We start from the raw sequence: 72,089 nt of genomic DNA on the forward strand, positions 1-72,089 counted from the left end.
GCAGACCAGTCTCTCTCAGTTGCTCTCACACCATGAAGATTAACATTAGGACCAGGGTTGATTAATCTGATCCAGGGTATGTGTGTAGGTGGCAACCTCCAATTCAATCTCTCTCCAGAGCATTGGTAAACAGGGGGCAGCTGTTGCTGCCATAGCGAGCCAGGGGAAAATCTTCCCATATGGGATTTCCACTATGCTGGGTGGAAGGAAAGGTTGCACTGCAGTAATTACATTTGGAGAGGAGAGGAGTGGAGAGGAAGAAGGAAACACTGGCTGCCAGAGGTTGTCTGGACGACCTGGTGTGTGTGTGGGCCCATTGGACTGCGGACTTCAGCCTGCCTACTCACCCAGACCTGAAGCCCCTGTCTAATCATGCTGGGAATCACTACACTGACTGAAGCTTGATTTCTGCTCCACCAGGGCATGATTATTAATTACACAGTTATTGGGGTCTTTCTTTTACAAGAATCCATGTGAAATATTTATGCAATGTAAATACAGATTGGTGATTCTGTAATATTCCCCCAAATTCAATGCATTGTAGCCGGAATTCTTACTGGTTGGTAGGTGATCAAATACTTATGTCTTGCAATAAAATGCAAATGAATTACTTAAAAATCATACAATGTGATTTTCTGGATTTTTGTTTTAGATTCCGTCTCTCACAGTTGAAGTGTACCTATGATAAAAATTACAGACCTCTACATGCTTTGTAAGTAGGAAAACCTGCAAAATCGGCAGTGTATCAAATACTTGTTCTCCTCACTGTACATACACAAACACACAGAGTAGTAGATCAGCTAGAAACAGTTTGATGCTAGAAACAACAAACATGTTGACTGAGAGAAAGAGTAGCTCTTGTAGCATAGCCCTGACATCATGCAGATGCAATGCTATTAAGAAAGCCACCATTCAATAACACCAGCCACGGTAATATCCTACCCTCCACCCATTCTGAGGCATGGACTGTGGAGATGAATAGCTAGGCAATGGTGTGTGTGGGGCCCTCCCTCCCTCCTCCCTGTACACAGCACCACAGCAACACAGCACACTCTCCCATGAAGACTCATTCTGCCAAAGTGCCCTCCCTCATCAACCCTGCACTCCTTCAACCTGCTGACCATGGGGCCCAGGCTGGCATGGCATCCCTCTCTCTCTTTCTCAATCCTTGTTTTCTCTATCTCCCTCTCTCCCTGTCTCCATCAATCAGTCCCTCCCTCCCTGATGCTCCTCTCTGTCCATCTCTTCAGTCAGGGTGATGTATGGTAACTCGCTAGCTTTGTATTAGCCCGCCTCAGATGCACACAGATGGCAGGATCTGCTAAATATGAGCGTCGTAACTCTTCCTACACCCTATAAGGAGGAGGAAGAGGAGGAGGAAGAGGAGGAGAATATTACCTCCGTTCCTCTCAGCTGTTTGTTAGCTGGTCAAATAACATGTATTAATGTCCTGTCCTTAGATTGAATGAGCCATTAGCATGGATCACTCAGGTATTACGGATGTTTGGGGTATCAGTGTAACAAAATATATCGGCTTGTGCGATACAGAAAACCCCCACATTGAGGTACAGTACAGTATTAGCTTATTTTGCTCTTAACTTGGTTCTTTCTAGAGAAAAGTGTTAGTTCATGTAATTTTCAGGTCCGGTTTGGGCTGTATGAGAGTGAATTTCTCCCTGCTGACGATGTGTGTAGCAGTGAACCTGCTGGTTTAGAGCTGAGCTGAGCTAAGCTGCCTGTTTGCACACAGCCTGGTGGAGCCGAGACAGGAGGGCACCATGGGGTCTGCTCTCAAACTACTAGTCTGTCTGTCTGTGGCACAATTCAAGGAATATTCACCTATTATCTGCCTATATCAACAGTTAGAAAAAGAGAGCTCCTCTCCTCAGTCTCCTCTCCTCTCCCCTCTTTTCTCCTCTCTCCTCCCCTGCTCTTCTCCTCAGTCTACCCCCCCATCCCCTTCTCTCCTCTCCTCTCCTCATTCTCCTCTAGCCCAGGACCCAGCTTATGCTCCTCACTGATGGAGAGAGAGCCAGTGAGCAAACCAAATTAAACTCACCACATTCACACTAAACAATAATACCCTGCAGCAAGCCAGGCTTGGCCAGACTCCATTACTCAACACACACACACACACACACACACACACACACACACACACACACACACACACACACACACACACACACACACACACACACACACACACACACACACACACACACACACACACACACACACACACACACACACACACACACACACACACTTATGTCCGTGTGTTCCAAGTTTTGAACAATTTACTCTATCCTTATTTTAAATTGCAGCAAAAAAATAACGGAGCACACAGACACACCGATCTGTCCATTTCCTGAGATACAGCCTGAGGAGAGCAAATCTATTGCTGTGAATATTTCCAGAAGTCTCAACGTAATGGGAACATAAGAGATGGCTGAAGGCTGCTGTCTCCTCACTCATTTGCTCTCTTTCATCCACAGTGATGCTCTGGCAGCTCTCGCACCGGCTCTCTGGTGTCTCAGCTTCACACAGCTAGGTTTTCTAAATATGTCTGGCTAGGCGTAAACCACTTGGTTATTGAATTTCTGTTCCTTAATGTTGGGAATATGATGAAAAATATCCTAGTTACTAATTGAATACATAGCCTTAGCCTATGAACCACCATGCAGTATTTGATGGTGCTAACTAAGTAGAATTCACAATAATAGATTGCTGAAAGCTAATAGGAACAATTTGATCACTTAGGCTAAATACTTGTTACTCTAAACCCCATAGCTTTTATCCACTTAATTACTCCTTCATGACATAATGAAGCTAACAGAAAGTATCCCAATGAGGATCTGGTATAGTTGGTATAACCAGTTGTAGGCCTATGTATCATTTGTGCACTATGGAGCAACTCTCTACCCCTTTGTTTTGAGCGAGAGTGAGACTGCAGTGTTTACTGGTCAATAGGGAGTCACATTAAAAAGCTTAACAAATTGGACACATTATTGGGAGAGCATGTGTTCAGTGAGCCTAATGACAACGTGGCCGTCGCAGTGCCCATATTTATGTCAACACTGTACGACTTCTATACTACACAGTGTTTAAACGTAGGCCCATAGACCTATACTTCCTGTCAATGTACAATAGGTTAGACGTCTTTTCAGTGGTGTTCTTTGCTATCTAAGACTTGTCGCCTTGGTAAAGTGCCTTATGTCATAATGAGTCATGTCCAGTTATTTCTTGAACGCAACCTGAGACAATCAGCCCACTTTATATTTGGTTTAAACTTGAATCTTACAGTCTGGCAAAAACATCCCACTTTGATGAAGACGTATCCCCACATTGGCAGATGGTACCGTTAAAACAGCTCTGTCCTGAAAGCCTGCTTCACCACATTCGATACACACAGATCGTTGTAAGCTCTTAGACTCAGTGCAGGAATTATGCATCGCAATACCCCACAATTGTTTAGAACAACCTTTTGAGTAAAAGGAAAGGAAACACACTGTTATTTTGCTATTTCGAAAATACCAAGTCATTGGACGAATGATGATTTTGTTAGAATGCGTCAGAGCCACCTGGAAAGACGAAATTGATATAAGGAATGAGTTTGCCACAGTCTAAGCATAATGTTATCTTCAAAATAAAAAGCTTTAGAATCCCACTAAGGATTCAGATATCATCCGTGAGATTCCATTGACTGACTGAGGACCACATACAGCTGTACCCACCATGTGTGGTTGGGTTTGGCAAAACTAATGACTACAGTAAGTGGGACAATAATGGGCCATACATAACAGGAACAGCTGTTTAAAAACATGTCTCAAAGGGCCCCTTAATAAGGAGTTCTGTTCTGTTATTAGAACCTATAAACTATCACAATAAAGAAAGTCACACACTCCATGTATAAACTCCCAGCAATTGAATGGGTATTTACCACCGCTTCAGCATCACTGTGCCTTCCTCAGGGTTATCAGCACACGCATTGTTCCTGAAAAGTACACAATATATTCTGCTCATACTTGCCCAGCAAATGTTTTTCTCTAAGAGGAAGAAACATAGTTATCTCCATCCACAATCAGGAGGAAAACAGTTTGCCATAGTAGTTGATCCATGACTTTGTTCGTGTCAACCTTGCTTTTGGGGAAGGTTAATAAACAACATATTACAGCATATTAGAATTTCATTTCACGCCTCTTTTCGGCATCAACTGAAATGAATGAGGTCTACTATGGGTCAGTCCACATTGCTTAATTTAAAAAGGCATTTGTAGTTACTGTGCTAGTTACAGTAGATACAGTCTTGATTCAGTAACATTAAAACAGCACTCTAGGCTTTTACCTGTACAGTACAGAATATCCAGCCAGTGTACATGAGGGAAACAATGGGAGCTGTCTCTAGTGCATAAATGGCATACTCTCAAAGGGCAAACAACGTAGTACCAAACAGTACTGTCCCCCAAGCTGACCAGGCTACAATAATTAAACGAGCAAACAACGTAGTACCAAACAGTACTGTCCCCCAAGCTGACCAGGCTACAATAATTAAACGAGCAAACAACGTAGTACCAAACAGTACTGTCCCCCAAGCTGACCAGGCTACAATCATTAAACGAGCAAACAACGTAGTACCAAACAGTACTGTCCCCCAAGCTGACCAGGCTACAATAATTAAACGAGCAAACAACGTAGTACCAAACAGTACTGTCCCCCAAGCTGACCAGGCTACAATAATTAAACGAGCAAACAACGTAGTACCAAACAGTACTGTCCCCCAAGCTGACCAGGCTACAATAATTAAACGAGCAAACAACGTAGTACCAAACAGTACTGTCCCCCAAGCTGACCAGGCTACAATAATTAAACGAGCAAACAACGTAGTACCAAACAGTACTGTCCCCCAAGCTGACCAGGCTACAATAATTAAACGAGCAAACAACGTAGTACCAAACAGTACTGTCCCCAAGCTGACCAGGCTACAATAATTAAACGAGCAAACAACGTAGTACCAAACAGTACTGTCCCCAAGCTGACCAGGCTACAATAATTAAACGAGCAAACAACGTAGTACCAAACAGTACTGTCCCTCAAGCTGACCAGGCTACAATAATTAAACGAGCAAACAACGTAGTACCAAACAGTACTGTCCCCCAAGCTGACCAGGCTACAATAATTAAACGAGCAAACAACGTAGTACCAAACAGTACTGTCCCCCAAGCTGACCAGGCTACAATAATTAAACGAGCAAACAACGTAGTACCAAACAGTACTGTCCCCCAAGCTGACCAGGCTACAATAATTAAACGAGCAAACAACGTAGTACCAAACAGTACTGTCCCCCAAGCTGACAAGGCTACAATAATTAAACTATCAAACAACGTAGTACCAAACAGTACTGTCCCCCAAGCTGACCAGACTACAATAATTAAACAAGCAAACAATGTAGTACCAAACAGTACTGTCCCCCAAGCTGACCAGGCTACAATAATTAAACTAGCAAACAACGTAGTACCAAACAGTACTGTCCCCCAAGCTGACCAGGCTACAATAATTAAACTAGAAAACAACGTAGTACCAAACAGTACTGTCCCCCAAGCTGACCAAGCTACAATAATTAAACTTGCAAACAACATAGTACCAAACAGTACTGTCCCCCAAGCTGACCAGGCTACAATAATTAAACTAGCAAACAACGTAGTACCAAACAGTACTGTCCCCCAAGCTGACCAGGCTACAATAATTAAACTAGCAAACAACGTAGTACCAAACAGTACTGTCCCCCAAGCTGACCAGGCTACAATAATTGAACTAGCAAACCACAAATGTTTTGATTGTAGTGCCTGACACATCAGGTGACTGGCGGTGACTTATCCTAGATATGACCAATTCCATTAGATCTCGACCCCGTGGTATAATATATACTGTGGACCGACTGCTACATTACCACAGCAGGCCCGTGTGTGTGTGTGTGTGTGTGTGTGTGTGTGTGTGTGTGTGTGTGTGTGTGTGTGTGTGTGTGTGTGTGTGTGTGTGTGTGTGTGTGTGTGTGTGTGTGTGTGTGTGTGTGTGTGTGTGTGAACTGAATGTATTCACAGGCTGCTGTGAGAGCAGAGGACTGTGGAATAAGAGAAATGTGTTTCGACCCTACTGGACTCTGACCGTTGGAAAAGCCCTGACCTCGTTGCAGCTGGCCACTCCCTCCCTCTATCCTGATAACTTGTGACACACATTGGTTACCTTTAAAAAAACATGTATTTTACCTTTATTTAACTAGGGAAGTCAGTTAAGAACAAATTCTTATTTACAATGACGGCCTCCCCCGGCCAAACCTGGACAACGTTGCGACAATTTTGCGCCGCCCTAAGGGACTTCCAATCATGGCCGTTTGTGAAACAGTCTGGAATCTAACCAGGGTCTGTAGTGATGCCTCTAGCACTGAGATGCAGTGCCTTAGACCGCTGCGTCACTCGGGAGCCCACTTGGAAGTCAGTCCAGCGTTAGTAAACGATTTAATCATCATGAATGAAATGAATCATAACCTCGTTCTCGGAATGGGTGGGCAGCGCCAGGCGCCTGCCCCCTACTCTGTGGTCCAAGATGAATGTATTCCTGCTTCCGTCACTGTTCTGCCTCTTTGTGACAATGTGAGAACCCAAGCTGCTACAGGATGTTTTCATGAACAAGAGCAAAAGTCAAGTCCACAGTGAAAGTGAGAACATACTCGATCTGACAACTTAGTTTTTCAATAGAAAAAATGTAATGTATTGGATAGTGTTACAAGGAAGATCACAAACCTACAAGAAGAGGGCTGAATATCAACAACACATGCAACATCCTTGAACAACACTAGAGATTAGAGGTCGACTGATTAATCGGAATGGCCGATTAATTAGGGACGATTTCAAGTTCTCATAACAATCGGAAATCGGTATTTTTGGGCGCCGATTTAAAAAAAAAACATTTTCAATGACGGCCTCGGAACAGTGGGTTAACTGCGTCGTTCAGGGGCAGAACGACAGATTTTCACCTTGTCAGCTCGGGGGATCCAATCTTGCAACCTTACAGTTAACTAGTCCAACGCAATAACGACCTGCCTCTCTCTCGTTGCACTCCACAAGGAGACTGCCTGTTACGCGAATGCAGTAAGCCAAGGTAAGTTGCTAGCTAGCATTAAACTTATCTTATAAAAACAATCCATCATAATCACTAGTTAACTACACATGGTTGATGATATTACTAGATATTATCTAGCGTGTTCTGCGTTGCATATAATCTGACTGAGCATACAAGCATACAAGTATCTAAGTATCTGACTGAGCGGTGGTAGGCAGAAGCAGGCACGTAAACATTCATTCAAACTGTACTTTCGTGCGTTTTGCCAGCAGCTCTTTGTTGTGCGTCAAGCATTGCTCCGTTTATGACTTCAAGCCTATCAACTCCAGAGTTGAGGCTGGTGTAACCGAAGTGAAATGGCTAGCTAGTTAGCGCGCGCTAATAGCGTTTCAAATGTCACTCGCTCTGAGCCTTCTAGTAGGTGTTCCCCTTGCTCTGCATGGGTAACGCTGCTTCGAGGGTGACTGTTGTCGTTGTGTTCCTGGTTCGAGCCCAGGGAGGAGCGAGGAGAGGGACGGAAGCTATACTGTTACACTGGCAATACTAAAGTGCATATAAGAACATCCAATAGTCAAAGGTTAATGAAATACAAATGGTATAGAGGGAAATAGTCCTATAATTCCTATAATCACTACAACTTAAAACTTCTTACCTGGGAATATTGAAGGCTCATGTTAAAAGGAACCACCAGCTCTGATATGTTCTCATGTTCTGAGCAAGGAACTGAAACGTTAGCTTTCTTACATGGCACATATTGCACTTTTACTTTCTTCTCTTACACTTTGTTTTTGCATTATTTAAAACAAATTGAACATGTTTCATTATTTACTTGAGTCTAAATGGATTTTATTGATGTATTATATTAAGTTAAAATAAGTGTTTATTCAGTATTGTTGTAATTGTCATTATTACAAATAAGTTTTTATTTTTATTTTTAAATGTTTTTATAAAAAAATATGTATATGTATATATATATATATATTTTTTTTTTAAATCGGCCGATTCATCGGTATTGGCTTTTTTGGTCCTCCAATATTCTGTATCAGTATCGGCATTGAAAAATCATAATCGTTCGACCTCTACTAGAGATGATACAACATCCCTGGTCAAAGTGACAAAAATAACTACAGTATTATTAGATTGATGACTTGTCTCCACTCTTAGAAAAAAAGGTGCCATCTAGAACCTGAAATGGTTCTTTGGCTGTCTCTCATAGTAGAACCCTTTGAAGAACCCTTTTTGGTTCCAGGTAGAACCCTTTTGGGATCCTTTTAGGGGTAGTGGCTTGGGGGTAGGGGACTAGGAGTAGTGAGTAGGGGACTAGGGGTAGGGACCTAGGGGTAGTGGGTAGGGGACTAGGAGTAGTGGGTAAGGGACTAGGGGTAGTGGGTAGGGGACTAGGGGTAGTGGGTAGGGGACTAGGGGTAGTGGGTAGGTAACTAGACGTAGTGGGTAGGGGACTAGACGTAGTGGGTAGGTGACTAGGGGTAGGTGACATGGGGTAGTGTGTAGGTGACATGGGGTAGTGTGTAGGTAACATGGGGTAGTGGGTAGGTGACTCGGAGTAGTGGGTAGGTGACTAGGGGTAGTGGGTAGGTGACATGGGGTAGTGGGTAGGTGACTAGGGGTAGTGGGTAGGGGACTAGGGGTAGTGGGTAGGTGACTAGGGGTAGTGGGTAGGTGACATGGGGTAGTGGGTAGGTGACTAGGGGTAGTGGGTAGGGGACTAGGGTTAGTGGGTAGGGGACTAGGGGTAGTGGGTAGGGGACTAGGGGTAGTGGGTAGGGGACTAGGGGTAGTGGGTAGGGGACTAGGGGTAGTGGGTAGGTAACTAGACGTAGTGGGTAGGGGACTAGACGTAGTGGGTAGGTGACTAGGGGTAGGTGACATGGGGTAGTGTGTAGGTGACATGGGGTAGTGTGTAGGTAACATGGGGTAGTGGGTAGGTGACTCGGAGTAGTGGGTAGGTGACTAGGGGTAGTGGGTAGGTGACATGGGGTAGTGGGTAGGTGACTAGGGGTAGTGGGTAGGGGACTAGGGGTAGTGGGTAGGTGACGTGGGTAGGTGACATGGGGTAGTGGGTAGGTGACTAGGGGTAGTGGGTAGGGGACTAGGGTTAGTGGGTAGGGGACTAGGGGTAGTGGGTAGGGGACTAGGGGTAGTGGGTAGGGGACTAGGGGTAGTGGGTAGGGGACTAGGGGTAGTGGGTAGGGGACTAGGGGTAGTGGGTAGGTGACATGGGGTAGTGGGTAGGTGACATGGGGTAGTGGGTAGGTGACTAGGGGTAGTGGGTAGGTGACATGGGGTAGTGGGTAGGTAACATGGGGTAGTGGGTAGGTGACTAGGGGTAGTGGGTAGGTGACATGGGGTAGTGGGTAGGTGACTAGGGGTAGTGGGTAGGTGACTAGGGGTAGTGGGTAGGTGACATGGGGTAGTGGGTAGGTGACATGGGGTAGTGGGTAGGTGACATGGGGTAGTGGGTAGGTGACTAGGGGTAGTGGGTAGGTGACTAGGGGTAGTCTTGGAAGGATTACAAGGTGTCCCAAAGAGGAGGACGGTGAGGACTAAATGTATCCCAATCAGAGGGACTGTCAGTGAGTAGTGGCATTCTCTCAGAGATGTCTCTGTGCCTCAAGGTAAGAGGGAAGATTGCGTAAGTCTCTGAGTATACTGAGTGACCCAGTTGTTTCGACAGGCAGTGGTTACTGAGTTTCTCAGTGTCTTTGGATGAGTGGCATCCACACTCTCCATCCACACCTCCAATAAGTACAAGATCCAAGCGTTTGAATAAAATCACAGCTGGTTATCATGAAAAATACTAATTCAGGTACAAGAAAGAAGAAAATCACCTATAGAATCGTGCCTAATAAGGATGGCATCCTGTAGTTTCTGCCACGACATAGTATGGGTGTTTTTTCATACTGATAATAGGTATAAGGAAGCATTATGTTAAACTCACTGCTCTTAAAACACCCACACTGTGATGCTCTTACTAATCTGGGCTATTCAGTTTATGAATGCAGAGGGAGCTTCATTCCTACTACAGACTCTCTGCCGATCGAGGATAATCTCACAACACAAACCCAGGAAGTACATAGCCTAATGCTAACATAAACACAGTAGCCTATGTAACACAATGGAGAAAAACTACAGAAATGTGTAATCAAATATTTCTACATCAAAAGAGTACGTTTTACTGAACATGCTAACATGTAGCCACTCAATTGTGTTACTAACAGTGTAATAACATAATAGCATTGCGTATTGGCTCGGCCCACCCCTCCTGCGCAGTGACTGAGTGACTCATTGCAAGCCAACAGAAAAGGTCTCCGGGCAGCTGAGCGAAAATGGAGGAAAACTACTCTAAACTTCCGTAGGACCTATTATTCTTCCACTCCTCTACTTTCTCTTCCTCTGTATCCTTTGAAAAGAAGGTTGATGACATCCACTCCTCATTCACTCAGCCTATTGAGTCCACTGAGTGTGCTGCCTCTGACCAACACTCTCGCTACCTTACCTCTCTCAGATTGATCTTCTTGACCCTAACCAGTCAGGCTTCAAGACGGGTCACTCAACCGAGACAGCTCTCCTGTGTGTGACGGAGGCTCTCAGTACTGCCAAAGCTGACTCTCTCTCCCCTGTTCTCATCCTCCTAGATCTGCCTTCGACACCGTGAACCATCAGATCCTCCTCTCCACCCTCTCAGGGCTGGGCGTCTCAGGCCCCTCCTACCAGGTGACATGGAGAAGATCTGTATCTGCACCACATGCTCTCACTACTGGTGTTCCCCAGGGCTCGGTTCTAGACCCTCTCCTCTCCTCTCAAGTCACTTGGCTACGTCATATCCTGACATGGTCTCTCCTATCATTGCTATGCGGATGACACTCAACTACTTATCTCCTTCCCACCACCCAGGTGGCGACACACATCTCCGCGTGCCTGGCAGATATCTCAGCTTGGATGTTGGCCCACCACTTCAAGCTCCACCTCAACAAGACGGAGCTTGTCTTCCTCCCGGGGAAGGCCAGTCCGCTCCAAGGCCTCTCCACACGGTTGACAACGCCACGGTGTCCCCCTTCCGGAGTGCAAAGAACCTTGCTCACGGCAAGACCCTCTCAATCTCTGCAAACATCAAAGCAGTGACTCGCTCCTGCAGGTTCATGCTTTACAACATCTGTAGAGTACAACCCCACCTCACACAGGAAGCAGTGCAGGTCCTAATCCAGGCACTTGTCATCTCTTGTCTGGACTACTGCAACTCTCTGTTGGCTGGGTTTCCCTCTTGTGCCATCAAACCCCTGCAACCTATCCAGAATGCTGCAGCCCACCTGGTTTTCAACCTTCCCATGTTCTCAGATGTCACCCTGTTCTTCCACAGACTCAACTGACTTCCAGTTGGAGCTCGCATCCACTACAAGACCATAGTGCTTACCTACAGAACAGCAAGACGGACTGCCCCTCCCTACCTTCAGGCTCTGTTCAAACCCTACACCCTAACCCGAGTACACCTCCGGTCTCTTTACCCTCCCACTCTTAAGGGAGGGCAGCTCCCACTCATCCCAGTCAAAGCTCTTCTCTGTCCTGGCACCCCAGTGGAGGAACCAGCTTGCCGCTGCAGCTAGGACAGCAGAGTACCTGGCCATCTTCTGAAACCCTACCTCTTCAAAGACTATTTTAAATAATCCCACAGCACACCCCCATCTACTTACTATGACTGTGATAAGTGGTTGTCCCACCTAGCCACCTTAAGATGAATGCACTAACTGTAAGTCAAATCAACAATCTAATCATGTTATGTGCCACATGTGCCGAATACAACAGGTGTAGTAGACCTTACAGTGAAATGCTGAATACAACAGGTGTAGTAGACCTTACAGTGAAATTCTGAATACAACAGGTGTAGTAGACCTTACAGTGAAATGCTGAATACAACAGGTGTAGTAGACCTTACAGTGAAATGCTGAATACAACAGGTGTAGTAGACCTTACAGTGAAATTCTGAATACAACAGGTGTAGTAGACCTTACAGTGAAATGCTGAATACAACAGGTGTAGTAGACCTTACAGTGAAATGCTGAATACAACAGGTGTAGTAGACCTTACAGTGAAATGCTGAATACAACAGGTGTAGTAGACCTTACAGTGAAATGCTGAATACAACAGGTGTAGTAGACCTTACAGTGAAATGCTGAATACAACAGGTGTAGTAGACCTTACAGTAAAATGCTGAATACAACAGGTGTAGTAGACCTTACAGTAAAATGCTGAATACAACAGGTGTAGTAGACCTTACAGTGAAATGCTGAATACAACAGGTGTAGTAGACCTTACAGTGAAATGCTGAATACAACAGGTGTAGTAGACCTTACAGTGAAATGCTGAATACAACAGGTGTAGTAGACCTTACAGTGAAATGCTGAATACAACAGGTGTAGTAGACCTTACAGTGAAATGCTGAATACAACAGGTGTAGTAGACCTTACAGTGAAATGCTGAATACAACAGGTGTAGTAGACCTTACAGTGAAATGCTGAATACAACAGGTGTAGTAGACCTTACAGTGAAATGCTGAATACAACAGGTGTAGTAGACCTTACAGTGAAATGCTGAATACAACAGGTGTAGTAGACCTTACAGTGAAATGCTGAATACAACAGGTGTAGTAGACCTTACAGTGAAATGCTGAATACAACAGGTGTAGTAGACCTTACAGTGAAATGCTGAATACAACAGGTGTAGTAGACCTTACAGTGAAATGCTGAATACAACAGGTGTAGTAGACCTTACAGTGAAATGCTGAATACAACAGGTGTAGTAGACCTTACAGTGAAATGCTTACTTTACAAGTCCTTAATAAGAGCATCTGCTGAATGACTAAAATGTCAATGTAATGTAGTAATGTGCATTTGTTATCCACCAAAACAGTGGAGAGACAGGTACAGTAAAATGAAGAAAAGCTAGACTCACTGGCTGCTCAACAACAAAGGTGGGCTGTGTTTCACCAGCAGTGTCAGATTACTGGAGTAGCAGAACAGAGAGCAACTTGTTCCAAGCCGTTTGCCAATTTGACCAAAAACACATAAATGGACCCGAAATGACTATGCAGGGAAAAACAAAACCTGTCCTGATCGTTTTCATGACAGATTAAAATTATTCATGTGAAGTTCAGATGGGCCCTTCCTCTTTCTAAATTCAACAAGGCGTAGGACCACTGGAAATAGGCTATAGTGTAAAGACGCGTTTCAGCTAAATGCAGCTAAATGCACCTGGTGCGAATGATACATCTGCCACTTTCCCGATGCGCATGTATTTTTGGGGACAACCCAAGACATAAACGCCGATCCGGGTCTCCAAAGACATCACAGTAGCCAACATTCACTGCCAAGCTCGGCTACTTGTTTTTCTTTCAACGCCACTCCCTCTACGGTTTCGACTAGAAGGGATACAGTTTATGTCAGAATTGACAATAATTGACTTCGTAGCACGTTAGGACAATTTACGTAGCAGGTTATGATAATTGGGTTAAGGTTAGGAAAAGGGTCAGGATTTGGTAAAATGCTAAACATTTCAACTTTAAACGTCAATTTGACATAAACTGCATCCCTTTCAGCCATGACCCCCCTCTCCGGGCACGCAGGACAGTCTGGATTTCTAGAGCAGAGTAGACAGACTGCTTCGTATAACCCACACAGACGATCCCATCGGGAAAAAAAAGTTAAAGTAATGTGGCAAAATGATTTGCACATATCAGTCTAACAATTTAAAATCGCTTCTTCTTCTTTCAGGAATAATTGTATAGGCTACGACTTGATGTAGCCTGCAGACAAATGCAGCAGCAATTCCATAATGCTTTATAATTGTAAATAATAAGTGACAGTTTGCTTTCAGTTATTAGCTAATTATTCATACAGCACGGTATTGTCAGTTGCGTGCGTAATAAACTAGTGTAGCAGTTTGCAACTGTCAAAGGAGGCACACACCCCTGTCATTTGCACCATTTCCGTATCCACACAGTAACTAAGCGATGATTATCCGAGATCCTATAATGCCACCTCGATAGTTGTATATTCAACAACTATCTACCGTCCTTTACCTGAATAAACCGTAAAATATTGAGCGAAAATACATATCAACTGTAGCTGCATTGTTGCCAATAGATTCTAGAACGACTTTGTTGCGACAATGTAGCCCAAAGAGTCGCATACTTTCGCGAACCTTGAGGCTGGCTACAACGTAGCAGCCGAAAACATAGTAGGCAGTATTAACCAGAGATGCATGACGTTGGTAAATCAATTACAAACTAAGACTGTGATAATGTCAGAAATAAAACTTACCGAGTGCCACCTCGCAGGCTTTTCGCAATTGCGAATGGTGAGCCTTTTTAACCTCTTTGTCGGCCAGGATCTTCTCCAAAGCTCTGGTTAAAAACATGTTTTTCGTCTTTTTGCCTTCATACATGGCGCGCCGGAATTGGGGCGAGGAGCAGTACCTGTCCCAAGGGCAGCAGCCGTTCCAGACCGATGTGTTCTATTCGAGAGGACAGCGGCAGTGGCCCTAACATACAGACATAAATAAAGACAGAAGGTGGGGTAAATCCCTCAGATTGCCATTAGCAACCTGCCTAGCTGCGCCATGTTGGAAGGAAGCGACGTCACGCACGTTAAAAACGGCCGCAGTGAGGCAGCAGGGTGTGTGTGTGCGTGTACTATAGAAATAATCTACCTGATCATGATTATATTACATTAATTTTTACAAATATTGTGGGAGCAAAGCAATCCCCCTCATGCCTTTTCAAACTAATGCACATGTAAAATAATGAGATGATGCATAAAACTGGTCACTTTAATAATGTTTACATGGTCAATGCCAGTCCGACATTGCTCGTCGTAATATTTATATTTTTCTAAATTCCTTTATTTTACTTTTAGATGTGTGTGTATTGTTGTGAAGTGTTAGATACTACGGCACTGTTGGAGCTAGGAACACAAGCACTTCGCTACACCCGCAATAACATCTGTCAAATACAGTACCAGTCAAAAATTTGGACACATCTACTCATTCAAGGGGTTTTCTTTATTTTGACTAATTTCTACATTGTGGAATAATAGTGAAGTCATCAAAACTATAAAATAGCATACATGGAATCATTTAGTAACCAAAAGAGTGTTAAACAAATCTAAATATATTTTATGTTTGAGATTCTTCAAAGTAGCCACCCTTTGCCTTGATGACAGCTTTGCACACTCTTGGCATTCTCTCAACCAACTTCACCTATAATGCTTTTCCAACAGTCTTGAAGGAGCTCCCACATATAATGAGTACTTGTTGGGGTCACTCAGTACTTGTTGGGGTCACTCAGTACTTGTTGGGGTCACTCAGTACTTGTTGGGGTCCAACTCAGCCCAAACCATCTCAATTGGGTTGAGGTCGGGTGATTATGGAGGTCATTTGATGCAGCACTCCATCACTCTTCTTCTTGGTCAAAGAACCACATCAGAAGGTTTTAAATGATCAGAGTCAGGATCAACTAAATATTGAATCTAACAAACTCTACTGTGTTTCTAACTAATTACACTGAGTATAACTAGTGTAATGGATGTGATATTAAATAACTCATTATACTGTGTATAACTAGCATAACGGATGTGATATTAAATAACTCATTATACTGTGTATAACTAGTGTAATGGATGTGATATTAAATAACTCATTATACTGTGTATAACTAGCACAATGGATGTGATATTAAACAACTCATTATACTGTGTATAACTAGTGTAATGGATGTGATATTAAACAACTCATTATACTGTGTATAACTAGCGTAATGGATGTGATATTAAACAACTCATTATACTGTGTATAACTAGCATAATGGATGTGATATTAAATAACTCATTATACTGTGTATAACTAGCACAATGGATGTGATATTAAACAACTCATTATACTGTGTATAACTAGCGTAATGGATGTGATATTAAATAACTCATTATACTGTGTATAACTAGTGTAATGGATGTGATATTAAATAACTCATTATACTGTGTATAACTAGCGTAATGGATGTGATATTAAACAACTCATTATACTGTGTATAACTAGCGTAATGGATGTGATATTAAACAACTCATGATACTGTGTATAACTAGCATAATGGATGTGATATTAAATAACTCATTATACTGTGTATAACTAGCATAATGGATGTGATATTAAATAACTCATTATACTGTGTATAACTAGCACAATGGATGTGATATTAAACAACTCATTATACTGTGTATAACTAGTGTAATGGATGTGATATTAAATAACTCATTATACTGTGTATAACTAGTGTAATGGATGTGATATTAAACAAAATACTATACCTGTTTGTTCCTTTGTCTGGTACCTGCAATCAATCTGTTTTTCACCAAAGGTAGGGTGATGCTGCACTCTTGAAAGTGAGCCATGATGTTGTTTACTTGTATAAAAACGAAAGGTAACCCAAACTGCAGCGTCAGCAAAGGAAGAGGATCTATGAACGAGAGTAGTTGACTAACACTTGAGGCTAAAAGCCACTAAAGTGCCAGTATTGAAAGATCCTCGTACCATACCATTCTGTGTCTTAGTTCAAACAACATGAAATGTACAGCATATGGTGGTAGCAAAGCATTTCTCTCAATACAGGAACATCCCCTGCCAATTTTGAAGATGAATATCTATCTCTGTGTCTTGGTTGCTTATCCAGAACCATTATTAGTACTTTACACCCAAGTGGGAGGGAGAATCCTGATACATTCTTACCAGTCTCTCACACACTGTCTCACACGGCAGGTAGCCTAGTGGTTAGAGCGTTGGACTAGTAACCGGAAGGTTGCAAGATTGAATTCCCGAGCTGACAAGGTAAACATCTGTCGTTCTGCCCCTAAACAAGGCAGTTCACTGTTCTTAGGCCATCATTGAAAATAATAATTTGTTCTTAACTGACTTGCCTAGTTAAATAAAGGTCAAATAAACACACACAGTCTCTTACACCCACACAGGATTGATTGATGTCTAAGAGACAGACAGCACAAGGATCTTTCTTCATTAGTTATTTAGTGTTGTGATCAAGGGAGTTTTGGGTGGCAGGGGGAGAAGAAATTAGAAAAAGCCTAACTGTGACCCATCTGGTACCAAGTCATCATTGTCATCCACATCAAATCGTAACAGTAATTGATCCACATTGATCTTTGTCAATTGGGAGAGTGGGCAGCAATCATGATAACTGTTTGCATAAATACGCAATGATTGGACTAAACAGGGTGATATGCAGTATGAGTGTGTTGTCGCAGGGCCCAGAAACACGGCACGCTGTATCATGTTAGAATGAAATAGGAAATAGCAGACTGCTTCACTGCATTTGTTACACTACCTACCACACATGATATTACACTCCTCCCACTGGGCAAAAACTGGTTGAATTAAAAACTAGGCCCCTTTTTTCTCAATTTCCACCTGAATGACGTGCCCAACGCAAACTGCCTGCTGCTCAGGTCCTGAAGCCAGGATATGCATATAATTGTTACCATTGAAAAAAAAAACTTTGAAGTTTGTATAAATGATAAATAAATGTAGGAGAATATAATAGATATATTAGGAAAAAATCCATAGAAATCCATAGAAAAACCAACCAGAATTATTATTATTTCTTTAGAAAAAGGTCATATTGAAGATGAGCTCCCTGGATGCAATTCCCATGGCTTCCACAGGGTGTCAGCAGTCTATGTTCAAGGTTACAGGCTTGTAACTTCAAAAACAAATAAGAAATATCAGTTTAGGTACAGTGACACAGTCTTGGAAATTCGTGTTTACACGCCATGAAGACAGGACACATCTGCTAAAATCGGTTTCCTATTGAACATACGTCTTTCCATAAGAAATATTTTAGTTTGATTACATTTTACGGTATCTAAAGAGTGAATAGAAATGTATTTTGACTTGTTGAAACAAAGTTCAGGGGTAGATTTTCAGATTCCTTTCTCTGCATGTTGAACGAGTGGATTACTCAAATCGACGGCGTCAACTAAACAGACTTTTTGGGACATAAAGAAGGATATTATATAACAAAACGACACTACATGTTATAGCTGGGACCCTTTGGATGACAAATCAGAGGAAGATTTTCAAAAAGTAAGTGAATATTTAATCGTTATTTGTGAATGTATGAAACCTGTGCCGGTGGAAAAATATTTTGATGTGGGGTGCCGTCCTCAAACAATCGCATGGCAGGTTTTCGCTGTAATAGCTACTGTAAATCAGACAACACAGTTAGATTAACAAGAATTTAAGGTTGCAGCCAATATAAGACACATATGTACCTAAATGTTTAATAGCCATCATTTTTACAATGATTTATTTGAATTGCGTGCCCTCCAGTTTCACCAGAAGTAGTCCCGCTAGCGAGATGCCTATTCCTAAGTTAACGTTGTTTACACATCATTTCAACCCCATAAATCGATGTGATGCATTGAATCCATGTGGAAAACTTATTGGATTTGCAAAAAGTCATCAACATAAGGGCATTTTTGTCTTTTTCACCCAACTTTTAACATAAATCCAATGAATGACATGGTGACATTTTTTGTTGATTTCACGTTGAATTCATGTTAGTTGACAGCTCAACCAAATGTAAAACAAAACTAGACGTTGAACTGATGTTTGTGTTCAGTGGGCTATTACTGTAAAACGATAATATTGTAATGTTTGTAATGATAGTGATGTCAAAGAAAACATCCACGTGACAACCTCATAAAAAAGAAATAACATGTATTACATTTCAGTAAATGTCCTTTACACTTTCTATCAAAAGTAAACATTTCCCCTTGATAAAGAAAAATATAAACTTATCCTTTACAAAATTATGAAAAGCGTTTAAAGTCCATTTCAAGGCACTTTGTTAAAGGGATAGTTCAACCAAAAGACAAAATGACATATGGGTTTACTTACCCTGGAAGCAGCCTATGGGCAAGATATGACAGCAATCCATGCTTTGGTTTTGTTTACCTGGATACTGTTTCAAATGATAACTTTTCTACATTTGTAGAAGAAATCCAATGCAAGCCAATGGTACCTATATAAGCATTTTACGTTAATGTCCAAATGATCTATAAGTAACTTCATTGAGTTACACAATACATTTTTAGATACATAAAGTGCAAAAATTATAATACAGGTACTGTTGACTTGCATTGAATTTGCATTGGAACAGTGGCCAGCTAAACAAACTAAAGCATGATTTGCTGTCATACGTTGTCCATAGACTGCTTACAAGGAAACCCATACATAATTGTGTCATTTGTGTGAACTATCCCTTTATTGATACTTTAGGCATCCTTGTTGTTTGTACCATATAAACACATTTTTATGACCTTGTTCTACCACAATTAATGTAAAATGTCTTTAGAAGACATCTAGAGCAGTTAGCTCAGTGGTTTAGTGGGTGGAACATGCAGGTATACATACGGCTTATGCCCACATATTGCGTTTACTCACTTCTTAATTGCCATGATGCATATCAAAGTAGTGTAGTGGAGGTATATGCCATATCAATTAATAAGGCTGATGGAACAGGTTAGAATGTTTAGCTTAAAATGTTCAAAAACTATTATTTCACATTTTAGGCTCAGCAATGTGCACATGGCGGTAGGCCTATGCGGGAAAACACTGTTCTAAAATGTGCACTGCACATGCAAGCAGTTTCAAGGACAGAGATGTAAATATTCTTTAGATATTTTGAAAGAGGGAAGATCTAAAGATGCAACAATAATTGTTAGCATTTTTTAAAATTGTTATAATTATTATCATGGGTTGCTAATATGACTTGGACAATACCTTTGGCTGCTAGACAATAAAATACATTTGAAAGAAAACCAGTATAAGTCTTTATAAAATAATTGCCTCCACATTTTTATGGTGGGATTTTGGCTATAAGCTACTTTGAAACATGCCTCATATTATGAGATAAAACATCCTGGTTTCAGACAATGAAGGAGCAGGAAGAATATAGCAATGCTAATGATAGGCCTAATCGTCTTCTGGTAGAGGGAAATGCTTTCCCAAAAACCTTCTAAATTAAGCGTTAACTAGCTACAAAGCAGAATTATATCAGGATTATTTGTGTCAATCTAGTGGCCATTTGTTTTGCAAACTCATGTCCTACAGAAACACTGCTAATCAAACAACAGTGCTTTGTGCCTGCAAATTATAGGGTAACTACACAAAAAAAAATCAACATTTCTTAGATTGTTCCCTGACATCAAAAGTGGTCTCCGGAACTGCCGTTGGCCAGCCTCATGTATCCATTTCAGTAGTAGGTCTACTATTAGCCTACTTGCACAGTACAGCTTGGGTTGGCCTGACTATGAAAGACCAATATGGCATTTATCATTTTAGGTCATTCAGAGTGTATGTCACTGTTTCTCATAGAATTCACCCGGCGGGCCGTTTGGGACATCTTTGGCAAAAGATAGAATATACCCACTTCTCCAGGCACGACTACACCACTGAGTTAGCTGATGGTGCTCCAGATAGTGAAGCTTTAATGGGTCAAAACTGCAATTTCAAGAAAAAAACTCTGTGAAATGCAATATCAGTCTCTTGAAAATGGCATTCAAGTGCTTGCGTTCACCGTACACAGTAAACAGTCGAGTTGTTGATAGTACAAGGTGAAGATTTGATGTAATATGACATCTAAATACTTTTACATTTGAAACCAGTTTGAGGGCATTTTCAAGTACCACTATAGCCTCTAACATACAGACATAAAATGGAGTGGTGACCACTCTTGGGTAAACATCAAGGCTTGCATGATATATGTTGCATTTTCCTTTTTGGCACAATAACCCACCACCCGTAGTTATTCTCTAGCAGATGCAGAGATACTGTAAATGTCTATATATCTCAGAGATATGGATATCTCTCCCTGTCCAGCTGATACATCCCTGTCTCACACTTCTTTAGTAGGCCTGATGAGATGGTCTTCACTGCTCTCATGGTCTCAGTACAGGTGGGGTTAATCAGAGCTTCAGGTAACAGGAAGCCAAAGTAGCCTGTGTCCCGCAGTTCAAAGGCAAAGGCATAAGGGATCCCGTTCCTATAGGCCCAGTCCATGGAGCTGCCTGAGCTGACATCTGTTGGAGTCAGAACAAATACAACAGTTTGGATTCATTGGGAGGGTTTTCCACAGGCAAACATGTGCACGGCAGGAATTCTTATCTTATAACTGAAATATGAGCTAGATCGCATTAACATCTGCTAACCATGTGTATGTGACAAATACAATTTGATTTGATTTGATTTGATGTTTTCTGAGTGTTTTGCAGTCTGTTGCTGAAGTAAGTTAACGTTGGGAAGGAGATAGTGTGCATAACTCACACAGCGTGGTGGAGGCGGGTCCATATCTGTACCTCACTCCGTAGGCAGAGTACAGGGCAGTCACTGCATTGTGTGCAGCTGACTCCTGGAGGGGGGAATACATTACATTACAATCATTTATTCAATTCCAATGTGAGTTGCAACAACATTGATTCATTGATTGATTGTGGTCACAGATGTGTCTCTCACCACACAGTTGAAGTTAGGGATGGTGGCGTATTTATAAGAGTAGGGGTAGAGCAACATTTGAGCGTAGGCGTGGATGGAGACGTAGGCCTTGACACGCTTCTTGTGCTTCCGCAGGAACTTGGCCACTGCCTTGACCTCTGGCTCGGACTCAGGGAAGGGTCCGCAGTACGTGTCATCACAGGGGTGAGAGGATGCACCCTCCTCTGGCAGGGAGAGACAACGACAGGGCAGGTACTGGTTGTTACTTACTATGGTCATACAGTATTAAGTGCTGTATATACAGACAGAGAGGTTATATTAGTTTATACTGGAACTATACCCAGTACTTTAGAACAGGGTTTTACTATGGTGTTAGTGTATGTTTCTGTGACCATTTTTGAATACATTTTATGCACAGAAAAGTCTGCTAGATTACAACATTGTTCATGGTAAATGGGGGGTATAAAACACACCGGGGACATGTTTTTAGTCCACACAGCCGGTTGACATATTGTTCTCAATTCAATATGTTTTAGACATTTCTCTTCTCAGAAAACAGTCTTCTTTCACCTCTCCCTCTTTCATGTTATTTGTATATTCATAGCTACTTTGTGTCATTGATGCCTGTTTTCAATGTGGACGAATACCTCTTCAGATGGACTACGCTGGCTACATATCTCTCTGTCTCTCTCAGATTATTTTTGCATATTCATGTATTCTAAGCAGAACTAAACCCTCCAACTACAGTACGCATGCCCATTAATTATGTAAATGATTACTCCAAAAATAAACGTTAGAAGCACAACTTGGCATAACCTGCAGACAGACAAGAAAGAGCATGATCTAAGAGACTTGCCCATGAGCAAAAAGCAGCACCTCAAAACTCTGGGCCAAATTAATATTTGCATATGCAAATCCAACAGGGAATGAGCCATGTCTATGTATAATACAAACAGTGTAAATGAACAATTTCCTAAATTAATTAACTGATTAAAATTAGACAGTAAATTACCCCTGGTATCATCCAACCTTGAAAGTCTATGATTGGTCTGCACAAAACACATAGCGGCTTCAGTAAGCATTAACTTCTTGTGCCTATTGCCTATTCTCATAATTAGGGCCTCGTTCCTGGCTTTAGCGAGGAGCCAGAGTTCTTTTCTGGTCAGCTTTCAAAACTCAGAGCCTTATTGAAAATACAGATGGCTGAGGGTTAAATCAACAATACATACTGTAGTTTGGATTATTTGTCATTCCCCTCCCCTTCTATGCTACAGTATAATGATACATCTCAACACCAAGCTGAGGCCTATCATTATGGTGTCGTTTTCATAGGTCTTGGCCCCCATAATGAATACTCTGTGTCGACCAAGGCCGTGTTTTACACAGTGTGTGTTTTAACAACTTGTTCCCACAGGTCCCCAGCCAGTACGCATCTACATACGCCTGGCAATTAGTTATACACAGAGCAAAGAAGGGTTTGTTACCCGGGAAAATGTGAAAGTGGCACAAGGTAAAGAACAAGGCAGTGGATCTTGTAATGTATTCTAGCCTGCCGTTACAGTAGCTGGATAATCTAATGTAGCAGGTTTGACTTAAGGGCCTAGAGTTTTCCTGTTTCTGTCTCGTGGTCAGGAAAAACTCAGGCCTATAGCCATATCTGCTGCTGTCACACCCTGATCTGTTTCACCTGTCTTGGTGATTGTCTCCACCCCCTCCAGGTGTCGCTTATTTTCCTCCGTGTATTTATCCCTGTGTTTCCTGTCTCTCTGTGCCAGTTCATCTTGTATGTCAACCAGCGTGTTTCCCCATAATCTTGCTTCTATTCTTTTTTTGCTAGTCCTCCCGGTTTTGACCCTTGCCTGTTTTTCTGGACTCCGTACCCGCCTGCCTGACCATTCTGCCTGCCTGACCATTCTGCCTGCCTGACCATTCTGCCTGCCTGCCACTCTGTACCTCCTGGACTCTGAACTGGTTTTGACCTTTTGCCTTTCCATGACCATTCTCTTACCTACCCTTTGGATTGAATAATACATATCAAAGACTCCTGTGTCTGGATCTGACCTTGTGTTCTTATAGCTGCATTATAGTCTCACATTATAGTGTGTCTGGATCTGTCCTTGTGTTCTTATAGCTGCATTATAGTCTCACATTATAGTGTGTCTGGATCTGTCCTTGTGTTCTTATAGCTGCATTATAGTCTCACATTATAGTGTGTCTGGATCTGACCTTGTGTTCTTATAGCTGCATTATAGTCTCACATTATAGTGTGTCTGGATCTGTCCTTGTGTTCTTATAGCTGCATTATAGTCTCACATTATAGTGTGTCTGGATCTGTCCTTGTGTTCTTATAGCTGCATTATAGTCTCACATTATAGTGTGTCTGGATCTGACCTTGTGTTCTTATAGCTGCATTATAGTCTCACATTATAGTGTGTCTGGATCTGACCTTGTGTTCTTATAGCTGCATTATAGTCTCACATTATAGTGTGTCTGGATCTGACCTTGTGTTCTTATAGCTGCATTATAGTCTCACATTATAGTGTGTCTGGATCTGTCCTTGTGTTCTTATAGCTGCATTATAGTCTCACATTATAGTGTGTCTGGATCTGTCCTTGTGTTCTTATAGCTGCATTATAGTCTCACATTATAGTGTGTCTGGATCTGTCCTTGTGTTCTTATAGCTGCATTATAGTCTCACATTATAGTGTGTCTGGATCTGACCTTGTGTTCTTATAGCTGCATTATAGTCTCACATTATAGTGTGTCTGGATCTGACCTTGTGTTCTTATAGCTGTATTATAGTCTCACATTATAGTGTGTCTGGATCTGTCCTTGTGTTCTTATAGCTGTATTATAGTCTCACATTATAGTGTGTCTGGATCTGTCCTTGTGTTCTTATAGCTGCATTATAGTCTCACATTATAGTGTGTCTGGATCTGACCTTGTGTTCTTATAGCTGCATTATAGTCTCACATTATAGTGTGAGAATATATATATTTTTATTTTACCTTTTATTTAACTAGGCAAGTCAGTTAAGAACAAATTCTTATTTTCAATGACAGCCTGTTCAGGGGCAGAACGACAGATTTGTACCTTGTCAGCTCGGGGGCTTGAACTTGCAACCTTCCGGTTACTAGTCCAACGCTCTAACTACTAGGCTACCCTGCCTAGTGGTTCTCTCCCCCGTATATCTTAAACACCAACCACTCACTGGGTACAAATGTTTTATTTGCATTTGGTTGAGAAAAATACCAAATTCCCTGGGGACTTTCTGATTACTTTTAGAAATTCCAAACAGTTTTCCACGTTGTTTCAATGTTATCAGATTATTTTTTGTTTGTTGAAATGACATGGAAACAACATTGATGCAACCAATTTTTTTCCAGTGGGCAGTGTCTCATACAGACCTTGGAGATGATCAGTATCACATGCTCTGTCTAACAAATCTCTTATTTTCAATGACAGCCTGTTCTCTCAGAACAACAGATTTGTACCTTGTCTCTCCCGGGGGCTTGAACTTGCAACCTTCCGGTTCTAGTCCCCCTCTCTCTCTCCTTTCCCCCCTACCCTGCCTCTGGTTCTCTCTCTCTCCTTATCTCTTTCCCCCACCTTTCCCCCTCACTGGGTACAAATCTTTCCCCCTTTCATTTCTTGAGAAAAATACCAAATTCCCTGGGGACTTTCTGATTCCCCCTTTCTACTCATTCTTCCTCCCTCTCTGTTTCAATGTTATCTCCTTTTCTTTTTTGTTTGACCCCCCTCTCCCCGCCTCTCACTCATCTCTTCCCCCTCTCTTTCCCCCTCTCTTTTCCTTCCAGTTTCTTTGTCTCTTTCCCCCTCTCTGGAGCCTCTCACTCATCTCTTGCTCTGTCTATCTCTCCCTTTCCCCCTCTCTCCCCGCCTCTCACTCATCTCTTCCCTCTCTTTCTCCCCTCTCTCTCTCCTTTCCCCCTCTCTTTCCCCCTCTCTTCCCCCTCTCTCCCCGCCTCTCACTCATCTCTTCCCCCTCTCTTTCTCCCTCTCTCTCTCCTTTCCCCCCTCTTTCCCCCTCTCTCCCCTCTCTCACTCATCTCTTCCCCTCTCTCCCCTCCTCTCTCCTTTCCCCCTCTCTTTCCCCCTCTCTCCCCACCTCTCACTCATCTCTTCCCCCTCTCTTTCTCCCCTCTCTCCCCGCCTCTCACTCATCTCTTCCCCCTCTCTTTCTCTCCCCCCTCTCACTCATCTCTTCCCCCTCTCTTTCTCCCCTCTTCCCCGCCTCTCACTCATCTCTTCCCCCTCTCTTTCCCCCCTCTCTCCCCGCCTCTCACTCATCTCTTCCCCTCCTTTCTCCCCTCTCTTCTCACCATCTCTTCCCCCTCTCTTCCCCCTTTCCCCACCTCCTCATCTCTTCCCCCTCTCCTTCCCCCTCTCTCCCCGCCTCTCACTCATCTCTTCCCCCTCTCTTTCTCCCCTCTCTCCCCGCCTCCACTTTCTCTTCCCCCCTCTCCTTCCCCCTCTCTCCCCGCCTCTCACTCATCTCTTCCCCCCTCTTTCTCCCCCTCTCTCCCCGCCTCTCTCATCTCTTCCCCCTCTCCTTCCCCCTCTCTCCCCGCCTCTCACTCATCTCTTCCCCCTCTCTTTCTCCCCTCTCTCCCGCCTCTCCTCATCTCTTCCCCCTCTCCTTCCCCCTCTCTCCCCGCCTCTCACTCATCTCTTCCCCCTCTCCTTCCCCCTCTCTCCCCGCCTCTCACTCATCTCTTCCCCCCTCTCCTTCCCCCCTCTCCCCGCCTCTCACTCATCTCTTCCCCCCTCTTTCTCCCCTCTCTCCCCGCCTCTCACTCATCTCTTCCCCTCTCTTTCTCCCCCTCTCTCCCCTCCTTCACTCCTCTCCCCCCCCTTTTCCCCTCTCTCCCCGCCTCTCACTCATCTCTTCCCCCTCTCTTTCTCCCTCTCTCCCCGCCTCTCACTCATCTCTTCCCCCCTCTCTTCCCCCCCTCTCTCCCCACCTGTCACTCATCTCTTTCCCCCTCTCTTTCTCCCCTCTCTCTCTCCTTTCCCCCTCTCTTTCCCCCTCTCTCCCCGCCTCACTCATCTCATCTCTTTCCCCCTCTCTTTCTCCCCTCTCTCCCCTCTCTCTCTCCTTTCCCCCACCCTTTCCCCCTCCTTCCCCCTCTCTCCCCGCCTCTCACTCATCTCTTCCCCCTCTCTTTCCCCCTCTCTCCCCGCCTCTCACTCATCTCTTCTCCCCTCTCTCTCCCCTCTCTCTCTCCTTTCCCCCATCTCTTCCCCCTCTCTTTCTCCCCTCTCTCCCTGCCTCTCACTCATCTCTTCCCCCTCTCTTTCCCCCTCTCTCCCCGCCTCTCACTCATCTCTTCCCCCTCTCTTTCTCCCCTCTCTCCCCGCCTCTCACTCATCTCTTCCCCCTCTCTCCCCGCCTCTCACTCATCTCTTCCCCTCTCTTTCTCCCCTCTCTCCCCGCCTCTCACCCATCTCTTCCCCCTCTCTTTCCCCCCTCTCTCCCCGCCTCTCACTCATCTCTTCCCCCCTCTCTTCCCCCCTCTCTCCCCGCCTCTCACTCATCTCTTCCCCCTCTCTTTCTCCCCTCTCTCCCCGCCTCTCACCCATCTCTTCCCCCCTCTCTTTCCCCCTCTCTCCCCGCCTCTCACTCATCTCTTCTCCCCTCTCTCTCTCCCCTCTCTCTCTCCTCTCACTCATCTCTTCCCCCTCTCTTTCTCCCCTCTCCCCGCCTCTCACTCATCTCTTCCCCCCTCTCTTTCTCCCCTCTCTCCCCGCCTCTCACTCATCTCTTCCCCCCTCACTTTCTCCCCTCTCTCCCCCAGCTCTTTTCTTGCTGTAATTATCTATCCTTTCTTATTTAAGATTCCAAGTATCACACATAAAACCAGCCTCCCTCCCTGAGTGATGAATAGCAGACACCCATCAGAAGACCTTACCCCCCCCCCTCTCAGCACCACCAAAATCATATCAAACAGGGGGGTGCCGTCACCACACAAACATTTAATCCACAGCTTACACTAATTAAGCAGACAGAGCACCAGGAGACATCTCCCAACAGCAGGGGAAGGAAAGCAGGGGGAAGGGAGGACAAACACACACACACACACACACACAGACACACTCCAAGGATACATTAAAAACTCACCACACCACTTGACTTTCCAGTTCCTGTTGGCGTCAACACCTCTGCAGTGATACTTGACGTTTTTGGACCGGGTTTTCCTCCAGAAACGATCCTGGGGGGAAAATAATGAACATTGTCACTGACTCAAAGTAGCTATGAATATACTAATAACATGTCACCTTAAATACACATGTTGGGTCAAATGTTAGCTAGGTGAGAGAGAAAGAGAGAGAGCAAGCCAGACAGAGAGGGTGTGAGAGAGAGAGAGAGAGAGAGAGAGAGAGAGAGAGAGGGGGAGAGGGAAAGAGAGAAGGGGAGAGAGAGAGAGAGGGGGAGAGGGAGAGAGAGGAGGAGAGGGAAAGGGAGGAGAGGGAAAGAGAGAGAGAGAGGGGGAGAGGGAAAGAGACACAGAGAGAGTTGTAGCTACCGTAGTCCAGCTGAAGATGTATCCATCCACGTTGAAGACAGGCATGATGTAGAAGTTGAGTTGGTTCATCAGTCGTCTCATCACAGAGTCATGCTGGTAGGAATGCAGAGCCTACAACAACAACAGGCTTATATGAACACGACAGGTAAGTTCACAATGAACCATAGGCTATATCTCCTCTTGCACCTGTTTTATTTCACCAGTTACAATACTTTCTAGTTGGTGAATAATAAATCATGATTAATACTCCTAAGAAGTCTGTAAGTCGGAGGGTGGCAGAGGATCCACCAGTGCTATCACACACCTGTGACTGAGCAGTACAACTGCTATAGAGGGCTACTAGAAAACCCTCATCATCCTCATCATCGTTCTACAGCTGCACCATCGAGAGCATCCTGACCAGTTGCATCACCGCCTGGTATGGCAACTGCTCGGCATCCGACAGTAAGGCGCTACAGAGGGTAGCGCGTACGGCCCAATACGTCACCGGGGCCAAGCTTCCTGCCATCCAGGACCTATGTACATGTACTAGGCTGTGTCAGAGGAAGGCCCAAAAAATTGTCAAAGACTCCAGTCAACCAAGTCTTTGATTGTTCTCTCTGCTACCGCACGGCAAGCTGTACCTGAGCGCCAAGTCCAGGTCCAAAAGACTCCTTAATAGCTTCTACCCCCAAGCCATAAGACTCCTGACCAATTCATGAAATGGACTATTTACATTGACCCCCCTCCTCCCTTTGTTTTTACACTGCTGCTACTCGCTGTTTGTTATCTTTGCATTGTCACATTACCCCTTCCTATATGTACAAATTAACTCGACTTACCGGTACCCTCTGTATATAGCTTCATTATTGTTATTTAATCCTAATGCTGTTGGTCTCCCATCCAGGACCAACCCTGCTTCAGAAGCCAGCAGTGGGATGAGGGGTGGTATGCTGCTGGTCTCCCATCCAGGACCAACCCTGCTTCAGAAGCCAGCAGTGGGATGAGGGGTGGTATGTTGCTGGTCTCCCATCCAGGACCAACCCTGCTTCAGAAGCCAGCAGTAGGATGCAGGGTGGTATGTTGCTGGGCTCCCATCCAGGACCAACCCTGCTTCAGAAGCCAGCAGTGGGATGCAGGGTGGTATGTTGCTGGGCTCCCATCCAGGACCAACCCTGCTTCAGAAGCCAGCAGTAGGATGCAGGGTGGTATGTTGCTGGTCTCCCATCCAGGACCAACTCTGCTTCAGAAGCCAGCAGTGGGATGCGGGGTGGTATGTTGCTGGTCTCCCATCCATGACCAACCCTGCTTCAGAAGCCAGCAGTGGGATGCGGGGTGGTATGCTGCTGGTCTCCCATCCAGGACCAACCCTGCTTCAGAAGCCAGCAGTGGGATGTGGGGTGGTATGCTGCTGGTCTCCCATCCAGGACCAACCCTGCTTCAGAAGCCAGCAGTGGGATGCGGGGTGGTATGCTGCTGGTCTCCCATCCAGGACCAACCCTGCTTCAGAAGCCAGCAGTGGGATGCGGGGTGGTATGTTGCTGGTCTCCCATCCAGGACCAACCCTGCTTCAGAAGCCAGCAGTGGGATGCAGGGTGGTATGTTGCTGGTCTCCCATCCAGGACCAACCCTGCTTCAGAAGCCAGCAGTGGGATGAGGGGTGGTATGTTGCTGGTCTCCCATCCAGGACCAACCCTGCTTCAGAAGCCAGCAGTGGGATGAGGGGTGGTATGTTGCTGGTCTCCCATCCAGGACCAACCCTGCTTCAGAAGCCAGCAGTGGGATGAGGGGTGGTATGTTGCTGGTCTCCCATCCAGGACCAACCCTGCTTCAGAAGCCAGCAGTGGGATGAGGGGTGGTATGTTGCTGGTCTCCCATCCAGGACCAACCCTGCTTCAGAAGCCAGCAGTGGGATGCAGGGTGGTATGTTGCTGGTCTCCCATCCAGGACCAACCCTGCTTCAGAAGCCAGCAGGGGGATTCGGGGAGGTATGCTGCTGGTCTCCCATCCAGGACCAACCCTTCTTCAGAAGCCAGCAGTGGGATGCGGGGTGGTATGTTGCTGGTCTCCCATCCAGGACCAACCCTGCTTCAGAAGCCAGCAGTGGGATGCAGGGTGGTATGCTGCTGCATTGTGTTACCTTTATTACATGTTTTACTTAAGTATATTTAGCAAATATTTTCTTAACTCTATTTCGTTGGTTAAGGGCTTGTAAGTAAGCATTTCACGGCAAAGTCTACACCTGTTGTTTTTGGCGCATGTGCCAAATCCAATTGGATTTGTTTTGATCAGGAGTGTGTTAATGCCTCTTCCCCAGGCAGGTTCCAGTGGAGGATTCGAGAAAGCAGATTGTTAGTGGGGCAATACCTGCTCAGTAATCAGGCTCAGGCCAAGGTTAATCTGACTTTGTAGAGAGATGGAGCTCTGCCCCCCCCTGGCCAAAATGAGACATTACTATTGTTGACCTAAACAGCACAGTGATCTGCTCCATTATAAAAGTCTGTTCTTGTACAAACTCTTGAAGTTTCTCAATACTGTCCTAGTACACACTCATCTGGAGATGCATAAACCCCCCTGCTAGACATGTACACGGCTTGCTATGTTCTCACAATGTTATAGTAAAGCTCTGACATTTCAGGGTGGTTTGGGTTGATTTGCGGGGACTTAATTGTGTGTGACGCATTACTCTCCCTGCTCTCTGTCAAAATGGTTGTAATGGTTCCAAACTGAGAGAGGGTCCAGAGCAAAAGTAGAGAGATGTGTGTATGTGTGCCAGCAGCATGCCACCTTGCATCCAAATGCTGGCCTGCCCCTGAAGATAAGCAGGGTGGGTCCTGGATGGGAGACCAGATGGTGTTGGAGGGTCAGTAGGGGGCACTCTTCTCTCTAGTGTAAGGAAAACCCAGGGCAGTGAAGGGGACATTGCCCTGTGTAAGGTGCCTTCTTTCGGATGGGACGTTAAACGGGTGTCCTGTCTCTCTGTGGTCATTAAAAATGGTACTTATTGTAAGAGTAGGGTTGTTAACCCTGGTGTCCTGGCTAAATTACCAACATGGCCACCTAATCATCCTCTGAATTGGCATGTATTACTCCTTACCTCTCCGTGTGGTGAGTGTTCTGGCATAGAAGTGGTTGCTGTGCATCACACAGGTGGATGCTATTATAGACTTAGGAGTTAGGTTTAAGGTTAGAATTAGGGTTGGGTTGGGGGTTAGGCTTAGGGGAAATAGGATTTTGAATGGGGATAAATTGGCCTACAGCAGCAGAGACAAGCAGAACCAGAGACAGACAGCAGCAGAGACAGTCTGCGCCAGAAACAGACAGCACCAGAAACAGGCAGCAGCAGAGACCGACAGCACCATAAACAGACAGCTCCAGAGAGGCAGCAGTAGAGACAGACAGCAGCAGAGGCAGACAGCAGCAGAGACCGACAGCACCAGAGACAGGCAGCAGTAGAGACAGACAGCAGCAGAGACCGACAGCACCAGAAACAGACAGCACCAGAGACAGACATGTCTATAATAGCACCCACCTGGGTGAGAGACAGGCAGCACCAGAGACAGACAGCACCAGAGAGGCAGCAGTAGAGACAGACAGCAGCAGAGACTGACAGCACCAGAAACAGACAGCACCAGAGACAGACAGCACCAGAAACAGACAGCTCCAGAGAGGCAGCACCAGAGAGGCAGCTCCAGAGAGGCAGCACCAGAGAGGCAGCTCCAGAGAGGCAGCACCAGAGAGGCAGCTCCAGAGAGGCAGCACCAGAGAGGCAGCTCCAGAGAGGCAGCACCAGAGAGGCAGCTCCAGAGAGGCAGCACCAGAGAGGCAGCACCAGAGAGGCAGCACCAGAGAGGCAGCACCAGAGAGGCAGCTCCAGAGAGGCAGCACCAGAGAGGCAGCACCAGAGAGGCAGCTCCAGAGAGGCAGCACCAGAGAGGCAGCACCAGAGAGGCAGCTCCAGAGAGGCAGCACCAGAGAGGCAGCTCCAGAGAGGCAGCTCCAGAGAGGCAGCTCCAGAGAGGCAGCACCAGAGAGGCAGCACCAGAGAGGCAGCTCCAGAGAGGCAGCACCAGAGAGGCAGCACCAGAGAGGCAGCACCAGAGAGGCAGCACCAGAGACAGACAGCACCAGAGAGGCAGCTCCAGAGACAGGCAGCACCAGAGAGGCAGCTCCAGAGAGGCAGCACCAGAGAGGCAGCACCAGAGACAGACAGCACCAGAGAGGCAGCTCCAGAGACAGGCAGCACCAGAGAGGCAGCACCAGAGAGGCAGCACCAGAGAGGCAGCACCAGAGAGGCAGCTCCAGAGAGGCAGCACCAGAGAGGCAGCACCAGAGACAGGCAGCACCAGAGACAGGCAGCACCAGAGAGGCAGCACCAGAGACAGGCAGCACCAGAGACAGGCAGCACCAGAGAGGCAGCACCAGAGAGGCAGCTCCAGAGACAGGCAGCACCAGAGAGGCAGCACCAGAGAGGCAGCTCCAGAGAGGCAGCACCAGAGAGGCAGCACCAGAGAGGCAGCACCAGAGAGGCAGCACCAGAGAGGCAGCTCCCAGCAGCACCAGAGAGGCAGCACCAGAGACAGGCAGCACCAGAGAGGCAGCACCAGAGACAGGCAGCACCAGAGACAGGCAGCACCAGAGAGGCAGCTCCAGAGAGGCAGCACCAGAGAGGCAGCTCCAGAGAGGCAGCACCAGAGAGGCAGCACCAGAGACAGGCAGCACCAGAGAGGCAGCTCCAGAGAGGCAGCACCAGAGAGGCAGCTCCAGAGAGGCAGCACCAGAGAGGCAGCACCAGAGAGGCAGCACCAGAGACAGGCAGCACCAGAGACAGGCAGCACCAGAGAGGCAGCTCCAGAGAGGCAGCTCCAGAGAGGCAGCACCAGAGACAGGCAGCACCAGAGGCAGGCAGCAGCAGAGACAGACAGCACCAGAGGGGCAGCACCAGACAGGCAGCACCAGAGACAGACAGCAGCAGAGGCCATCAGCACCAGAGACCGACAGCACCAGAGACCGACAGCAGCAGAGACCGACAGCACCAGATACAGGCAGCACCAGAGAGGCAGCACCAGAGACAGACAGCACCAGAGACAGACAGCACCAGAGACAGACAGCACCAGAGACTGACAGCAGCAGGCTGCAGCCTCCCCAGCTATTATTAATATAATAATAATATGTGACAATTAGCAGACGATTTTATCCAAAGTGACTTACAGTCATCCGTGCATACATTTTTACGAATGGGTGGTCCCGGGAATCGAACCCACTATCCTGGCATTGCAAACTTCATGCTTTACCAAATTGGAGGCGTTCAACAACCAAAGTGGTGCTTAGCTTATTTTAGGTTGTGAAACAGCTCACATGTGGACTTATTTGACTGCAGCGCAACACATGATTAAAGGTTAACACTGTGATTTACAGTAAGAAAGTAAGTGCACAACTCCAGGCCTCTAGTACCACAGTCCTGCTGGCTTCTCCTCTTGGCACTTTACTAATCAATGCATGTTGTTGTTGGGCTGGAGAGTCCACACACACCTGGCTCTCCCAGGACGAAATCTCTTATAAGAAAGCAAGGTAGAAAAACAGCAGAGCTGACACTGCTGCCCTAAAGGACTGGAGTTGTCAAGGAAGGCCAAAGGAACGTACCTCTTTGACAAACCACTGGCAGAAGGCTGGTCCAATCCACTCCCTTGCATGGACCCCACAGTCTATCCACACTGCCTTCTTATAGGACCGTGTTCTCTTTCCTAGCTGACAGGACAGGACACCAGTCAGTTAACCAGCATTGTGTGTGTGTGTGTGTGTGTGTGTGTGTGTGTGTGTGTGTGTGTGTGTGTGTGTGTGTGTGTGTGTGTGTGTGTGTGTGTGTGTGTGTGTGTGTGTGTGTGTGTGTGTGTGTGTGTGTGTGTGTGTGTGTGTGTGTGTGTGTCTCCTACAGTACCTGAAGCACATAAAGGGGCCTGCCTTCATATGACCTCCCTATAGAGAACATGTCCACCAGGTGAGGATGGGTCCTGTTGATCTCAAACATCCAACTCTGGATCTGGGGAAAGAAACACAAGAAACAAAGAATTGAAGGTCATTCAGCCATTAGAATGAAGATAACAAGGCACCAGGCCATCCTATCAGCTCTATAACACTAGACCTACACATCACACTTTAACTCTGTGAAACAACTCATTTCACGCTAGGCAGCACGGCAATGAATCTCAGTTGTAGCGGATTCCATGGGGGAATTAGCCCGCACGCGCACGCACACGCACACACACACACACACACACACACACACACACACACACACACACACACACACACACACACACACACACACACACACACACACACACACACACACACACACACACACTTATCTTGGAGTAGATCAGGCTTCACGTAGTGTGTGTGTGCTAGTATAAAAGTTCAATTCCTTCCATGTGTCTTCACACCCACTCAATAACCCCCTCTAACACACTATACAGACGCTTAATCTAACAGTCCTGGATGACGGAGGTGATGGAGATGTAAGTATTTCCACCTCTCTGGAATGGTATGTACATTATGGCCCTGCTACACAGAGATTGTACAGATGGTGAATGTAAATGGATGTTTCCTGTGTGTGTGTGTGTGTGTGTGTGTGTGTGTGTGTGTGTGTGTGTGTGTGTGTGTGTGTGTGTGTGTGTGTGTGTGTGTGTGTGTGTGTGTGTGTGTGTGTGTGTGTGTGTGTGTGTGTGTGTGTGTGTGTGTGTGTGTGTGTGTGTGTGTGTGTCTCTTCGCCCTGTGTGTCTCCTGTGTTTGAGGATAGGTTTAAAGCTGTGTAATGATAATGATGAAGTCTTGCTGAAAGGCTCCCTGGTTCCCCCTATCTCACAGTGGAATGCATGCGGACCGCGGAACTGGGGCGTACAGATTCAAGATTCAGGGGGCCAGAAGCAAATGCACACATCTCAAAGACTCCTAGTTGCACTGTACTGAACTGAAAAGTGTGTGTGTGTGTGTGAGTGTGTGTGTGTGTGTGTGTGTGTGTGTGTGTGTGTGTGTGTGTGTGTGTGTGTGTGTGTGTGTGTGTGTGTGTGTGTGTGTGTGTGTGTGTGTGTGTGTGTGTGTGTGTGTGTGTGTGTGTGTGTGTGTGTCCCACCTACCTCCTCCAGAGAGTGGTACACCTCATAGTCATATCGGGATTCAGACCTCCTCTTGCGGGAAGAGCGATATCCAGTCTGCTTTTCAATTTCCTTCTGAAGGTTAGATATGAACACCCTGTAGAGAGAGAGAGAGAGAGAGAGAGAGAGAGAGAGAGAGAGAGAGAGAGAGAGAGAGGCAGAGAGAGAGAGAGAGGCAGAGAGATAGAGGCAGAGAGAGAGAGCGAGAGAGAGAGAGCGAGAGGCAGAGAGAGAGATAGAGGCAGAGAGTTAGAGAGAGAGAGGCAGAGAGAGAGAGCGAGAGGCAGAGAGAGAGATAGAGGCAGAGAGTTAGAGAGAGAGAGGCAGAGAGAGACTAGTGTGAGTCTGATGGGTACATTGTTTTATGGGAAACATTTTTCCTGTAAACTCCTTTCTTGTCTTGGTATTTCTACGAGCTAAAATACAGAGAAACGATTGAAACAAAAATAAAAAGACCTTGGTGTTTCAGCTTTGGATGACTGCAAGTACAAGAAGCTTTGGGGGTGTGATTTTAGTATAGATGAGTTCCTTTTATCATCAGTTTGCTTATTCAAGTGAGAGAAAAAATGCAGAGAGAGCAGAGACTTAGGCCTTGTGTGGAGAGACAGCTTGTAGACAGTGCTATTGTGTGTGAGCGTAAGAGCTCAGCAACCCTCTGGAAGTAAATGAACCTCTGCTGTCCATGAAGATAACATGTTTTCTAGTTGACGAGTCACATTCTTCTGTCACTTATTTGGTCAACTATTCTCATAGCACCAGAGAAGGTTACATCTGTCTTTGCCATTTTTTCAGAGAACTTTCTTTCTCTTCAAAAATGACTACGTTTTGAAGATTATTGTCATACACTAGCTTAGCTCACTTTATTGAGAAAACTGTGGACATAAATTAAAGTGGTTGAAAGCGTGACATTTTAGGAATCACTACACACAATTGTATTTCCCCAGCTAAGATTTGATATTTTATTCCCCTTTCATATCAACCCATCACCCATAGCTTTTCTCCTCTAAAATAGACAGTCTCTCAGACTGTAAACAAGGAAACCCATCAACTCACCAGCCTCCCCGGCCCAGACAATATAAAATAACATAGATCTGAACAGTCAAAGGAAGGAGAGAGGGAGAGACAGGCACAGAGACAGAGAGAGAAAGAGAAAGAGAAAGAGAAAGAGAAAGAGAAAGAGAGAGACAAAGAAAGAAAGAGAGAGAGAGAGAGAGGTATAGAGTAGAGCAGTAGAAAAAAGTAGAAAATCTTCCCTGAGGATAGGGATGACAATGATAAACTCCATCATTTTAATGTTGATTGTGATGATTGATGGGAGAACATATGAAATGGGGAGTGGTGAGTCGGGGGGGTGGTCTCAAAGCCCTTACTTAAAATCTATGTGTTCCTTCTGGAGGCGTGAACGAAGCCCTCGTGTGTTGTTCCGTCTCACATGCACGTCCACGGTGGCGTTGTGTCGGATCAGAGAGGCACTGTTGGGCTGCCACAGGTCCACCTGAGAGGCAGAGAGAGAGTTAGTTATAGTGGAATGAACATGGACACGGCCTATAAATACAGACATGGCAAGACACTCACCACCCAAACAACCTTGCTTCCCTTGATGAACCCACAGTTCTGAACAGAACTAAATTGGCCCATCCCCTGAACAAATGACTTTAGCTTCATCCTGCTAATAAACCCAGGGCTTCTGGGGTGATGGACAGTAGCACAGCTTTAACATTCAAGGCTGTTCTCCACAGCACACTGTGACCTGGAGTCTAGATCAATCTTATGGCTTAAGGCTTGATGGGTCTGTCCAGCAGGTCAATATTGCTCTCCGAGTAAAGTTTGAGGGAACGTTGATGACTACACACACAGACACAGACACACACACACATGAACATGCGCACGCAGGCACGCGCACACACACACACACACACACACACACACACACACACACACACACACACACACACACACACACACACACCCATGCGCACACACACACCACAGGTCCCTATTACAGTTTTTTTGCAATCACTTTGGCACTAATTTCAGAACCTTCATGTCATTTTTCAAATGGTCAAAATGCAAATTGTTCTAAACTCTAACACTTTTTCCAATTGCTTGGATACAATACACACAAAGCTAAGATAATTTGTTCATTGAACTAAAATCACCTGTTCAAAACAGCACAACTTAACATCAAAGTATTACCATTTCAAAATGCAATTCACACATTACATCTGAGATGACTGTCTATTCACTTCATTTCAATGATCTATCAATTGATACAACTGCTCAAAATGATAAGCAACTGTTGCATTACATTACATGCATTGATCAAAACTGAAGTCACATTGTCAAAACTCTTCACACGGTCAGCGAAACAGAAGTGTATGTGGACCAAACTGTGAATTATTTGTATTGCTTTCACACAAAATGCTTTCAATGACCACATTCTCTGAAATCCATTAACTCTTTTCTCATTCATACTCCACCACCTGCAAAACTATATACAGTTGAAGTCGGAAGTTTACATACACCTTAGCCAAATACATTTAAACTCAGTTTTAACAATTCCTGACATTTAATTCCCTGTCTTAGGTCAGTTAGGATCACCACGTTATTTTAAGAATGTTAAATGTCAGAATAATAGTTGAGAGAATGATTTATTTCAGCTTTTATTTCTTTCATCACATTCCCAGTGGGTCAGAAGTTCACATACACTCAATTAGTATTTGGTAGCATTGCCTTTAAATTGTTTAACTTGGGTCAAACTTTTCAGGTAGCCTTCCACGAGCATCCCACAGTAAGTTGGGTGAATTTTGGCCCATTCCTCCAGAAAGAGCTGGTGTAACGGAGTCAGGTATTTAAGCCTCCTTGCTCACACATGCTTTTTCAGTTCTGCCCACAAATTTTCTATAGGACTGAGGTCAGGGCTTTGGGATGGCCAGTCCAATACCTTGACTTTGTTGTCCTTAAGCCATTTTGCCACAACTTTGGAAGTATCTTTGGGGTCATTGTCCATTTGGAAGACCCATTTGCGTCCAAGCTTTAACTTCCTGACTGATGTCTTGAGATGTTGCTTCAATATATCCGCATAATTTTCCTATCTCATGATGCCATCTATTTTGTGAAGTACACCAGTCCCTCCTGCAGCAAAGCACCTCCACAACACGATGCTGCCACTCACCTGCTTCATGGTTGGGATGGTGTTCTTCGGCTTGCAAGCCTCCCCCTTTTTCCTCCAAACATAACGATGACCATTATGGCCAAACAGTTCTATTTTTGTTTCATCAGATCAGAGGACATTTCTCCGAAAAGTACCATCTTTGTCCCCATGTGCAGTTGCAAACCATAGTCTGGCTTTTTTATAGCGGTTTTGGAGCAGTGTCTTCCTTGCTGAGCGATATAGGACTCGTTTTACTGTGGATATAGATACTTTTGAACCTGTTTCCTCTAGCATCTTCACAAGGTCCTTTGCTGTTGTTCTGGGATTGATATGCACTTTTCGCACCAAAGTATATTCATCTCTAGGAGACAGAACGCGTCTCCTTCCTGAGCGGTATGACGGCTGTGTGGTCCCATGGTGTTTATACTTGCATACTATTGTTTGTGCAGATGAACGTGGTACCTTCAGGCATTTGGAAATTGCGCCCAAGGATGAATCAGACTTGTGGTCTACATATTTTTTGCTGAGGTCTTGGCTGATTTCTTTTGATTTTCCCATGATGTCAAACAAAGAGGCACTGAGTTTGAAGGTAGGCCTTGAAATACATCCACAGGTACACCTCCAATTGACTACAATGGTATCAGTTTGTTAGGTTAGATTACTCGTGGGTTATTACCTCATTGTCGGAACTAGAAGCACAAGCATTTCGCTACACTCGCATTAACATCTGCTAACCATGTGTATGTGACAAATACATTTGATTTGATTTGTTAGCCTATTACAGTTTTTCTCAGTCGCTTTGCTGCATTTCTTAGATCAAAAGTGCACTTCTTGATACTACTTGTACAAATTCCAAATCATCTAGTCACTTGTGCACATCATTAAAGCAATTTCTTATTCCTTTGAACAAATTGCAATTGATAATGTACAAGTGTCAGCTTTTTTCCACATTATCAATTGCTCATGTCATGTTGATCAAAATATAGTAGATGGTTCTCTGTTGAAAAGTCTTACCCCTCAAAACATCTAGGCATTAGTTCCTTGCATAAGCCATTACATGCTAAATTGTTGAACTATTTGTCATAAACTGTCAAGCATAGTTTTACACATTTCTATTAGATCTTTTGTACAAAAATGTGAATTGATGAATCGTACAGGTGAAATTGACCCTCACTCATGAAGGAATGTAAAGTGTTAGTTCAACCAACAATCAACCAGTTGTCTAAATTTCTCAAAGGTGCATCTCATGAAGAATCAATTGGCAAGCATATATAGACAGACCACAACACAGAGTTGCAATTTTCCAATAATGGATGGACCAGGAAACGAACAGGGTCAACAGCCATGAGGAGGAAGAAGAGGAGCAAGGATGCGTGGTGGAAGACAAAACAGAGGAAGAGGCAAACGAGGACATAGGCGCATATCTGATGACATAAGGGCCACTATTGTAGACCATGTTGTCAATCATGGCCTTACAATGGCTGAGGCGGGTCGAAGGGTGCAGATGAATATTGGGAGATCAACCGTGTCCTCAATAGTTCAAACGTTTCGAAGAGAGAACAGGTATGTCCACCAATGTTACAGGTATGTCCACCAATCCACTGTTACTGTATATAAGCAGTATACTGTATACTTTCTAAAATGCTTCATATTACAGTAGTCCACTTGTATTTCACAGCATACAGAAATATACTCTATACAGATACATACTGCACCTTACATGCACCCACCTGTATGTTTTACAGTAAAATGTGTGTTCGCATATTTTTTGTCTATGTGAAAGTGTGCGATGCATCCCTGCATTTTCCCCCACATAGGACTGCAAGATTACCTCAAACCGGTGGCAGAGGACGCCTTTTCACACCTCAACAGGAGGAGGCTATTTGCACCATGGTCCGAGCAAACAATGTCATGAGACTCAGGGAAATACAAAGGACCATTATAGAAGACAACAATGTCTTTGAAAACATCCATACGGTTAGCATCTCAACCATCGACAGGCTGCTGCATAGAAACCAGATGAGTATGAATCAGCTGTACCGTGTACCATTCCAAAGGAATGAGGACAGAGTTAAGGAGCTACGGTACCAGTATGTACAGGTAAAACATATTTCTATGTAACTACTTTACAGCAACATTTTATAGTGATACATAGTACAGTAAGCATAAACTGCACACATTTCCATTGCTGTGGAAGGAACATGCAATATATGTACATTTTATGTCACTCTTCCTTACCAAAACAAATTAAACTGTGTGTTCTGGGATATAGCGTATAATGTAGTTGGAATCAAGTGAACCCTCTCACAACTTTGTATACGTGGATGAGGCTAGCTTCAACCTGACCAAATGCAGAAGGTGGGGTCGGAATATCATCGGTCACAGAGCTACTGTGGATTTGCCAGGCCAACGGTGAGGAAATATCACCGTGTGCTGCTATTTCGGAGCATTGTGTCCTAACCCATATCCCCCTTATAGGGCCATACAACACCCAGCATCTACTCAACTTATTAGAGACTCTCTACAGGGCTCTCATCCCTGATGATGAGAGGGGTCTGTTTAGAGAGGATTTGCCAAAGTATGAGGTCATTTGTGATAATGTGAGTTTCCATCGATCAAACATCATAAGGCAATGGTTTGTGACCCACCCGAGGATGCTCATAGAATTCCTCCCACCTTATTCACCATTCCTTAACCCAATTGAGGAGTTATTTTCAGCATGGAGGTGGAAGGTGTACGATCGGCAGTCACACACACAGATGACCCTGCTGGCTGCAATGGATGCAGCATGTGAGGACATCACAGTAGACGCCTGCAGAGGATGGATAAGGCATTCCAAAAGATTCTTTCCACGTTGCATTGGAAGGGAAAATATCCGGTGTGATGTGGATGAGAATATGTGGGCCGACAGACAGGAAAGTCTGAATGTGTAGAGACAGCACAACAGTGCTGCGGGCAAAGTTGTGCCTTAGGGGTGGTTTCCTGTGTTTCTTTCTAATTTAGTTTTTTTTCCTTTGTGCCCCTTGGGTTGTCCAGTCTCTTTCAATCAATAACCCACATACAGTAATATGTAAATAGTACTGTTGAAATTGATATATGCCATAGAAGTGCAGCCTTGTGCATTTTTAATACAGTAACTGTCATCCAAACTGTAGCCCAAGTTTACATCAGGTAATACTGTCAAAGTACACAGTTACATTGACAACATGCCTAAACATTTTGATGACCTTGTTTGTGAACAATGACTCAATGACTTATCATTCTGATGACACTGACATGATCATTGGCAAGAATATTTACTTTTGAGAGATGTACTAAGGATTTTTAGTGACTGACTAGCTTTAGAAACATATCTATTGTATATTGCAGTTTGTACAAATTGTTCTGAGAAATGCACTTATTATTTTGCACATGTTAGGGATGATGTGAAAAATGCACCAAAGTGACTGAGAAAAACTGTAGTAGCTTCTAAAGCCATGACACCATTTTCTGGAATTTTCCAAGCTGTTTAAAGGGACAGTGAACTGGAATTGTGATACAGTGAATTGTAAGTGAAATAATCTGTCTGTAAACAATTGTTGGAAAAATGACTTGCGTCATGTACAAAGTAGATGTCCTAACCGACTTGCCAAAACTATAGTTTGTTAACAAGAAATTTGAGGAGTGATTGAAAAACAAGTTTTAATGACTCCAACCTAAGTGTATGTAAACTTCCGACTTCAACTGTATACTCAGCAAAAAAAAAAACGTCTTCTCACTGTCAACTGCGTTTATTTTCAGCAAACTTAACATGTGTAAATATTTGTATGAACATAACAAGACCCAACAACTAAAACATAAACTGAACAAGTTCTACAGACATTTGACTAACCGAAATTGAATAATGTGTCCCTGAACAAAGGGGGGTTCAAAATCAAAAGTAACAGTCAGTATCTGGTGTGGCCACCAGCTGCATTAAGTACTGCAGTACATCTCCTCCTCATGGACTGCACCAGCTTTGCCAGTTATTGCTGTGAGATGTTACCCCACTCTTCCACCAAGGCACCAGCAAGTTCCCAGACATTTCTGGGGGAATGGCCCTAGCCCTCACCCTCCGATCCAACAGGTCCCAGATGTGCTCAATGGGATTGAAATCCAGGCTCTTCGCTGGCCATGGCAGAACATTGACATTCCTGTCTTGCAGGGAATCATGCACAGAATAAACAGTATGGCTGGGGGCATTTTCATGCTGGAGGGTCATGTCGGGATGAGCCTGCAGGAAGGGTACCACAAGAGGGATGTGATGTCTGGTGAGGACCTGCTTTACAACAGACCTACAAGCCCTCAGTCAAGCCTCTCTCAGCCTATTGCGGACAGTCTGAGCACTGATGGAGGGATTGTGCGTTCCTGGTGTAACTCGGGCAGTTCTTGTTGGTATCCTGCACCTGTCCCGCAGGTGTGATGTTCGGATGTACCGATCCTGTGCAGGTGTTGAAAAACGAGGTCTGCCACTGCGAGGATGATCAGCTGTCTGTCCTATCTCCCTGTAGCGCTGTCTTAGGCATCTCACAGTACGGACATTACAATTTAATGCCCTGGCCACATCTGCAGTCCTCAATGCCTCCTTGCAGCATGACTAAGGCACGTTCACGCTGATGAGCAGGGACCCTGGGCATTTTTCTTTTGGTGTTTTTCAGAGTCAGTAGAAAGGCCTCTTTCGTGTCCTAAGTTTTCATAACTGTGACCTTAATTGCCTACAGTCTGTAAGCTGTTAGTGTCTTAACGACCGTTCCACAGGTGCATGTTCATTAATTGTTTATGGCTCATTGAACAAGCATGGGAAACAGTGTTTAAACCCTTTACAATGAAGATCTGTGAAGTTTTTTGGATTTTTACGAGTTATCTTTGAAAGACAGGGTCCTAAAAAAGGACGTTTCTTTTTTTGCTGAGTTTATTTGCAGCACATGTTTTAAAATGCTAACACACTGTTTCCAAACTGTTAAAAACACATTCAAAACAGAACAAAGGCAAATGTTGTGCATTTCTCCAGTAACTAGATTGAAACATATAGAAAATCTCAGCAGAATATTTAATAATTCCAAAAACAAGAGCAGTGGTCTCTGATGAGACAAGGGCCACAATTATTGACAATGTTGTAAACCATGGTCTCTCTTTGCGAGAGGCCGGTTTAAGGGTGAAACCAAATCTGCAGCGTTCAACAGTTGCATCAATAGTATGAATTTTCCTGCAAAACAACAGGTGAGATGTGCATCCTTCAATAATAATTGAACTACTGTACATATTACATTAAAATACAGTACGTTCACATTTTTACATGTACTGACATTTTCAAATATATTGATTTGTGTTTTTCAGTAGGATCTTTGCCTGCCACAGGAGGGAGAGGCAGAATATTATGAGATGGTGTCACGTGTGCTCCCTCTCTGGCCTCTAGGTCACCAGGCTGCTCATTAGGGCGCACAGCTGTCACCAGCGGTACGTGCATAATGACACTCACCTGGAATCCCTCACCTCCTTGATTACCTGTCCTTTATATGTCCCTCCCTTTGGTTTCTTCCCCAGGAGTCATTGTTGCTGTTTCATGTCGGTTACTTGGTTTGTGCATGTATTAATGAAATGTATTCATTCCCTGAACCTGCTTCTCAACTCAGCATACATCGTTACAGATGCGCAGGAAATTGCCATTGTTGACATGGTAATTGGCAACAATGCAATAAAACTGCGTGAAATTCAGGACAGAGTGATGGCAGACTATCAGTTTTGGGAATGTGAATACGGTCAGAACAATGACAATTGCCAGAGTCCTAGAGAAACATAAGATAAGGACGAAGCAGTTGTTCCCTTTTGAGAGAAACGATGAACATGTGAAAGAACACCGATATCAATATGTCCAGGTAAGATGTCTGTCCAAAAACCAAACAGGGTACATATGTAACAGTATAATTTTAAACCGTCCCCTCGCCCATACCCGGGCGCGAACCTGGGACCTTCTGCACACATCAACAACAGTCACCCTCGAAGCATCGTTACCCATCGCTCCACAAAAGCCACGGCCCTTGCAGAGCAAGGGGAACTACTACTTCAAGGTCTCAGAGCAAGTGACGTAACCGATTGAAACGCTATTTAGCGCGCACCGCTAACTAAGCTAGCCGTTTCACATCCGTTACACATACATACTATGCATAACGTAAAGTGCTGTGGATTTACTGTATTTTAGAGAGTAATGGAGACAAGAGCCAGGCAAACTGTACATGCATTCACCTTTGTGGATGAAGCTGGATCCAATCTGGTAAAAACACACCGCAGGGCAAGAAATGTAATTGGACAGAGAGCAACCGTGGATTTCCCAGGACAGAGGAGCTAACATCACAACATGTCCAGCACTGTCCAATGATGGGTTGCTGTTACACAAACCACTCATTGGCCCCTGCAACACAGAAGCTCTTTTCTGGATGACCTACGTAATCGACTTGTGCCAGCAGAGGAGAGAGGGGCAAGTGAACTCCCTTACCTTCGTTGTTGTGTGGGATAATGTGGCATTCCAGCACTCTGCTGCAGTCAGACTGGTTTGCTGCACATCCCAGGATGTCAGTACTATTCCTGCCTCCACACTCCCCTGTCCTAAACCCAGGTTAGCAGCAAAGACTTCTTTCAGTTCCTGCCAACAGATAGCACTGCTGGCTGGAGCTGGTATATCCTATCCTTTAGCCAGCTATTAGCAGCCAAATGAACACGTCGACCTTGGACCAGCCATTGATGCTCTCCTTAACCAAGGTTTTATGTAAAGATAATACCAGCCTTGCTCTTAAATTAAACTTTTTTGGGAGCATGAATCAGCGATTCAGTTATTTGCTGTGACGGGAACTGAGCGTCTCATAGTGCCAGCTGCCTCTGGTTTCAGCACGGGAGTAGAATCCTACAGACTTGTACAAACCCCTATTAACAGACCGATTAGTTTAATGGTTAACAGAAAGCCATGCACCCGCTTTGAAGTAACCAGTATAGAATGGCATGGTGTCCTCAGCTTTTCTATGCTACTCCCAGCCAACATAAATGGGTCGGGTCAAAGGCCTCATTTCCAAGTGGCTAAGAGCACCATTGGTACAGTAAATGTTTCCACATCTTCATCTCTTTGTTGGTCTCACAAATCAAACAGCCCTTTGCCCAAGTATCACTTGTGTACCACTATCAGAGAACATGATTCACTCTTAATGAGGCCCTTGTAGGATCCAAGTTACAGTTTCCTGTAATTGTTTACAGAAAAGGCTCTCATAGAAGCATTCCTTGGCTCCATTAGGAAATAGAACTCCCGTTGATTAGATCCTTTATGATTTGATTGTTAACGCAATTTTATTTGTGGTTATAGGATACCTTTAAATTGAGGGAGTTGTGTTATGGTTCATGGCAATGATGGCATGGAGTTAAGGAAGCTACTGGGCCTACAGTAGTGATTAGTTCAGTCCTGAGACATACAGTAGATATGTCGGCCTCAACACAAGGCAACTAAGGTGACATTCTATTGGAGTATTTGTGGTTCAGGAGAAGCTAGACAGATCTATCATAAGACATAGCACTCTGTGGTCTCAGTATCCACAATTCAAAGGGCAACGCACTAAAGGAAACATCTTTCCACTAGTATCTGAATGATGGCACAAACATATTTGGAGTCCAACCATTCTGTCTCTTTGTGGACTGGCACCCGTAGATGTGAATCAACAATTGAATGTATGTAACACTCTTCTCTCTATTTGACCCCAGTCTCTACCTGCAGGTTAAAAGTGTGACTTTGGCATGAGGTCGTCACGGCGGAGCGCGCCTAAACTAATGAAAACACATCTCAGCAGCAGCTGTCCAAACAGTAGCCACCATCTCCAGGCTCTCCTGGTCCACTGGCCCTCCTTAGACAAAGACGCAGGCCAGACCAAGACCAACATGTGGGAACCACCAAATGATGTTCGGTTATTTAGCCATCAGTACAATAAATCACTACTTTTTGGGTCAATTTACTTTTCCCCCTCTCTGTCCCTCATTCCCTCTTTGAGTTAGTCTTTCAGGTTGTCAGAACAGTTCAGCCCAACCCTGAACCCTAAAAGACTAGGCCAAGGATAACTATAACAGCCCAAACACTTCCCAACAGAACCCAAACAGTCAGACATACCTCAGACACTACCAAATAGCCATATCAGTGATATACTACCCAATACAGGCCAAAACAACTAAAGACAGCCCAACACTGGCAAACACTGTTCAACATATCCCACCACTGCTCAAAACATGCTACACAAAAAGTGGGACGGCTCTATCTAATGTGAATTTATCAATTCAACACAGTTTTCATATATTAACCTTGACCACCCAGGCAGGTTCCACCTCATTTTCATATTCCACTAATAACATCAGTCCTTCTGCTGGGAGTTTATCTTCAAGGGAAGGAAAGTGCAGGAAGGTTGTCATTTTTCCTGGCATTGCTGTGTAATTGTTCCCAAATGGGTTTGGGAATGTCACAGGCCACAGGAAACTCCTTCTCGCCTTGTCCAAGGAGCCTGCAGGTTTTTCCAACGGCAACGGTCCATGAACCAGATATCTTTCTTACTTGCATGAACTGCATCATCTGCCTCTCTGTAAAATGTGTCAGAAGAAGAATGTCTAGTACACTGACTACAGTATGATTACTGTGGTTCTCTATTGATGGTAAACAGTGAATGTTTTATCATGGTCTATTGTCCCTTCCTGGTGAAGCTACAGTATTGATTTCTCTCAGCTGTCAGATGGAGACTCAATCTAAACATCTCTCCCCATTATGTAAATATAAAGATACTTCATCTCTCCCTCACACTCTCAGACTGCAGAGCTCATTGAAGTAGAACAGGGGCCTCTTCTTCTCTCATAGAAACAGACAGACATAGAAACATGGTCTGACGGTGGACAGCTCCCTCTCCCAGTCTCCCTGTCTCAGTAAAGATGTTCTATCAAGAGAGATAGAGAGAGAGAAACAGCTCAATCTGCATAACACTGTTGTTCTGACAGAGTAATCTCCCTCGTCTCGTAACTCAAGTTGACACGTCGACTCCGGGAATATGATCATCAGCACTGTGTCATAATCATCAGAGATGATGAGTGGGTTAATTACTGTGTGTGTGTGTGTGTGTGCGTGCGCACTCGTGTGTGTGTGTACATGTGTTTTTGTGTGAAGAAAGAGAGAGGGTGAGACTATTTAAGACAGGACATCATTACCTTGATGTTTCCCAGGAGTTTCTTGAGCTCCTGAACCTCCCCCTCGTTGCTGGGAGTTATCCTGAAGACTTGATCACTGAAGAAGTAGAGGGAAGGAGTTAAGTAACATTTATGCATTTCTTGTATAACTACAACAGAGTTTTCTTATTTCTTATTTCTTATAAAAGACTGTAAAAACACCTACAAATCAGCTCCAAGTTATTTGCATTTTGGAAATCTATTCCAAACTATTCCCACACATAATACCAGTGTGTGATCGTATACAACAATATATCTGTTTGGGCTTCTTGCGGTCAATTTGCACGCTACAAATGATTTGTAAATTTGTTCAGGCCACCTAATGTATCCTCCGCTACAAAGAAATGACAATTAATTATAATCCCACATAATAATTCACATTTCCTGTTACTGCAGGATTTTTTTCCTGCTGAAGGAGATGGCTCAAATGAAGATCCTATACCTTTACTAACTACCTTGTAGGATCTACCTATCTATCTATACTATGTCTGGAAGTAGACATAATCTGTCCCCTATACTAACCACAGTCAGGAGGATTAAGTTGAGCAAGATTTAAAATGAATAAAAGCACCTCACTCTATGACATTTCTCAGCCATACAGTAGTCATAGTTAATGCAGCCTCCCTTTTGTACATGACTGGAGAATGACACTTATTTGTGAGAGATGATTCAGCAGGGTTAAGGGAAGGGCTGGGTCCTGTTTTAGTGTGACAGAAGGGATGGATGACAGGGTCAAACCAGTGGTGAACAATCAAATCAAATCCAAATGCTTTTGTCACATGCGCAGAATACAACAGGTGTAGGTAGTAGACCTTACAGTTAAATGTGTACTTACAAGCCCTTAACCAACAATGCCGTTTTAAGAAAAATAATAAACAAGTAAGTAAAAGAGAAAAAAAAGAAGTAAAAAATAGAAAATAAAAGTAACAAATAATTAAACAGCAGCAGTAAAATTACAATATTGAGGCTATATACAGGGGGTACTGGTACAGACTCAATGTGCGGGGGCACCGGTTAGTCGAGGTAATTGAGGAAATATGTACATGTAGGTAGAGTTCAAATGACTATGCATAGATAATAACAGAGAGTAGCAGCATAAAGGGGGGCAGTGAAAATAGGGTAGCCCTTTGATTAGCTGTTCAGGAATCTTATGGCTTGGGGGTAGAAGCTGTTAAGAAGCCTTTCGAACCTAGACTTGGAGCTTTGGTACCGCTTGCCTTGCGGTAGCAGAGAGAACAGTCTATGACTAGGGTGGCTGGAGTCTTTCACAATTTTTAGGGCCTTTTTCTGACACCGACTGTTATAGAGGTCCTGGATGGCAGGTAGCTTGGCCCCAGTGATGTACTGGGCCGTACGCACCATCCTCTGTAGTGCCTTGCGTTCGTAGGCCGAGGAATATTGCTGACAGAGTGCAGTGCTCCAGCGTTTTGTGTTACACACACAGGTGATGGGACATAGGTTTGTTATTACAACACATTATTACATTGAGACAGATGGGAATCAGGAGTCTTAAATAACATGAACCTATATTAAAACATAATATACTAGCCTAAATATACACTGACAAAAGCACAGATTACAGCATACTACACGTCGCGGAGGGACGTATATTTTGGGGGGGAGAATGACTGTGAGAACGTTCTCTGGTCTCTGGTAACTTTTTAAAAGGATATCCTACTGAAAATAAAATGATGCTGACATTAAAATATAATTCCCCCCTCCAGAAACGAGCCCAGTAACATATTGGTCCATAATATCAGGCAAGTGTGCTATTTAGCAATACTCATCACCTGATGTGGCCCAACTGATGCAGCATAGTGACTGGGAATAAATAGGCCGAGGGCAGCCCATCTGCATTTACCTCACTGGGCTAATCATTAGCTAGATAGGCTATCTTGTTGCTAGTTACAGTGTAGCAGCATAATGATGACTTGAATGTCCCCCCCAAAAAACATTCCCCTGTGAATATAATATAAGCCTACCTGTTACACGTGACTCAGGTTACATTTCAACGCCATTGGAGCCCGCTAACGCGCATAAACCAATGCCGCTGCTAGAACTAAAATGGATTTGATTTGAGAAATAAGTGTAGCTTAGTAGAAAGCTAGAAAGCTCAGTGATCCTCATCTTATAACAGTGGCCATCAAAAGTGTGTTTCCCGCGACTGCATTAAGAATGCGGAATGGCTACAATGACTGGGCATCACAGGAGGTTGGTGGCACCTTAATTGGGGAGGACAGGCTCATGGTAATGGCTGGAGCGGAATAGGTGGAATGTTATCAAATACATCACACACATTGTTTTTATGTGTTTGATGCCATTCCATTCGCGCCGTTCCTCCCCTCAGCAGCCTCCTGTACTGGGCATGCATATTTCTCTCCCTGTGCGGCACTGGCAATTTGAATGCTCCTTGAGAGGAATATTATTTTCTTGCATAGAATGTGACAGGATGAACAATTGGTCTGATTTTTCTGTTGCTTAGCCTACTCGTGTTGTTGGCTGTGGGAAATTGAATGTGGACAACAATCTTTCATTAGATAAATCAAATAGGCTAACGAAAGGTAACGGGTCTCAGCTCCACCCAGCTCTCATTTGGGTTAGAGACAAGCGGTTTGGGCAAGAGACAAGCGGTTTGGGCAAGAGACAAGCTGTTTGGGCTAGAGACAAGCGGTTTGGGCTAGAGACAAGCGGTTTGGGCTAGAGACAAGCGGTTTGGGCTAGAGAGTGTAACCATAATGGTCAGGAGAGATGTGCTCTATAATAGGCCCTACTCACAGGCTTGGGCAAGAGCCTAACAGACTTGCCCGTGATCGGTTTTGTAGGCAAGAGACGGACTTGCCCATGCTCGTGGTTCTCACAGGCTGTTTGCCTAATCAGACTTGCCCGTGCTCGTGGCTAGGCTGTGGAGGACAAGCCTAATCGGACTTGCCCATGCTCGTGGTTCTCACAGGCTGTGGTAGGCTACAGCGAAGCCTAATCAGACTTGCCCGTTTGGTTCTCACAGGCTGTGGTAGGCTACAGACTAAACTTGCCCATGCTCGTGGTTCTCACAGGCTGTGGTAGGGAAGCAGACTTGCCCGTGCTCGTGGTTCTCACAGGCTGTGGTAGGAGAGCCTAAAGACTTGGTTTGGTTCTCACAGGCTGTGGTAGGCTACAGACTAAAGCTTGGTTTGTTCTCACAGGCTAGGCTACAGACTAATCAGACTTGGTTTGGTTCTCACAGGCTAGAGCCTAACAGAAACAGGCTGTTTGGGCTCAGACTTGCCCGTGCTCGTGGCTCTCACAGGCTGTGGTTTTATGAAATGTAGGACAGCGAAGCCTAATCAGACTTGCCCGTGCATGGTTCTACAGGCTGTGGTAGGCTCAGCGAAGCCTAATCAGACTTGCCCGTGCTCATGGATGGTAGGCTCTATAATATGGCCAGGCTAGGCTCTAACAGGCTGTGGTTCTCACAGGCTGTGGTAGGCTACAGCGAAGCCTAATCAGACTTGCCCGTGCTCGTGGTTCTCACAGGCTGTGGTAGGCTACAGCGAAGCCTAATCAGACTTGCCCGTGCTCGATGGTTCTCACAGGCTGTGGTAGGCTACAGCGAAGCCTAATCAGACTTGCCCGTGCTCGTGGTTCTCACAGGCTGTGGTAGGCTACAGCGAAGCCTAATCAGACTTGCCCGTGCTCATGGTTCTCACAGGCTGTGGTAGGCTACAGCGAAGCCTAATCAGACTTGCCCGTGCTCATGGTTCTCACAGGCTGTGGTAGGCTACAGCGAAGCCTAATCAGACTTGCCCGTGCTCATGGTTCTCACAGGCTGTGGTAGGCACACAGCGAAGCCTAACTTCAGCCCGTCATGGAGGCTGTTGCCAGTCAGACTTGCCCGTGCTCATGGTTCTCACAGGCTGTGGTAGGCTGCTGTTCTCACAGGTGATGGTCACAGGCAGGGTGCCTAATCAACTTGCCCGTGCTCATGGAAGGCTGTGGTAGGTTACAGTAATCAGACTTGCCCGTGCTCATGGTTCTCACAGGAACGAAGCCTAATCAGACTTGCCCGTGCTGATGGTTCTCACAGGTGAAGTCAGGTGCAAAGGAAAGTGAACACTTCAGTGAAGAGAGGCATTTACAAAGTGCTATGTGGAAGGGGAATTTGATATTTCAAAGTGGCCTCCTATTGGTCAGATTTTTGCTACTCATTTACCAATCACATCATCTTTCGTTTTGTATTCCCATTGTGATTTGTCCCTGAACCCATAGGAGACCATTTTGAAATAAAGAAAAGCCTCCTTAAATGTTCATGTTGGTAACACCTGAAGGCAGAAACATGTTTTTTTTATTTTATTTTTTTACCAATTAAGAAGCACTTTGATCAACTTCCACTGTCCTCCAAGATTTGCTGAAATTTCTCTTCACTCTCACAGGTGAGGTGAAATTATACAATGTATCGACATAGCTTGCAATGTGCCCCATTCAAATATATAATTAACAGCCGAAGCGCACTGGACTAGTCCATTCAGAGATGCTAACTACATTTAGCATCTATTCATGAAGGTATCTTCTGGCGCTTTGGTCTGAATGTTAACACGCATCATTTGCGGTATGGTTTTAGATACCATAGAAGCGTATCTTTCATAGCGAGAAATGCGTGCTCCAAACACCTATGTGTAAGCGTAACTGGGGAGGAAGTGTCGCAGAAGTGTAGTTCGTCGGCTGGAAGGATCTGTGCAAACCTGCTAAGTGCATCTTTTTTATTTGAAAGATTCTTTCTCGCTGATTTGAAAGATAAGTTCCATATGTTTCGGAAACCGTATTGCAAGCGATGATTATTGACGTTTCTAAACGTTAAAACAGAGCGTCGGGATTGTAGTTCACATGGTCCCACCAGTACGCGGTGCTTAAAGCTGAGAACCCTTGGGATAAAGCAGAATGTATTGTTTAATACCTTGGTGTTAAAGCCTTGAGTTCTCCAGAGAAAGCACTGGACATGAATCAATTATACATCTTTGTTTGCTCTCAACATTGTCTTTGCCATAATGTATTATCTGGGTGACTATTTCTCTAGGCGAACTGATGCTAAATCCAAATGTCAGGTCGGAGAGCATGCATCACAATTTTGAGCCCTGACCTTGACTATGAAACATATTGGTGAAAATTATTTTAAAAATCCATACCACGTTATAAGACACAGTTGCAAATAACATCAATGAAATGACTGTGAAGCCCTGGCAATTCCTTTCAGGTGCAAACCTGGGAAACAGACAAATGAAATACACTTCCTTTCACTAGGATGTTCCATGGGGGCTAGTAGTCATTCCTCGTTCTCACCTGTTTAACTCTGCTTCTGAGTCTCCTGTATTCATAGGCTATAAAGGCAATCCTGGGCTATAAAGGCACACTGAAAATACATTTACACTAAAGATACCATCATAAAGACAACATAAGAAGGAAAAACCACTCCACTTGTGTTTGGTTAACTAAAGCCATCTCTACCACCTAAGATATCTGGTTTCAATTGTCTGGCTTTCATATTTCTCCATACAGCAAATCAACTCAGCCGCCAGATTCACACCGTGCTGCAAAGCTTTGCATAAGCTTTTGTAAAATGTATTTTAGCAACCAGTCAGTCCAATAGTAAAAAAAGTTATGATACATGTTAAAAAAAGCCATTTGAATGCAGTATGCTCCAGTACTGTAATTTGCACTCCATTACAGTGTTTTCACATTAGGTACTACACTTGCACTATCCATTAAAATTGACTGAACATAACATTTCCATCATTTCTATCCCATGTGTGATCAAAGGTGTGATCATTGAAGAAACCTTTCACAACGTAATCAAATGGAAGAAATGAAAGAAACAATGTTTAGCAGGCAGTAGGTTGCATAAAGCCTGTCTTGAGCATTTGTCTATAATGTAGGTTGTCATCGAAATCTCAGTAAATATCCTCATTGTTCATGTACCTGGAGAAAAACCTTTTGACATGTTGAATCCAAGCCCACTGGCCACACCATATCGTTTCAGCATGGACATTTTGATAATATTTGGTTGAGACGTTGATCAATGAGATGTCAACCTTTATTCACCTTCTCAAAAAGGACAGCCAGAAGTTTGTGCTTTCAACCATCTAAAAGCACAACCAAATTCCAGTGGAAAAACAATGTATGATTTTTGGTTTAGTTGTCATCTAAATGTGTTATCACTGAGTTTTCAACCGTTTAAAAGCACAAAAAAGTTCAAATGGGAATACATTGTCAGATATTTTTATTTTTTGCACCACTGAGATGCAGTACCTTAGACCGTTGCACCACTGAGATGCAGTACCTTAGACCGTTGCACCACTGAGATGCAGTATCTGAGACCGCTGCACCACTGAGATGCAGCACCTTAGACCGCTGCACCACTGAGATGCAGTACCTTAGACCGCTGCACCACTGAGATGCAGTACCTTAAACCGCTGCACCACTGAGATGCAGCACCTTAGACCGCTGCACCACTGAGATGCAGTACCTTAGACCGCTGCACCACTGAGATGCAGTACCGTAGTCCGCTGCACCACTGAGATGCAGTACCTTAAACCGCTGCACCACTGAGATGCAGCACCTTAGACCGCTGCACCACTGAGATGCAGTACCTTAGACCGCTGCACCACTGAGATGCAGCACCTTAGACCGCTGCACCACTGAGATGCAGTACCTTAAACCGCTGCACCACTGAGATGCAGCACCTTAGACCGCTGCACCACTGAGATGCAGTACCTTAGACCGCTGCGCCACTCGGGAGCCCATACAACATATCTAATGCAATAGATTCATCTGAGCCACTGGCTTAATCCTATTCTTTAACTTTTATTGTTGGTTTCGTTGGAGACATGAATCTAACATAGAATTTGTTAACTTGTCGACAAGTTAATAGGCTGATATTTATTATGTTCGATTGTCAACGCAAGCAAATATCAACATTTCAAGGAGATGTATATTTTGTACCATTGACTTAGTCTGGCTTTAATTCCAGTTTGTCTCCATCTCAACCAAAAACCTAAGTTAAGAAATAGGAATAAATCAAATCATACTTGATCTAAAGCTGGGGGTTTCTAAACTTTTCCTTCAGGCCCCCTACCAGCATTGGAGAACATCCCGCGCCAACTTTCTATAACTTGTTTAAAAAATAGCAATATTTGGGAGATGATTTCCTTTTCAAATAACTGAAAGTGAGATGATGTAATCTGAATAAAGGGAAAAGGGCCATTCTTGAACATAAGGTGAGACATTCTTACTAATTTACTAGAGAACCAATGTGGATTTAAGTATAACTATCATGACACAAGGCAAGACCCAGATACAGGCACAGGAGGCAGATGGTTGGAGTCTTACAATGTTTATAAATCCAAAATGAGTAGGCAAGAGAAATGTCATGGACAGGTAAAAGGTCAAAACCAGATCAGAGTCCAGGAGGTACAGAGTGGCAGAAAAGCTCGTGGTCACGGCAGGCAGAATGGGCAAAGAGAGAAAAAGTATTTAGTCAGCCACCAATTGTGCAAATTCTCCCACTTAAAAAGATGAGAGAGGCCTGTAATTTTCATCATATGTACACTTCAACTATGACAGACAAAATTAGGGGAAAAAATCCAGAAAATCACATTGTAGGATTTTTAATTTATTTATTTGCAAATAATGGTGGAAATACAGTGTAGACATGGTTAATGTTGTAAATTACTACTGTAGTTGGAAACGGGTAGGCTAGTTGAGAACAAGTTCTCATTTACAACTGCGACCTGGCCAAGATAAAGCAAAGCAGTGCGACAAAAACAACAGAGTTACACATAAACAAATGTACAGTCAATAACACGATAAAATACATTTAAAAATCTATGTACAGTGTGTGCAAAGGTAGAAGAGTAGGGAGGTAGGCAATAAATAGGCCATTGAGGCAAAATAATTACAATTTAGCATTAATACTGGAGTGTTAGATGTGCAGATGATGTTGTTCAAGTAGAGATACTGGGGTGCAAAAAAGCAAGAGGGTAAGTAATAATATGAGGTAGTTCGGTCGAGATGTGTCTGTTACTTGAACTCTGTGAAGCATTTATTTGGGCTGCAATTTCTGAGGCTGGTAACTCTAATGAACTTGTCCTCTGCAGCAGAGGTAACTCTGGATCTTCCTTTCTTGTGGCGGTCCTCATGAGAGCCAGTTTCATCAACTTTCAAAGTTCTTAAATTGTTCAAGCATTGACTGACTTTCATGTCTTAAAGTAATGATGGACTGTTTCTCTTTGCTTATTTGAGCTGTTTTTGCCATAATCTGGACTTGGTCTTTTACCAAATCTGGCTATTTTCTGTATACCTTGACACAACACAACTGATTGGCTCAAACGCATTAAGAAGGAAAGAAATTCCCCAAATTAACTTTTAACAAGGCACACCTGTTAATTGAAATGCATTCCAGGTGACTACCTCATTAAGCTGGTTGAGAGAATGCCAAGAATGTGCAAAGCTGTCATCAAGGCAAAGGGTGGCTACTTTGAAGAATCTCAAATATAAAATAGATTTTGATTTGTTTAACACTCTTTTGGTTACTAAATGATTCCATATGTGTTATTTCGTAGTTTTTATGTGTTCACTATTATTCCACAATGTGGAAAATAGTAAAAAATTAAGAGTATGTGTGTCAAAACTTTTGACTTGTACCGTACATGTTCATTATGTAGTTCTCAAAATCAGTTGTAGACAAATCCGTTTTCATGTTAAATCTATAGGTTTACCAAATGTTTAAATTATCATCAATTAAGAGCAGTCGGATTAAGTAATAGTAAAATGTCTATTCAGAAAGAAGAGAATCATATCAAAAGTAATGTGAGCATTGCATTGTGAAAGGCAATGACGCTATACTCTATGAACATGTATTGCATTGTGAAAGGTAATGACGCTCTACTCTATGAACATGTATTGCATTGTGAAAGGTAATGACGCTCTACTCTATGAACATGTATTGCATTGTGAAAGGTAATGACGCTATACTCTATGAACATGTATTGCATTGTGAAAGGTAATGACGCTATACTCTATGAACATGTATTGCAATGCGAAACATGTATTTCTAGCTGAAACCCTGATTAAGTTTGGTGGAAAAAGTGACTGTATGATTTTGTGTGTTGTACTTTGTCAATTGAAAATGTGCTTAGAGTTTTTAAACAACTTTTCATTTTCTGTTTTTGAGTTTTTACTGACAGTTCTACCACATAGAATTGCACCAAAGCAATAAAAAGTAACACCACCTCTCTCTTTTTCTATTGCTCTCTAACATTTTATTTTCCTTTCTATGTACTCCATCACTCCCTTTCTCTCACTCCATGGCACCATCTCTCTATTTCTGTATCTCACTCCCTATAGCTCTCTCTCTCCCCCTCACTATTTATCCCTTTCCCTATCACGTTTTCCCTTTTCAACCCCGTCTTTCACACTCTGACATGGGATGTTGTGTCCCCCCCTAAACAAAGGTGGCCCAGGGCCGCTTACAGGGATATGAGAGAGGGGGAGAGAGAGAGGGAACAAAGGGGCATCACACCCCACTCCAGCGACCACAAGAAATGCCACCAACAGCCTGGCCCCAAGGCAACAGGCAGTCTCAATGCCTCTCATGTTAGAGCAAGGACTTAAAGGCCCTTTATCGAGGGCAAATGACTTTCCATAACGAACTTGAAAACTGTGTAAATCATGCAACTTCAAATACATTATTTAATTTCTGTTTGTTCTAAACTCATGCATTCTGTTTCTGAAACAATAGATAGTAACTTCCTCTTTTGTTTCCCTTTAAAACATTATTAATTGCATTTTAAATAATGACTTCTTAGACTTCTTAGAGCTACAATGACATCATATGACAAATTGCACCCCATAGAATTCAAAACAATCCACCAAGGCTGCAGTCTAGTTCTTCTCCAGAAAAGTTTTTTGTACCATCACACAAATTGACCCATCCTTTCTTTGTCATAGCGATCCCCATGGATTATAGATTCTCTGTCAAAACGCTGGCACTGCCTTCTCAGTGTGTCTTCAAAGCCTGTTGAGTGCCAGCAACGTGTCTTTCTAAGTTAATGATAATTACCCAAACTAAACTTAAGTAATCACAAAGATTTAACAACAATAGAGAACATTTAGTCATTTAGCCTAAAGGCTCATTGTGTAATCTGAACTAAGTGGGACAATGCCCACCATAAAGTATTCTGAACAGAACAGAGCTATGTCCATGTTGGGACTGTTTTCTTGCCCTGGCTTTCCTACCTTGTTAAAGTGGGGATCGTCTGTGCTCAGCAGCTGGGGATTGGGTGGAGCACAGGGGCTTTGGAACAGGTCCAGGGTGCAGGGGAGAGAGGGGGGTTGGGGGTGCGGAAGGCATGCAGGGGGAATGCAGGATGGGGTCCCACTGTGCCCCAAAAATTACCCTAAAAGTTCCCCAAAATCATGCCTAGAGCAGAGCACTCAAACCGACTGAGAGTACCCCAAAACGGTCCCTTTTTTCCACTGACCCAAAGTGCCCCAGGGGTGCCCAAAACCTGCCCCAATGTGGCCCTTTGTGTGCCACATGCCCCCTGACAGGACATCAACACAGCCAGGTTCTCTGCTGAGGTTCTCTGTCCCAAAATATTACTGTTTCTCAATGTCCCAGTTCGCCTTATTTGTCTGCTATCAGGCATCTTTTCACAGAAATTGTTTTAGTCCCATACGTCTTGAACACACAACTAAGTAGACACAATATGTTATGTCTCCAGCAGGGAATAGTTCTCCAGCAGGGAATAGTTCTCCAGCAGGCAATATGAGAAAAAAAATGGGGTCATACAGTTGCTTTGAACAATCCATCTCTTTTCAACAGGAGATGAGAGGAAGTGATAAACTATTTTGATAATCTGATAGTTTGGTTTCAGTAGGCCTAAAATACAAATCATTCCTTGTATGTTTTCATCCTTCTATTTTACTTCATAGGGGTTCAACTTCAAGTCTTCAACATGAATGAGAGCTCTTAGGACTCAATTTACTAACACAGTCACAAGGAATGAATGAGAATCCTCACTTACCCTGCATAGCGGTTGTTGTAGAGGTACGCATCAATGGGACATAGCACGTTACTGAGGATAACCACAAAGCCCCAAAAGACTGAGCCGTGAACTGCGCATCTAAAGTCCACTGCCATCCTGAGCGATTATTAATAACGACAGAGGACAGCCCCACTTCTCGCCCTCGAAGATGATTTCTCTGCAGGCTTCGATCAACTTCGTACAGTATAAGAATAGAAACTGAGGGTTAAAAATAAGGATGGGCCGCTCGTTATCAGGTTTGCTGATGGAGTCTCATGGGTCGTTGGTGCGTTCTGCGCGCTGTCAATTGCACAGAAGTGCCGCGGAGGTGCGAAAGTCGGTTAATTAACTGGCAACGGGGAGCAATTTTATCCACCTCTTTGAAGCCCTGGTGGGAATTATAAATCCCGTTCTTTTTTAAATGTGCAGGATCTGTGTCACGTGACCTGGTGTGTGTCAGAGATGTTGGTAACAGGATCCCTGTCCCGTTTGGATATGGGGAGACGATGGGCTCGCACCGGATGACCGCGAATTAATACCGAAGCGAGGTATTTAAATCGATAGCATAGTTTACTTACACCGTGAACAGGACCATATGCCTCTTGCATAATAGAGTGGCTGGCATAGAATAACTAACTCTAACAAAAAATATACTATTGAGGACTGTGGATAAACTTTAGAGAACAGACTGTAGCCCACATTTGAGATATAAGTTGTTCATCAGTTTTAGTATGCAACTATTTTGACAGCATGTATATCCTTTTGCTTGTTTAAAACGCACACTTAAGGTGATAATCTCCATCTGTCCTTTCTATACTCTGTAAAACAAACATTTTTGGAAAATAAAAACGAATCCACTCTGTATGCTCAGTGTTTGTTGAGCTGCTGCACACTGAAATAGACCCTAATTTAGACTGTAGTCTCCAGAAGATTTATCAGATGAACAACATACAGATCTGTGGGGTTTCAATTACAGACTGGAATGGGATAATGGAATTGTCCCCAGCCTTGAGTTCAATAGAGGTGTGTGTCATTTAATCAGTCAACCAGTCAGTAAGTGTGTGCCCCAGACTATGGGTAATAGAAGCCAGACAGTAGAGATAACAGGGACGAGAACAGATGCAGTCTCCCCAAACTCTGATAGATCTATAAATACTAAACTCAGCAAAAAAAGAAACATCCCTTTTTCAGGACCCTGTCTTTCAAAAATAATTTGTAAAAATCGAAATAATTTCACAGATCTTCATTGTAAAGGGTTTAAACACTGTTTCCCATGTTTGTTCAATGAACCATAAACAATTAATGAACATGCACCTGTGGAACGGTTGTTAAGACACTAACAGCTTACAGACGGTAGGCAGTTATGAAGTTATGAAAACTTAGGACACTAAAGAGGCCTTTCTACTGAAAAACACCAAAAGAAAGATGCCCAGGGTCCCTGCTTATCTGCGTGAACGTGCCTTAGGCATGCTGCAAGGAGGCATGAGGACTGCAGATGTGTCCAGGGCAATAAATTGCAATGTCCGTACTGTGAGACGCCTAAGACAGCGCTACAGGGAGACAGAACGGAGAGCTGACCGTCCTCGCAGTGGCAGACCACGTGTAACAACACCTGCACAGGATCGGTACATCCGAACATCACACCTGCGGGACAGGTACAGGATGGCAACAACAACTGCCCGAGTTACACCAGGAATGCACAATCCCTCCATCAGTGCTCAGACTGTCCACAATAGGCTGAGAGAGGCTGGACTGAAGGTTTGTAGTCCTGTTGTAAGGCAGATCCTCACCAGACATCAACGGCAACAACGTCGCCTATGGGCACAAACCCACCGTCTCTGGACCAGACAGGACTGGCAAAAAAGTGCTCTTCACTGACGAGTCGTGGTTTTGTCTCACCAGGGGTGATGGTCGATTCGCGTTTATCGTCAAAGGAATGAGCGTTACACCGAGGCCTGTACTCTGGAGCGGGATCGATTTGGAGGTGGAGGGTCACAGCATCATCGGACTGAGCTTGTTGGAGGGATTGTGCATTCCTGGTGTAACTCGGGCAGTTGTTGTTGCAATCCTGTACCTGTCCCTCAGGTGTGATGTTAGGATGTACTGATCCTGTGCAGGTGTTGTTACACATTCGACAACCACTGTGATTATTATTATTTTGACCCTGCTGGTCATCTATGAACATTTGAACATCTTGGCCATGTTCTGTTATAATCTCCACCCAGCACAGCCAGAAGAGGACTGGCCACCCCTCATAGCCTGCTTCCTAGGTTCTGGCCTTTCTAGGGAGTTTTTCCTAGCCACCGTGCTTCTACACCTGCATTGCTTGCTGTTTGGGGTTTTAGGCTGGGTTTCTGTACAGCACTTTGTGACATCAGCTGATGTAAGGAGGGCTTTATAAATAAATTTGATTGTTGTCATTGCAGGCAATCTCAATGCTGTGCGTTACAGGGAAGACATCCTCCTCCCTCATGTGGTACCCTTCCTGCAGGCTCATCCTGACATGACCCTCCAGCATGACAATGGCTGCCTAAGTATGATTCCCAATCAGAGACAACGATGGACAGCTGCCTCTGTTTGGGAACCACACTCGGCCAAACACACAGAAATATAAAACATAGAATGCCCACCCCACATCACACCCTGACCTAACCAAATAGAGAAATAAAACGTCTCTCTAAGGTCAGGGCGTGACAGTGGAAGAGTGGGGTAACATCTCAGCAAGAACTGGCAAATCTGGTGCAGTCCATGAGGAGGAGATGCACTGCAGTACATAATGCAGCTGGTGGCCACACCAGATACTGACTGTTACTTTTGATTTTGAACCCCCCTTTGTTCAGGGACACATTATTCAATTTATGTTAATCACATGTCTGTGGAACTTGTTCAGTTTATGTCTCAGTTGTTGAATCTTGTTATGTTCATACAAATATTTACACATGTTAAGTTTGCTGAAAATAAACGCAGTTGACAGTGAGAGGACATTTCTTTTTTTGCTGAGTTTAGATACTTGTGCATTCAATTCTACCACAAATTCACAGCTACCCATCAAATCTTCAGACAACCCAGTGAAGGTACAGTATATTGATAAAGTTATGTCTGACCTGATGACTGTGGCATCTATACCAACCTGCTGCTACTCCTTTGGCCTGTTTCCTCCAGTAATCTATCACTGTGTGTATCGCTGTGTAGGCTAGGTGGCTCTCCCTGTTATTCCAGGCTTGGCGTGCTTTCGTTTGATCCTCTACTTATCACCCAGCGTTGTGATTAAACGTCTAAATCAACCGCCAGGCTTTTCCCTTTGTGATTGCATGGCAGCAGCACATATTTTGCATGCTTCCCTCCTATGTAAACACTGCGCCACCTGTTTTACACCCGTACAACACATTATTCCCCCAAAACAGACACGGACAGGAATGGTTCCCGCCCAGACAGTGAGCTGAATGAGAGAGCAGGAGAGAACCTTTGTGCAGGTAGTAGAACAAGTACAGATGTATAATCTTAAATTGATCTCTCTGTTGTGGGATAATTTTTCCTGCAAGTCAAGAAATTAAAAACTTGTTGTGTATTTGAGGTTTAAAAAGGCTTCTGAAGTTTGTAATTTCCATTTTGAAATGTCACACTTCGATTCTCCCTTACAAAAAAATATATCAATCCCTAAAAAAAGAACAAATAACTATAATCCTCATAATAATTCACATTTTCTGTTGCCGGATTATTTTCCTGGTGTAGCAAACTGGCTCAAATTAAGATCCCACATCTGTATGGGCTCTCTACCAGAGGCATTTTCCTACTGTAATAATTATTTTGTGAGTGCATGGGTGGCAGAAGTTGGTGTCTGTATATATACATTTTAGTGTGCTAGTAAATTCTCCTATGGTATCTCTCGGTTATATTTGGATACAACTAAAAATCTACTTCCACTACACAGCTGGAAATAAAGTGATCCCACAAGAGACCGTTTGGAGTTGATGCCCCTGCCATCTTCAAGTATTCAGGGTCCCAAACTGGAAACAATTATCATGTGATCAATGGTGTGCTTGTTGTGAAATTTAATTGTTTTTCATACAATCATTCATAATTGGAAAGTCAGTCCATCTGATACCAATGTGAAGCGCTCTCTGCATTTCATCTGCATTTAATAGTCAATCTGCCAGCGGTCTATTTGAACAAAATCTGTCTGCCACATTCAGAGAGAAAAAGCACATTCATGAGAAACAGAGTTTTATAATTTCATCCTGCCAAAAGCACTGAATCTAAATGTTAGTTTGGACAGATATAAAAGGCAGATTGATGTTTATTATACTGATGTCCATCAAAAACACACACGTGAAATGGTCCTCCATTGGTGAATTTCACAGGCCCATTTAGTAAATCAAATCAAATCCAAATCAAAAACCATTTAGTAGGTCAATATGGTCAATGCAGAGGGTCGTTGACATACCCATAGCCATTTTAAAAATAACATAAAACCCCCATTGAAGGTTTTGAGTACCTTGACAGCCACACATACTGTACAGTAGCATATTCATAAAACTCCAGCATTACATATTAGTGTGTATATGTCATGTGCTGGGTTTGTGGGAGGACTAAAATATGTTGCGTATATGAAGACTGCATTGCTTGGTGGACTATGCAGACTGGCAATAAAACTGAGCTGTGACTTTTGAAACATAGGAACACAGTGTTCCGGCATACAGTTTAGCTCTACCTGTGGTTTGTGGAATAGGTGGAGGACCCACTCACTCTGGCTCTCACAGAGCCTGAGTCTATACTATCTGGTACGGTTAAAAATGTCACTGCTGGCACTGGGGGCCAGTAAATTAGTGTTTTCTCTCTCAGGCAAACAGTATGTTGTGAGTGGAAGCGAGGGTGTGAATGAGTTCTTTGATAAATCTCTGTTGGCCTGGGGCTGTGGGCATGCGCTGTAGGGGGCCTCTGGTCAGACTGACTCTGCTATGCTCTGTAGTGAACATCTGGTCAGACTGACTCTGCCATGCTCTGGGGGTGACTGCAGTTCTTTATGTCCAACCCCCCTGTTGCTCTGCTAGGTCAGAGATGACATCTGAGCTGGACTGTGAGTGCACATCTACAACCTTTGACCTTTTAGGGGGAGGGTTGTGTGTGTGTGTGTGTGTGGGTTAGGGTTAGGGTTAGGGTTAGGGTTGTGTGTGGATCTAGAGAGGGGGCCAGAAAAAATCTGTCACGGTCATTATTGAAGGAAGAGTTATTTTTTTATTTAACCTTTATTTAACTAGTCAAGTCTGTTAAGAACAAATTCTTATTTAAAATGACGGCCTACCCCGGCCAAACTCGGACGATGCTGGGCCAATTGTGCACCACCCTATGGGACTCCCAATCACAACCAGATGTGATACAGCCTGGATTCAAACCAGGGACTGTAGTGAAGTCTCTTGCACTGAGATGCAGTGCCTTTGACCGCTGTGCATCTCGGGAGCCCTAGAAGCAAGTCACGCCTAAATGCAACGTAATCCAATATACTGAGCCAATTGAAATTTTCCTAAATCCCTCTTTGTGGCACCTAACCACACGACTGAACAGCACTCCAGGTGCGGCAAGACTAGGGCCTGTAGGACCTGCCTTGTTGATAATGCTGTTAAGAAGGCAGAGCTGAGCTTTATTATGGATAGACTCCTCCCCATCTTGGCTACTGTTGTATCAATATGTTTTGACCATGACAGTTTACAATCCAGGGTTACTCCAAGCAGTTTAGTCACCTCAATTTGCTCAATTTCCACATTAGTTGAGGTTGAGAGTTTAGTGAATGATTTTAGTTTTATTTTATATTTAGGACTAACTTATTCCTTGCCACTCATTCTGAAACTAACTGCAGCTCTTAAGTGTTTCAGTCATTTCAGTTGCTATAGTAGCTGACGTGAAGTGTTGAGTCATCCGCATACATAGACATGCTGGCTTTACTCAACGCCTGTGGCATGTTGTTCGTAAAGATTTTAAATAGTAAGGGGCATAGACAGCTGCCCTGGGGAATTGCTGATTCTACCTGGATTATTTTGGATGGGCTTCCATTAAAGAACACCCTCTATCCACAATATAGCAGGGGGTGTAACGCCATAACACATGTTTTTCCAGCAGCAGACTGTGATCTATAATGTCAAAAGCCACACTGAAGTCGAACAAAACAGCCCACACAATATTTTTGTCATCAATTTCTCTCAGCCAATTATCAGTCATTTGTGTAAGTGCTGTGGTTGTTGAATGTCCTTTCCTATGTGCATGCTGATAGTCTGTCATTTAATGTAAAATAGCATTGTATCTGGTGAAACACACATGTTTTTCTCAAAGTTTACTAAGGGTTGGTAACAGGCTGATTGATTGGTTAGCTATTTGAGCCAGTAAAGGGGGCTTTACTATTCTTAGGGAGGGGAATGACTTTTGCTTTCCTCCAGGCCTGAGGGCACACTTTCTAGTAGGCTTAAATTGAAGATATTTCAAATAAGAGTGGCAATATCGTCCGCTATTATCCTCAGTCATTTTCCATCCAAGTTGTCAGACCCCGGTGGCTTGTCATTGTTGATAGACAACAATAATTATTTCACCTCTTCCACACTCACTTTTTGGAATTCAGAATTACAATGCTTGCCTTTCATCATTTGGTCAGATATACTTGGATGTGTAGTGTCAGTGTTTGTTGCTGGCATGTCATGCCTAAGTGTGCTAATCTTACCAATGAAAGAATCATTGAAGTAGTTGTCAATGTCGGAGGGTTTTGTGATGAATGAGCCATCTGATTCAATGAATGATAGAGCAGAGTTTGCCTTTTGGTCAACATTTCATTTAAGGTGACCAAACTTTTTACTATCCTTTATGTCATTTTTATTTGTTTCACAGCATAGCTTCTTCTTCTTTTTATTCACATGATTTCTCAATTTGTAGTATGTTTGCGCAGCCAGACCTATTTGTCATTTCTTTTACCTCATTCCTCTTAACCATACAACTTTACTAGGCAAGTCAGTTAAGAACAAATTATTATTTTCAATGACAGCCTAGGAACAGTGGGTTAACTACCTTGCTCAGGGGTAGAATTACATATTTTTACCTTGTCAGCTCAGGGATTTGATCTTGCAACCTTTCGGTTACAAGTCCAACGCTCTAACGTTCTAGCCACCCCTCATCAATCCATGGGGATTTAACCATTTTAACAGTCCTTTTCTTAATGGGTGCATGCTTATTTGTACCTGGGATAAGCAATTTCATAAATGTGTCAAGTGCAGCATCTGGTTGTTTCACACCACAGACCAATAAATATTATTTACATAGGAATCACTACAAAACTTATTGTATGACTTCTATATTAGGCCCAGCATTTGGAACTTTCATTTCCCTAGATATTTCTACTATATTGTGATCACTCCATTCAATGGATTTGGATACTGCTTTCAAGGAAATTTCTGCAGCATTAGTGATCTGTGATCAATACATGTTGTTGATTTCATTCCTGTGCTGTTTGTAACTACCCTGGTAGGTTGACTGATAAACTGAATCAGGTTGCAGGCACTAGTTACAGTTTGATGTTTTCTCTTGAGTGGGCAGCTTGATGAAAGCCAGTCAATATTTAAATCACCCAGAAAATATACCTCTCTGTTGATATCAAATACATTATCAAGCATTTCACACATATTATCCAGATACTGACTGATAGCACCTGGTGGTCTATAGCAGCTTCCCACTAGAATGGGCTTTAGGTGAGGAAGATGAACCTGTAGCCATATTACTTCAATAGTATTTAACGTGAGATCCTCTCTAAGCTTTACAGGAATATGGTTCTTTATATAACTGGCCACACCTCCACAGAATTTCTGTCTCTTCTGTAGATCTTATAACAATGTATTTGCATTATCTAAGTGAGTTTTATAGATTGTCAGAATATGAATGCCATCTGTTACGAGCAAATGATTGATTTCATGAACCTTGTTTCTCAAGCTACATATGTTAATGTGGGCTATTTTTTTTAGTACTTTCTGGGATGCTTGATGGTTTTTATTGCTTTACTGGGAAGCTTGGCTGAGGTAGACATGCTCAGGTTATTTGTGATAGTGCAGGGTAAGCTGAACACAGTGGACATTCTGCTAGAGCACACCGCCTCAGGGCTAACAGTGTACAGTGCCTTCGGAAAGTATTCAGACCCCTTCACCTTTTCCCCCAAATTTGTTTTACAATTGATTACATAAATAAACACACTCAGCAATCTACACATAATATCCCATAATGACAAAGCAAAAACATTTAAAAAAAACATTTTTGCAAAAACAGAAAAAATGTATTTATATAAATATTCAGACCCTTTGCTATGAGACTTGAGATGGAGCTCAGGTGCATCGTGTTTCTATTGATCATCCTTGAGATGTTTCTACAACTTGATTGGACATGATTTGGAAAGGCACATACCTGTATATATAAGGTCCCACAGTTGACAGTGCATGTCAGAGCAAAAACCAAGCCATGGGGTTGAGGGAATTGTCCGCTGAGCTCTGAGACATGATTGTGTCGAGGCACAGATCTGTGGAAGGGTAACAAAAAATGTCTGCAGCATTGAAGGTCCCCAAGAACACAGTGGCCTCCATCACTCTTAAATGGAAGAAGTTTGGAACCCCCAAGACTTCCTAAATTTGGCTGCCCGACCAAATGAGCAATCGGGGGAGAAGGGCCTTGGTCAGGGAGAACTCGATGGTCACTCTGACAGAGCTCCAGAGTTCCTCTGTGGCGATGGGAGAAACTTCCAGAAGGACAACCATCTCTGCAGCACTCCACCAATCAGGCCTTTATGGTAGAGTGGCCAAACGGAAGCCACTCCTCAGTAAAAGGCACATGACAGCCCACTCAGGGTTTGCCAAAGGGCACCTAAAGACTCTCAGACTATGAGCAACAAGATTCTCTGGTCTGATGAAACCAAGATTGAACTCTTTGGCCTGAATGCCAAGCGTCACATCTGGAGAAAACCTGGCACCATCTCTACGGTGAAGCATGGTGGTGGCTGCATCATGCTGTGTGGGTGTCTTTCAGTGGCAGGGACTGGAAGACTAGTCCGGATCAAGGCAAAGATGAACGGCGCAAAATACAGAGAGATCCTTGATGAAAACCTGCTCCAGAGTGAAGGTTTACCTTCCAACAGGGCAACGACCGAAGCACACAGCCAAGACAACGCAGGAGTGGCTTCGGGACAAGTCTCTGAATGTCCTTGAGTGGCCAGAGCCCAAACTTGGACCCAATCTAATATCTCTGGAGAGACCTGAAATTAGATGTGCAGCAATGCTCCCCATCCAACCTGACATAGCTTGAGGTGATCTACAGAGAAGAATGGGAGAAACTCTCCAAATACAGGTGTGCCAAGCTTGTAGAGTTATACGCAAAAAGACTCAAGGCTGTAATTTCTGCCAAAGGTACTTCAACAAAGTACTGAGTAAGGGGTCTGAGTACTTATGTAAATGTGATGTTTCTGTTTTTTATTTGTAATAAATTAGCAACATTTAAAAAATAAATAAAAAATTTGCTTTGTCATTATGCAATATTTTGTGTAGATTGATGAGGGGAAAAACTATTTGAGAATAAGGCTGTAACCTAACAAAATGGGGAAAAAGTCAAGGGGTCTGAATACTTTCAGAAAGCACTGTAACTCAGGTTCATAGGTACATGATTACTGAATTCAATAGCTGTAGGATCAGCAGAGGCATTCAGGGCAGTAAGAGGGACAGAAATGAGGTTACTTACATTGTGTCTTCCAGCGCCCCTGGGATAATATACATTTGTTGAAGCATTATGACGACTCAGCGACACAATGGTAGGGATTAAATGAGCTGAGCTTGGGTCATTGATAAGTCATCGTCTCAAATCAAATGTTATTTGTCACATGCATCGAATACAACAAGTGTAGATCTTACCGTGAAATGCTCACTTACAAGCTTTTAACCAACAATTCAGTTCAAGAAATAGAGTTAAGAAAACATTTACTAAATAAACTAAGGTAAAAAAAAATACAAATTAAAAAAACTTACAGAAGAAAATGACATAACAATAACAGTGGGTACCAGTACCATGTCAATGTGCAGGGGTACAGATTAATCAAGGTAAGTAGCAGCAGTGTAAAAACAAAGCGGGGGAGCCTTTTGGTCCTAGACTTGACCCTCCGGTTCCGCTTGCCGTGTGGTAGCAAAGAGAACAGTCTATGACTTGGGTGACTGGAGTCTGACAATTTTTTGGGGCTTCCTCTGACACTGCCTAGTATATAGGTCCTGGATGTCAGGAAGCTTGGCCCTAGTGATGTACTGTGCCATATGCACTACCTTCTGTAGCGCCTTACGGTCAGATGTCGAGCAGTTGCCATACCAGGCGGTTTTGCAACCAGTTAGGATGCTCTCGATGGTGCAGCTGTAGGACTTTTGGAGGATCTGGGGAACCATGCCAAATCTTTTCAGTCTTCTGAGGGGGAAAAGGTTTTGTCGTGCATTCTTCACAACTCTTTTGGTGTGTTTAGGCCATGATAGTGCGTTGGTGAGGAGGACACCAAGGAACTTGAAACTCTCGACTCGCTCCACTTCAGCCCCGTTGATGTTAATTGGGTCCTGTTCAGCCTTCCTTTTCCTATAGTCCACGATCAGCTCCTTTGTCTTGCTCACATTGTGGGAGAGGTTGTTGTCCTGGCCCCATACTGCTAGGTCTCTGACCTCCTCCCTATAGGCTGTCTCATCATGTCGGCGATCACTGTTGATTCGTCAGCAAACTTAATCATGGTGTTGGAGTCGTGCTTGGCCACACAGTCGTGGGTGAACAAGGAGTACAGGAGGAGACTTAGCACGCACCCCTGAGGGGCCCCAGTGTTGAGGATCAGCGTGGCAGATGTGTTGTTGGCTACCCTTACCAGCTGGGGGCGGCTCGTCGGGAAGTCCAGGATTCAGTTGCAGAGGGAGGCGTTTAGTCCCAGGGTCCTTAGCTTTGTGGGAACTATGGTGTTGAACGCTGAGCTGTAGTCAATGAACAGCATTCTCACATAGGTTTTCCTTTTGTCCAGGTGGGGAAAAAAACACAGACTTATAATGTTGTGGATCCCATCCTCCTTATAATATGAGCTTTGTTTCCAGAAGATATCAACATTGTCAATAAATGTTACACTCACAGAGCTGCAATAGTCTCGAAGCCAGTTAAGGAGGGCTAAAAGTGTGCTGAAACGTTCAATGCCATGATGTAGGGAGGGCAGATGGACAGATATTATAGGGCGTTTGTTGGTGTCGGGTAGTGACCCAGTCAGTTCTTTAAAATCCATCTTCAGCTGTTCTGAGCTGTGCCACGTAATGTCATTGAATAGCACATTAACTATGATAAACTCAATGTAAATTTCCTGATGCAGGTTTAAAATGTTTGGGAGCAGCTTATTGATGTCCTGATGCAGGTTTAAAATGTTTGGGAGCAGCTTATTGATGTCCTGATGCAGGTTTATAATGTTAGGGAGCAGCTTATTGATGTCCTGATGCAGGTTTAAAATGTTTGGGAGCAGCTTGTTGATGTCCTGATGCAGGTTTATAATGTTTGGGAGCAGTTTATTGATGTCCTGATGCAGGTTTAAAATGTTTGGGAGCAGCTTATTGATGTCCTGATGCAGGTTTATAATGTTTGGGAGCAGCTTATTGATGTCCTGATGCAGGTTTATAATGTTTGGGAGCAGCTTATTGATGTCCTGATGCAGGTTTATAATGTTTGGGAGCAGCTTATTGATGTCCTGATGCAGGTTTATAATGTTTGGGAGCAGCTTATTGATGTCCTGATGCAGGTTTATAATGTTAGGGAGCAGCTTATTGATGTCCTGATGCAGGTTTAAAATGTTTGGGAGCAGCTTGTTGATGTCCTGATGCAGGTTTATAATGTTTGGGAGCAGCTTATTGATGTCCTGATGCAGGTTTAAAATGTTTGGGAGCAGCTTATTGATGCCCTGATGCAGGTTTATAATGTTAGGGAGCAGCTTGTTGATGTCCTGATGCAGGTTTATAATGTTTGAGAGCAGTTTATTGATGTCCTGATGCAGGTTTAAAATGTTTGGGAGCAGCTTATTGATGTCCTGATGCAGGTTTATAATGTTAGGGAGCAGCTTGTTGATGTCCTGATGCAGGTTTATAATGTTTGAGAGCAGCTTATTGATGTCCTGATGCAGGTTTATAATGTTAGGGAGCAGTTTATTGATGTCCTGATGCAGGTTTATAATGTTTGAGAGCAGCTTATTGATGTCCTGATGCAGGTTTATAATGTTTGGGAGCAGTTTATTGATGTCCTGATGCAGGTTTATAATGTTTGGGAGCAGCTTATTGATGTCCTGATGCAGGTTTATAATGTTAGGGAGCAGTTTATTGATGTCCTGATGCAGGTTTAAAATGTTTGGGAGCAGCTTATTGATGTCCTGATGCAGGTTTATAATGTTAGGGAGCAGCTTGTTGATGTCCTGATGCAGGTTTAAAATGTTTGGGAGCAGCTTATTGATGTCCTGATGCAGGTTTAAAATGTTTGGGAGCAGCTTATTGATGTCCTAATGCAGGTTTAAAATGTTTGGGAGCAGCTTATTGATGTCCTGATGCAGGTTTATAATGTTAGGGAGCAGCTTATTGATGTCCTGATGCAGGTTTAAAATGTTTGGGAGCAGCTTATTGATGTCCTGATGCAGGTTTAAAATGTTTGGGAGCAGCTTATTGATGTCCTGATGCAGGTTTAAAATGTTTGGGAGCAGCTTATTGATGTCCTGATGCAGGTTTAAAATGTTTGGGAGCAGCTTATTGATGTCCTGATGCAGGTTTATAATGTTAGGGAGCAGCTTATTGATGTCCTGATGCAGGTTTATAATGTTAGGGAGCAGCTTATTGATGTCCTGATGCAGGTTTATAATGTTAGGGAGCAGCTTATTGATGTCCTGATGCAGGTTTAAAATGTTTGGGAGCAGCTTATTGATGTCCTGGTGCAGGTTTAAAATGTTTGGGAGCAGCTTATTGATGTCCTGATGCAGGTTTAAAATGTTTGGGAGCAGCTTATTGATGTCCTGATGCAGGTTTAAAATGTTTGGGAGCAGCTTATTGATGTCCTGATGCAGGTTTAAAATGTTTGGGAGCAGCTTATTGATGTCCTGATGCAGGTTTAAAATGTTTGGGAGCAGTTTATTGATGTCCTGATGCAGGTTTAAAATGTTTGGGAGCAGCTTATTGATGTCCTGATGCAGGTTTAAAATGTTTGGGAGCAGCTTATTG

The 72,089-nt window shown here is 43.8% G+C and overlaps 2 protein-coding genes across 4 annotated transcripts in view; both read right to left on the reverse strand.

Annotated features, from left to right (window-relative positions):
• The window catches only part of LOC118382542 (brefeldin A-inhibited guanine nucleotide-exchange protein 1-like), a 104,257-nt gene extending 89,476 nt beyond the window's left edge, over nt 1–14,781 (reverse strand). For all 3 annotated transcript variants that reach the window (XM_052503220.1, XM_052503214.1, XM_052503210.1), the window contains exon 1: nt 14,453–14,781. In XM_052503220.1, the coding sequence (XP_052359180.1) occupies nt 14,453–14,576 (124 nt within the window). In that variant the 5' untranslated portion in view covers nt 14,577–14,781. The remainder of the gene's footprint in view (nt 1–14,452) is intronic.
• A 3,635-nt stretch (nt 14,782–18,416) lies between these two features.
• Nucleotides 18,417–59,307, reverse strand: LOC118382554 (carboxypeptidase A6-like). The gene is made up of 11 exons (XM_052503226.1): nt 58,834–59,307; nt 47,759–47,834; nt 36,741–36,865; nt 35,353–35,467; nt 34,155–34,256; nt 33,860–33,964; nt 28,238–28,348; nt 27,832–27,922; nt 21,711–21,913; nt 21,522–21,606; nt 18,417–21,277 (listed from the first exon to the last, which is right to left on the reverse strand). Exons 1-11 carry the CDS (start codon nt 58,947–58,949, stop codon nt 21,048–21,050), a joined length of 1,359 nt encoding a protein of 452 aa, XP_052359186.1. The 5' UTR covers nt 58,950–59,307; the 3' UTR covers nt 18,417–21,047.
• Between the last annotated feature and the right edge of the window lie 12,782 nt (nt 59,308–72,089).

Source organism: Oncorhynchus keta, chromosome 4 (genome assembly GCF_023373465.1).
Source record: "Oncorhynchus keta strain PuntledgeMale-10-30-2019 chromosome 4, Oket_V2, whole genome shotgun sequence".
NCBI lineage: Eukaryota > Metazoa > Chordata > Actinopteri > Salmoniformes > Salmonidae > Oncorhynchus > Oncorhynchus keta.

Excerpts from the sequence above, each read along its gene's own strand:
- LOC118382554 (XM_052503226.1), bottom strand. The coding sequence starts at position 58,949 with ATGGCAGTGGACTTTAGATGCGCAGTTCACGGCTCAGTCTTTTGGGGC. Across the intron at positions 28,349-33,859 it reads GCCAGTGGTTTGTCAAAGAG|GCTCTGCATTCCTACCAGCA; the intron begins GTACGTTCCTTT and ends TTGTTGTTGTAG. Across the intron at positions 21,914-27,831 it reads CTGGAAAGTCAAGTGGTGTG|AGGAGGGTGCATCCTCTCAC; the intron begins GTGAGTTTTTAA and ends TCTCCCTGCCAG.